The sequence below is a fragment of the Gobius niger genome, assembly GCF_951799975.1.
Source record: "Gobius niger genome assembly, chromosome: 18".
Taxonomy (NCBI): Eukaryota; Metazoa; Chordata; class Actinopteri; order Gobiiformes; family Gobiidae; genus Gobius; species Gobius niger.
The window spans coordinates 21,222,424-21,294,512 of record NC_136869.1 but is presented as its reverse complement, the minus strand read 5'-3'; the positions used below and the strand labels follow the sequence as shown (position 1 = coordinate 21,294,512).

Below are 72,089 nucleotides of genomic sequence, written 5' to 3'. Positions count from 1 at the left end.
AGCGTAAGCTACTGGCGGCTTACAGCTAACCAACCATATTCTGTTCATTGATTGACTGCGGAATTCTTCCGCAGTCAATTATTGGTTTTCATGTTCTTTATTATTATTCCTCTTCCATCTTTTTCCCGATTTTCTAGAGCTTTCAGCACCTTCATGCTTTGTGCAATTTGTGCAAGTTATGCATCAAAACGTTCCGCATGTTGAGGAGAAGGGTGCTATTACTTTTGGGACTTCTGCAACTTATGGTTTTTCCGCAATCGGCCGAAATGTCGGAGATTTTTCCCATTGACTTATAATGGGGCTGCCGCAAATCCATGCTTTTCTGCACTTTTTTTTGCATTTCCTGCAATTTCTGCACTTTGTGCATGTTCAGCTTCTGCAACTTGTGGGTTTTGAGAAAAAATTGGCCTTCTGCAGATTTCCAGTTTTTTTATACAAGAGTTTTGAATTTTTGCATTGGTGTGTATATGCGAATCCAGCCAATGGGGAGACTCCAGGACTTTCAGCCATTTGTGCAGCTTCTGCCAATCAAGCACTGAGGCCATTTCAACAGTTTGACCAGTTTATGGAATATAAAAAGTTTATTCAATATTAATAATTTATGCAAAGTAACCACTTTATGGGATTTAACCAGTTTATGCATTTTAAAGCGTTTATGCAACTGACGAGTTTATGCCATTTAGGATTTATGAATTTTAAAGCGTTTATGCAATTTACATAATTTATGCAAATTAACCCATTCATGCATTTTACCACTTTATGCAGTTTATACAGTTTATGCAACATGACATTTTATGCATTTTACCAGTTTATGCAAATTTGATTATGCAATTTGAAGAGCTTATGCAATTTCTGCATTCGCTTCCCGCATTTCCGCAGTCAATCGCAATGGCGCAGCCATTGCATTTCTAGTTGTAAATGATGTTGAACTAGCTGTTAATAACCCCTTATAGCTGGTGTAGTGCTCCGTGTCCTGACAGCATGTGGCCCTGCATGAGCACGCATGATGAAAACCTGCTCCCGAATGTCGCTAGATTATGTTCCTGTAAACACAAGTTACAAGCCTGCTGTGAACCTCCACTTCTCACTTCAGTGTAAAGTAACACAACCTCCGCGAGACATCCTAGCATCTCCGCTACCCTATCTGCTCACAGCCCCCGGGGGAGCCAGCAGGGGGCGCCGGGCCGATATGAAAATCCCAGCGTGAACACGGAGTTGGTCAAAGAGCGGATAAAGAGGAGCGGGCGAGAGGGCGCAGCGGGACGACGGGCCTCAGCCGCAGGAGGCGGCGGGGAGCAGAGGGGTAGACTAAACAGGCTGTAACTACTGTAGATGGGATTACAGCGCTCACACTGTCATGTACACAAACACGCTGCACGGAGGAATGTCAAATATAACAGTCACGACCCTTCACATCGGAACTGTCCAGCTGCATCAAATGATTTCACATGTTATTGTAAAATCGCTTTGTTCCCTCGTCAAAGACATACCTGAGGGAGTGGAAGATTTGAGTAATCCTCTTCACTTTCTTTGTTTCTTCTTCTTCTCCAGCTGAAACACTCCAATCGGGATTACCTGGATTTTATTGTGTCATAGAAAATACCCATTACATTTTAAAGCCAATAAATCATCACTGGATCCATTGTGGGCCCCTATTTGTGTGGACGCATTTTCCCTTTCGCATTTTTTGGGGGTGTCCAACCTTTCACATTCTTTTCTGCAATCCATCCATGTCAGAGCAGAAATACCCAAACTTCCCAATCCCCGCACACCTCCTCCAGCTCTTCTGCAGTGATCCTCACGGGACACCAGGCCAGCTCAGAGACATGGTCCCTCCAGCGTGTCCTGGGTCCTCCCGGGGGCCTCCTCCCAATAGGACATGTCTGGAACACCTCTTGAAGGAGGCGCCCATAAGGCATCCGGAACACATGGCCGAGCCACCTCAGCTGGCTCCTCTCGACGTGAAGGAGCCTTGTCTCACCTCCGAGCTCCATCCCCGGTAACTGAGCTCCTCACAAGATCTCAAAGGAAACTCATTTTAGCCGCCTGTATCCGTAATCTTGTCCTTTCAGTCATTGCCCTGATCTCATGACCATCGCTGGAGATAGAAACATAGATCGATCGGTAAATCGAGAGCCATTTTAGGCAATAAAAAAAAAAAATCCACTTTATTATAAGGATATTAGAAACTAATTTTGCAGCAAAAGTATTAGCATTATCTCTGCCTGTTAGATATTCTGACATATACATAATTAAAATGTATATAAATAATTGAGATGTTGTACATATTGTACTGCATTTTACTTGAGCAACCCCTTACACCTGACTGATTTATTTTGTTGTAACACAGAGTCCTTATAGTTGTACTATTCTCTTGTACATTTAAAATCTTCTTGAATTCGTGCTCATGATGTTCCGCCCATGGGCACACCCTGAACACAGACTCTCGGCCGACTATCCAAAATCAGTTAAAAGGGGAGGTATTATGCAAAATCGACTTTTTCAAGCTTTACATCATGTTATTATGTCAAGTGTTGCCTTGGCACATTCACATATTTTTGAGTCATCTGTAAAAACTCTGATGGCGGCCATTTTAGGGATAGGTTTGCCTGAGTCCTCCTAGGAACGCCCCCACCTCCTGGAGACGCCTCCGAGCTTTCGTCACCAGCCGAGTAACCAATCACTGCTCCTCAGCAGAACCCCCTCCCCACTGATGCCACAGACAGCGTGTGGAGGGGGCGTGTCTGAAAGAGTCAGAGGTTCTTAAAGAGACAGAGGCCTATTTCAAGACATTCACTGCAGCCATTTTGAGAGAGCAATTTTATACAAGGCAGTTATTCTAATTTACTGCATTTACAGACCAACAGAAGGTTTGGTCATCATTGTAGTGTGATATAGACTGGTGCTATGTGATTGACAAAAGCATAATACCCCCTCTTTAAAGGATCAGGGAACTATTTGGTAAGATCCTGCAATGGAGGGGGTAGACCTATCATTCACTGCATCTTTCTCTGAAATGTTTTGAAATGTCGTTCTGACCAAGGTTGTGCCTCAGTAGCTTTACCCCCATTGACATGGTGCGAGTGCCTCAATCCTCCTGCGACAGTTACAGTTAGATAAAACCACTAAGTGTGGCCTCGCTGAGTGTTGCTTGCATGACATCACACGCAGACGTGGGTTTGTACAGCAGACTGCAGTGATAATCAGAAGATATCACGACCGAAACCCGGAGACTTACCACAGACAAACATCTGGCACATCTCACAGACACACACAACACAGCAGGCCCAGGACAAAGCAGTGGAGACGCTTTCATTGGGGTGCGGCACTGAGTAATTCCTGGGTGGCACCAGAGTCAACAACCCATGTCTACTTTACAGCCTTAGCCTTGGTGTTTTCTAGAAGTGGATTTTCTTGGAGCGTTGTAGACGTGGAGACAGATGAGGAAGTGTTTGATGGTGTTCACCTCGCTCCACATGAACACCTACCCCGTCACATTTCTTTGAAGAGACAGGGAACCGTCCGCACGAACATTTGGGGATTTTACAACACCAGCTATTGGCCGATCTAGCGCCGATAAAAGCCGGTTATCTCCAGGACAGAAAGTGACAGAGACTTCCCGTTTTTTTTGCATTGGAAAGAGCAATGCCTGGGCTTTAAAACAATAACTCCCTAGGCCTCAGGGGAACAGAGAAACATTGTGAAAATTCGTTAGCTACAAATTTGTTAAATACAAGTTTAACTAAACCTTAGTTCATATGGACATGCTGCATGTGAAAATATCAAATCCCCTACAATGGGAATGGGCCTTAGAAAAATATCAGTCGATCTCTAACTGATTCTTCATGAGGATGGGTTTATAGGTGCGTTTCACTACTCGAGGGTCACTTTTCAGGGTCACTCATACACATCATGAGGAACATCATAGAAAATCATGAGACACTTCAGCTCCTCGTCTTCATCGGCTCAGTACAGACTAATCCACCTGTTTGGACTGATGTGAACTATAACTGCAGAAATAGAGATGTTCTATCATTAACTGCACCTAAAAATGTAAGTGTTTTACACGGTGTTAATGTTAAATACATTGACTTTATAACTACACTTTCACCGCTTTATTACAACATTTATATCTTGTACTAAATTTGTAAAACTTCAATAATGGGAATAACCAATAAACCATAAAGTGAACAGGAATATTCCATTAACCAGTACTAAGCATAATAGTACAGGTTAAGGCCATATTTACGTAACAAAAGTAATCAGTACTCGGAATTCCCAGTTGTCTGTACTAACATGTCGAGTAATCAGAACTTGTCATAAGCAATGAATACTGTGAAAGCCGTCTTAATCATATTAGCGTTACTAGTAATCATGGCTTAACATTGGGCGTAATAATTATGCATCGGGTTTACAACTTATCCCAAGTAAGTGCAATGAGTTGGAATTTACAGTGTGTGCGACGGAGTGTGGGCTGGTGTTTTCAGTGCGCAGAAGGGAGATGGACTAAATACGCTGGACTAAAACACCGCTCCAGGTCTGTTTTGGATGAGACTAAAACATAGCGCGGTTAAAAGCTCAAAAAATTTGATTTAGCATGACACGAGTCCTTGTTACTCAGCCCTTCCTGTGGCGTAGGAGATTCATGGGCCACTAGCTTTATAAGTCAAGTCATTGTGATGAGAATCTGTAAAGAGTGAAACAAACCCTGTGTCTAACATGCGTAAACACAACCTCCACTGAATCACCAACTCTTCAACTGTATCCATTGATCCTATGACGTCAAGCAATACCCTATTTTGACACATTCTTCTGGTTGGCCTCTTGGGTTTCCCCCGTCCACAGTGGCTCTTTCAGCGCAGGTGACGCTCTCTGATTACCAATCTGTGTGTTTACAGAAGTGCTGGAGAAGCCGCGGTGGACCTCATGTCCCCTAGCCCAGTCATCAGTTAACCTTTTGGACCTTCTCCGACTTCAGTTCCTCTGCGTCTTCTATTAAATCAGTGGGTTAAGGCGGCCCATGCCTCCGAAGAAACTTGCCACCGCCCGGGGTCCTGGGAGGGGGGAAGCGGGATCCGTGTTGGTGCGAACTCCTGGCCGCGCTCTTCGTGTAAGTCAATTCAGACGGTTGTAATGGAGCTTCCTTTTATTTGATACTCTGTCAATCTAATTTGGAGCTAAATGATTGTGTTGTAACTGACTCCTGTTATGTGGAAAAACAGGCAGCGCTGTGAACAGGGCCTGAAGGGAGGCAGAGGAGGGCAGCTGGCCCCTCGGCGGGGGGGGGGGCCCTTTCATCCGGACTCGTGTTACTGGGGCAATAAGCAGAGCGGGGCGGGCGGGTGAGGATTCATCAATGTGCCGGCTGACAGTACTGACACGCATCGGTGTGAAATGAGTACTCTGTGTAGCACTGTGTCCACATGTTTCAATCTGGTTTGAGTCTTTTGACAAAAACATTATTTAGGTTTTTGTCCAGATTTAGTCATAACAATCCTTTTTAGTTGACAGGAAATTCATGTCAATTTACACTGGACAGAAAAAATCTCTCAGGAACACTGGCGTTGCAAGTAGACAGTGTGCGAGAGATGTTTCCTGTGCCACGTTTGGCCTTTATGTTTCTTCTCTTACGCTCCAAACATGTGCAAAGTAAACTGTCTTCAATATAAATTTACACTAAATCTTCTTTAACCACTTAACTCCCGACTGAACCGAGCACATTTTCTCCTGTTTGGCTTTACCCCAGTTCAAAAGCTTCTGGAAAAAAAGCTGTGAAAATAGCAACAAAACTGAGACGAAAACAATGATGGAAGTGTGACAAAAAAGCGAGAAAACATTGACAAAAAAATTGATGAAAAAGTGGCAAAAATGTGACAAAAATGTCACAAGAAATTGACAAAAAATTGGCGAAAAAATAACAAAAATGTGACCAGAAAGTGACCAAAAAAATGACAAAAATGTGACAAAAATTCGACAAAAAATGACAAAAATGTGACCAAAAAAATGACAAAAATTTGATAAAAAAATTGACCAAAACAATTATAAAAAATGAGATAAAGATTTGACCAAAAAATGACAAAAATGTGATAAAAAATTGACAAAAAAATGACAAAAATGTGACAAAAAATTGACAAAAAAATGACAAAAATGTGACAAAAAAGTTACAAAAATTAGTTGAATACCCAACCAAAAAATGATGGAAAAAAAAATCTGATTCAAAAAATCTGGTTCAGGCGGGAGTTAAGGGGTTAAACAGGTACTAATGTTTTAGTCCTTTTTAGTCCATGTTTATTTCTTTTTTGTTTAATGACAGAACTATCCTATTCATATATGTATAGTCCTATTTGAGTACACCTACTTTTAATATAGATAGATCAAAATCCATCCATCCATCCATTTTCTTCCGCTTTATCCGGGGCCGGGTCGCGGGGGCAGCAGGCTCAGCAGAGATGCCCAGACTTCCCGGTCCACACACACCTCCTCCAGCTGTTCTGGGGGGACCCCGAGGCGACACCAGGCCAGCTCGGAGACATAGTCCCACCACCGTGTCCTGGGCCTTCCAAGAGGCCTTGTCCCACTAGGACACGCCTGGAACACCTCCCGCGGGAGGGGGATCAAAATGTCTATTAAAATGACAAGATATTTCAGTGGATAAAAACATTAATCTGTACTGTATGTGAAGCTTGAATCCATAAAATGCTGTCCCTTTAGCAATTCAGCAGCAAAACACTCAGCCTCCTCACCCACTCAGCCTCACCATGGCCTTGAATGGAACACACAAACATGGTGCCCTGAATGAAAGATGACTGAATGGATAATCACATAATCCTGCGTATTCTTCATCTGCCCACGTGAATAAACCTGGTTGTGGATGTGTGTGTGTGCGCCTCCCTCTTCCGCCCCCCGTGTGGCCACCCCCGTTGTGCCGTCATGGTGAGTGTCAGGAGGGCCCTGTCCGGACGTCATCCAGCGACCGCTACAAGGTGGTAGCGAATGGCCACCGCTATAGCTGCTATAATAAACTAATCACTCTGTGTCAACACGCACCGGGTTAGCTTTCCACATGCCGCCGACACTTTCACGGGCCCGGCTCCAGCGGGCTGAGAAATCAGCATTAGTGCCCTCCGTGATTGGCGTGTGCAGAAACAAATTGGTTATTTTGTCTAAATAATCCAGCCCCCGTGTTGTAATTGCGCTGGTTATTTTTCTTTGACAAACTCTGTCTTGATTCGGGCCTTGCACAGATTGTGTTGTAAACCGTACAGACCAGAGATGCCCCGTGTTTTCTACAGGAGCCGAGCTAAAGTTCATTCTATAAGGGCATCTCGGAAAGCCTGATACTTTTATGTTAGCTGCTAGTCATGTTTCTCACAGGTGTGTGCTCTGTGTAACAGGCCCATCCACGGCTCATTGTCTGAGAAACCTGTGAAGCAGTCGCATAAGGGCACGAGCAAGAAAGTCAGACAGCAGACACGAAGAGCAGCCTGTAAGCACTCTTTACGCTCTAATATGACTGGACTGACAAATGTGGATGTGCTACAGATGGAAATATCGAGTTTGATTGTCAATATAATCTAAATAAGTGGTAAAGTGAGCACACTATTCGATTTAAAGCTAATTTGTGACTTTAAGATCACTCTCTGTTTAATGACTCACAGGTTCATGAGTTGAAATGAATAAAATACTCATTATATTAATGATGTTAGAAGATTTACGATTTCGAAATGCCAAGTGCACAATTATCACTGCAAATGACAAAGTGTTCAATATCAAAACAAAGCATGCTTAAGTGTATACTGAACAGATTATTTTAAATGACTAATTTATCAATTGAGGCCAAAAGCTACTGATTTAAAGGGACTGTACCTAATTTTGAACCTTTCAAAATATGATGAAATTGGTTTTCTTTTCATTCATTTCATTTATTCATTTATTTGAATGGGACAGTGGATATTAATGAACAAACACCTAGTGCTGTAAATATGCCGGATTTAGCTCAGGGCTAATTTCCATCCGCAGTCCCATGAGGTCAAAACAAGACAACATACAAAATATAAAACACATGAGCCACAACACACAGCAGTACATTACAGACAAAACAGGCAAGGACAACAACTACACAATACATAAAGTGCATGTCTTTTTTTTACCGTCACAGCCGTCCTTCGGAGTCAATATGTGACGAAAAAGGCAAACCCCCTTTTGACAATATTGACTATTTGGGTCGACCACATACAACATCAACAGATTATGACACATCAGGCAGATTTTTTCACAAATGACTACTTTTACAACATACTTTTATGGGGCAAAAATAATTTTACCCTACAAAAAATATCAGGTATAGCCAGGGGCGGACTGGGACTGAAAAAACAGCCCTGGACTCTGGCCAGCCTGGCCCAAATAAGCGTAAATGCGACACTTCCACAAAGATATATGTTCACCTCTTACCACCCGCCTTAACCGAGAGCATTTTCTCCAGTTCGGCTTTACCCAAATCAAAAGGCTTCTTGACTGGAGAGCAACACTGTAACGCCTCATTTGAAAGCGAAAATCTAGAAAAGTGATGGTAACTTTTTGTCACGTTGTCGCTGCATTTTTGTCATGTTTTTGTTGCTTTTTGCTGCTTTTTCATTACTTTTTTGTGGCCTTTTGGCGTGTTTTCGTCACTTTTTTGTCACCCTTTTTGTCACTTTTTTGTTGCTTTTCCAGCACATTTTTGTTTTTAGATGCTTTTCCTGAGAGGCCAGACCGGTGGCCCTAGAGCCAGTGGCCCTTCTGTGCTCTTCCAGAATGGACATATGGCCAGTCCGCCCCTGGGTATAGCTCCTTTAAAGCAGTACTAAGTAACTCGTGCCCCTAGAGGCCATTGGCGCCACTGCAGGTGTCATAGCGTGTTGCCTTTTTTTACTCATTAATTGTCCGTGAGATTAAATACTACGCTGACAGAAAAGACAAAGAGAGAGCGGGATATTGTTCATCCAATTACACAATGGAGATCATTTCTTTCACTCAAACCTGGCTGTAAACACTGCTAAAGTGGTGCTAGCCCGCTGTTAGCTTTGCCCGTTAGCCTGTTAGCTTCTTCTTTGTGATTCTAGAAACAACCCAGTCAAAACAAAACTTTTATTTGGTACGATACTACGCCACATTTAGAGGTACCCGGATGACGTCAGCGACAGACTCTCGGTCAAAGTCCGCGCTGTTGCGAAGCTTCAGGTTTCCACCACCACAGTTTATTACTCCAACCACAGGGAGCTCGGTCTGAACGCAGGACGATTGAATTTGCGTGGCCGTACCTTGTAGCTGCGCGTCTCCCCCTGGTCCGCACAAACCTGGGTCAGGCAAACAATAGCGCTCCTCTCAGACATGGCTTTCATTTGAGCTCCCTCTTTGTTTTGAGTTCTCCTCTGCACTTTGTCGCAGGGCTTTGCAATTCGATTAGGCGGAATAACAAAGGCGTGACAAGTGTGGAGGGGAGGCGTGCACCCAGAGGCTCTGACTCTAAGTTCAGGTGCGCCGTCTAATGGACTCAAGACCAAAGGCTGACCTTCAGATAACATCGCTGAGTTCAAACTGAAATAAACTCAAGTGTGTTGTCCCTGTACAAGCTGCTGAAAGGGCGTAATGTGAGGACTCTTCAGACTCTTCAGGTACAGTTCATGTGCAAAGGCAGTTTATCTTGGGTTCTACATTCGTGATGTACACATGCATGAAGGCTACACAGCGATGTGCCACAAGGAACTGTAACCTAGTCTAACACGGTGAGTTACATTAGGGAAGTTTACAGTTAAAATACACGGTTGGCATATTCAGACGTGCAATGTGCTCATGCCTTCAGAGATAACAGATTTCAGCAGTCAAACCTGGACAAAGATACGTGATGAACCTGAACTAATCCACGTACACACTGTGCAGCTAGACATGTAAATGCATTTTCAATGTATGTGTATATATATACTTGTGTATAGATTGTGCATGTTTAAAGAGGGGGTATTATGCTTTTGTCAGTCACACAGCACCAGTCTATATCACACTACAACGATGATGAAACCTTCTGTTGGTCTGTAAATGCAGTAAATTAGAATAACTGCCTTGTGGCCACACCGCCTTTGCTCTGCCCAATCCCGTCAGACCTTGGAAGCTAAGCAGGGAAGGGCCTGGTCGGTACTTGGATGGGAGACCGTTTGGTAACACCAGGAAGCCTAGCGAATGTAGTGAGTGAGTGGTAGGTGGTGGTCGGAGGGGCCGATGGCGCAGACTGGTTGCCTCGCTTCTGTCAGTCTACCCCAGGGCAGCTGTGGCTACAATAGTAGCTTACCACCACCAAGTATGGCATGAATGAATAAAGCGATTAAAGCGTCTTTGAGTGTCCAGAAAAGCGCTATATAAAACCGATGCATCATTATTATTATTATTGTATAAAATGTCTCTCTCAAAATGGCTGTAGCGAATGTCTTGAAATAGGCCTCTGTCTCTTTAAGAACCTCTGACTCTTTCCGACACGCCCCCTCCACACGCTGTCTGTGGCATCAGTGGGGAGGGGGTTCTGCTGAGGAGCAGTGGTTGGTTACTCGGCTGGTGACGAAAGCTCGGAGGCGTCTCCAGGAGGTGGGGGCGTTCCTAGGAGGACTCAGGCAAACCTATCCCTAAAATGGCCGCCATCAGAGTTTTTACAGATGACTCAAAAATACGTGAATGTGCCAAGGCAACACTTCAGGCATGTTTTTAATGAGGGAATGACATAATAACATGATGGAAAGCTTGAAAAAGTCGATTTTGCATAATACCCCCCCTTTAAAGGAGTAATGTGCAGGCTGTACAAAATGGTAGCTAGTCAGAGGGCCTAGGAATTGAGATTTTTCTTTCTCGAAAACTGTGGGTTCTACTCACACCTTGGCACGTCTCAAAACTCTTATACTTTAAAGCTACTGTCATTCCATCTCCACTCATGTAAGGTAGATTTGAACTCAGAACATTTAAATTACAGACAAGACAAGCCTTGGAACCGAGTGCTTTACCAACTGAGCTGCTGTGTGTTTAACCTGCTGCACTCTATCTAATTCATCTGCACAGACTTACGAAAGTGTTTAACATCAATTACAATAATGACACATAATGTGTGTCATGATGTGCTTTGTTGGTCCCGTGGTTAAGGTGAAGGGCTGTAAGGGATTTCTCTGATGCTATGGGGCTCTCAAAGCCAAGGTGAGTGATTGTCCTCTGGGATGCAGATTTTTTGTGATCTTACTTTAATAATAATGAATAAAACAAAACTGTACTTTCATTTTGTCTTCCACAAAGGGGTGCTGGGAGGCCCTTGGGTGCTGCATGTGTCCTGGTCTGATGCTACAGGTACAGGGGGAAGTGAGGGCATTTGACACTGTGTGGTCCTGGTGCAGATCAGACAGTGACTGGGGTTTGAACCCAGTATCTTTCATTTCCTGACCGAGCCCTCTACACCCTGAGCTAAACAGCCTTCATACTGCACTCATCACTCTAACTATGAGCACCTTTAAGTGTAACACAAAGTAACCCTATGGTGACAGAGGAGCGAGCTGAGGTCTGCTCCAGTGGGGAAGTTGCAGCACATTCAAAGTCACTCTCAGACCTGGACAATGGTGGGTTCAAATCCTGACCCTGGTCATTAGCTCAGTCTCTCTCTTCCATATAGGTCACAACATCTTAACTAAAGATTTGAGACAATGCTTTAAACCTTACTGTCTCTCTCTCTGCATCTTAACAGGGTCATATAGGTCACAACATCTTAACTAAAGATTTGAGACAATGCTTTAAACCTCACTGTCTCTCTCTCTGCATCTTAACAGGGTCATATAGGTCACAACATCTCTACTAAAGATTTGAGACAATGCTTTAAACCTCAGTGTCTCTCTCTGAGAGTTGAACTCAGAAACTTCAAACCACAAACACAGCTGCACCAACTGAGCTACTGTGTTCTGTGACTGGAAGACTTTATGTGTAATTAATCTGCACAAAATGAACTTTTACTTTAATAAAGTTAACCAACATACTTTGGGAAGGTTTGTGTGTTCTTCTGTGGGAGAGTGGTTAAGCTGCAGAGCAATGAAATGTGTCTTTCTTTCCTGAAACCAGTGCGATCTTGCCCGGGATACAGCATCTCTACAAAATATGGCAGATTATACTCTAAAGCAGTTACCTGCTTACATTCTGTGTTCAGGTGTGGTGCAGCGTTTAAGCTCCTGCCCTAAGACTGTGGGTTTGAGTTTGTCCAGTGGGCAGCTGTGTTTTTATCATACTATCATACTAATACAGTTGGATTATTCCGGTCTCTGCTCTCCAGCTCTAACATGTAATTGTGCATTTTCACGGCTTTGCTCAAACAAACAGTGCACTCCGCTTTAAAAACAAGAGAGATTCCTTTATTTCAATACATCGGGCGGTTTTGTAGTGAATATACATTCAGCTTTACAGTTCATACAGGACGCCTCCCACCGCGATCCAAAAATACACAAATGTACAAGCTTTACAAGTGTCCACCAGTCTCCCGGCGCTTCCAAAAGGTAAAAAGCAGACTTCATCCAGCTTCGCCATGGTATACAAATATACTCCTAACAATATTGGTTAAATATAAGTTAAAATATTTGAAGTAAACAGCTTGAGAAGGTCATTCAAAAGACAAAACACTAAATGGCACAAAGACACTCCCATGCAAAAAAAAAATACAAATAAGAGCAATTCCTTTTCGTCACAAAGTTTCCAGATAAATCCTTGTTTTTTTTCCCTAATCCACAGGAAACGCCCAGGTGACTCATCGGCCTGAACCCAAACACTTTCCTATGAACTTTACATGCTGTTGTGATACTGAGGAGAACACAGGAAGAGCTGTCAAAGCAGATCCACAGAAAATAAAGGCAGACGATTTCAAGTTTGGTCATTTTGAAGAAGAGCTGTAAGTGGTACAAACTAGTGGAAAAGGTTGGTGTACTGTACTATCCAGGCTACTTTTAGACACATTTATAATCTCATTTCAATCAGATATGCAAACGAACGTGACTGGGTCCACTAGGGATGGGTACGGTGAGGGTTTACTCGGTGAAAGCTAAAGCTAAAGTGTTATTGCTCTACATTTGAATACGATCGATCAGTTATTTCAAGACGACACTTGGTTTTCGATACAGATACCTGAACGATACCCATACTAAAATATTTGTCATAAAGATATAATCAAACAGAGCAATAACGTGTGGACGAGCTGCTGATTTACAACATCGGCTTCATCTCCAATGTCAAAAAATGTGTGAAAGATGGGGAATAATTGGTGGAAAAATATCTGTAATAAAAAAAGGCCTTTCTGCTCATTTTTTGGAGGGAAACAAATTGGGGAAAAAGAGAAAATAAGATTCATTTGGGCGGAAACAACCTTGTCGCTTCCTTTAATGCTGTCCCTGGACCAACAGCATCAATCCTTTTTTCCGGTACCGGCTTTCGATACCTTTTCTGTACCAGACTGGTATTGTTCAATGGTACCCAGCCCTAGACACGAGCACCGAGCTGGGGGTCCCAAGATGAAGAAAGAAATCCACATCATTAAACCAGATTTCGAATGTTTGCTTGATTTGATCTACATTATTATTAAGAGGTTTTTACATTGGGGGCCCTGGATTGTTCACATGCTCATTATGGGGGTCCTGAGAAGTCTGGAAGCCACTGTGTGTGGGCATGTCACTAACTAAGTGGTGTCTGAGAGCCACTGCCTGTTTCTCTACACTGTGTGGGGACGCACCGCTGACCCATATTAGCTGATGTCATGACCGGATCCACCACAAACATGTGGCCGTGTGAGCTGCTCTGCAGAGAAACACGACTCATCTTGAAACATTTGGATCTTTTAGGGGATATTGTGACTGAAGAGTGTGGCTCAGTGCTGAGGAGTCTGTCGTTACAACACAAGGTTTGTAGAGCCGCCACAGAGGCTTTGGAAATGGTCTACACTGTAGGTCATTTATCAAGGCAGGTGCACAATAGCGAGTGTAATCTGGAAAACAGCACATAGTTCCAGTTAATTTACCATTTTAGATCATGTGCATCACAGGTTAAGGCCCAAAAGTAAATGAGAGAATGTGAGTCAAAATGGGTATATGACAGCTGCTTGTCCACTTTTGCACGTGTTACTCGTCCTGTGAACAATCGCTTGGTTATTGACCCCAAAGTGTCTTGAGTGCTTCATAGAAAAATACAGACTACAGCCGTCTCTGCCTCTGCACAGAGCTGTAGCCTCACGCTGCGCTCTCAGGACTGATGATGAACTGATCACATGGAGCAAAGCCTTAATGACCTGCTCGTGACCCCTCAGCACTGAGGCGGGGGCTCGTTGGTGTTTCAGTACCCATCCCTAGTCTCCACCTGGAGGTAAACTGCTACTGCATAAACACAACAGAAAAAAGTCACTCAAATGAAGACAGAAGGCGAGCGAGTGTGCAAAGTGCAGCGGCCTGTGTCCTGTTCCCACAGGGGGGTGTAGTGTTGTTCACAGTCTGATATGTGGCGGTGGGATGGACGGGTTTACAGCAGGGAGCAGTAGCCCCCACAGCTGCCCCCCCCAGCGTCCTCGTCGCTCAGCTGCACGCTGCGCCCGTGGGTGTCGCTCTGCCACAGCCCCGGGGTCTGGATGATCTTCTCCACCAGCTCCTCGAACGCACACATCACGCCGTCCTTGGTCTTAGCGCTCGCCTCTGCAGGACAAGGGGAGAAGTCAAACATCAGCACCAGGGCGACGTGTTGAGGCCCATCCGATTGAAGTTTTTTTCTTAGGGACTTTTTTTATTGATTGAGCTTTGAACCAAAAAACAAGGCGGAATTTGATTTTGTACAGATTCTTACCACAAGCTTATTCAAAAACTAAACAAGAACCCGAATTCCCTTTGATCAAATGTCAAATAACTAACAGATTTGGGCAGTTACAAAAGTATATTACCTTCAGTAAATAAGGAATATAACATTACTTACATAAAAACAAGAATATATAACTCATTACAATTCAAGTTACAAGTGCATTTAAATGGTTTGTATTGATGTACGAATGAAAAAACTCCCCCCAAATAAAATACAGCACCAAATCAAGTTGGAAGTTGGTGTGTAAGAACTGCAGTTGCGTCAAAACAAAACACAAGAGAACGAGGAAAATGAAGATAAAAGGAAATCTCTGACTGCACTTTCTTCTCGGGGCATTATGACTATTTTCAGTTTATATTTTGCAAAAGTAACTCAGAAGTAACTCAAAGTAGCGTAACTCAGTTACATTTTTGAAATAGTAATATGTAATACAAACATATTACATTTTAAAGCTGTAACTACTCATACAGAATATATTAATATAAGATAAGATAAGACAGCCTTTATTGATCTCACAATGGAGAAATGTATTTGTTCCAATTTTAAAGTAACTTGCCTAACACTGATATCTATTACAAAATAGAATTATACATTTAAACCTGTCTTGAAAACCTGTGGCGAAAATTTGGACAGGTCAATTTTACACTTAATTATGTCTTATTCTTATATGAAAACATTGAATAAAAAAAAAAAAGTTTCAATATTCTTTATCCATATTTATATTAGTAATCTACAGCTAAAGTTTCAAATTGATTTCCCTAAATATAATTTTCCCCCCACTGGTCACCTGCAGCGCCTCGCCTTAATAACCTCAGACCAAGTTGACGAGTTTCATCCCGGCCTGGTACGTCCGATACGTTTTGTTTGGCTCATTTTATTTGGCATTCAACAATCCCACTATCATCTCTCTGCAGTGCCGTGTCTTTGGCCTGGTGTCGCTGCTGAATCCTGACTCACCTATAAAAAGCATGGAATGTTTTCTTGCAAACTTGAGTCCCTCGGCCCTGTCCAGCTCGTGGTTTTCCTGCAACAATAGAAAGAAAGAAAGAAAGAAAGAAAGAGGTGAATGTCATTTGAAGGCTCTGCCGCCGAAGGGGAGGAAAAGCCATCATCGCACAGACGAAGAACAGGACGCTATAAATCCGTAATGTAGAACTTAGTGGGCATTTTCTCCCCTCAGACCGGCCTGGGTCCGCTGCCAGAGCCGAGAGTGGGTCTGCCGCAGCCGTGCGACCCGCTCATCCATCACGGGCCTGCGAGTTAACGTCTTTCAAAGGCACGTGTTGTTTTAGGCTGCGCTAAATAAAAGAAGGATTTAGAAATGACATGTGGGGATATTTGGGGAACGTATAATCATGTAGTTCATGTCAGCTACCAGAGAGATGGCACGCTCGCACAATTTTCTTCCTCAATTTAAGAGTTTTATCGAAAATACAGCCTGACAGAGATGGACGTTTGGAGGTCGACGCCTTGATTGAAAGTATGAGGTTTAGAAATGCCAATAATCCATATCAGCAGATTATTCATGGGCAAAGGCTCAGACATTAATTGAAATGCTCATGATGGATATAGACCAGGGCCTTACTTTACATTTACATAATGTTTGAAGGATTCTGCACAAAGTGATTCCAGTTAAAAGAAAAGCCTGTTTCTGACTGCAGTGAATATACAAAATAAACAAATACTTCAAAATGCGAGCACAGAGGTTGAGGTTTGGACTTTCTGGAGCTACGCGGGACGGGATCAGCTCTGAGATCTTAGCTAAACTGTAAAGTCACCTGACTTGCACACAGGGGGGCCCTCACTGAATAAAAAAGGCTCAGACATCAACCGAGCAAGGTCTGACTCAGTCGCTGGGGAAAATAATGTCGAAACAATTACTTTCTCAATGTTCCAACATCCATAAACGGCAACTGCTCACAACCTGAGACTGACGAGGTACAACACAAATGCTACGACACGATGGTCCCGAACTGAAGGACAGCACAGAGGCTCATCATGGCTGCACAGGAGCAGGTCTTGAGCACCAGAGCAATAGAGGCCCAGATCTACCACACCAGACAAGACAATGAGACAAGTACATAACTGCAGGGTGTGAGATGCAGGGGAGGCTGACATGGAGCGCCATAACAAAGTGTCCACCAGCATTACAAGTATGGGCTGGAAACCTCAAGGTCAGGAAACATATTGTTCTTAAACAATTACATTTTACAAGTTTGTTTAGTTTTTTTTTTTTAACCGAACCAACCGACCCAGAATGTAATTGTAGTGTACCGTTACACCTCTCTAAAATGTGGATATTTTTAAAAGCAAATTGGACAGTGGACCGTAAGCTTATGAGCAATAACGCTAAGAAAACCTGCACATGACTCGGCTTACTTCTTTTCAATTCTTCTGGAATGAAAAAAAAAATCAAGCTATATCACGATTTCCAAAGAACTTCACATGTAATGCCTGAAGGCCTTCATTTCAGCACAATTCAACTGATCTAAATGTCTATGGTTTTCCCCGCTCCTCTCACCTTGTCGATCTTGTTTCCCACCAGCATCTTGACCAGGTCGTTCCTGGTGCAGTACGTCTCCAGTTCGCTCAGCCAGTTCTCCAGCTTGGTGAACGTTTCCCTCCGCGTCACGTCGTACACTGGCAAACACACGACGGATCACAGTCAACATTTGAACACTCTAGTCTCGTCTGATGTTTTCATTTGCTTTTTGCTGGATTTGACGAACGTATTCATCGACACATCCAATCAGAGTTCATTCCGACCGGGGACTTTTATGATTTAGACTTTATTTCAAATGTCTCTCAGCTTTTGTTGTCTTTGGGGATTAATTGACTCATACGTTAAAAGTCAAAATCAAGGAAATTTGCTTCTATTTTGTAAAGTTAACAAAGAAACAAAGCTTGAATGTGATTAGAAGCTGAGTGTGTGTGTGCTCCATGAAAAGCCATCAGCTCCTTTACGACGTGCGGCGGGCCCCGCTCTGACACAGCGGGCCCTGGCAGTCAGGGGCACTCACCCAGAATGACTCCTTGGGCCCCACGGTAGTAACTGGGCGTGAGGGTTCGGAAGCGCTCCTGGCCGGCCGTGTCCTGGAGAACAGGGGGGAAACGTTAGGTCGTAGGAAGTCAGCGGTTACATCATGAAGAGCAATCTTTTTTTTTCTTCCTGCGGGCTTATTCTACACTCCCAGATACAGATTCACGTTAGATTTATTCATATTTTAGCTTTTCATTCAATGTCTACTTCCTGTCTATCTCTTCTTCTTTGTTTCTTCAGTTGTCTTGTCCATCTAATTCATCTATCAAACGATCCGGTTTAATGCAAAACAATCCATTACAGTTTTGTGAAATAAGGACGTTTTGATCTCCCTGAAAAACCTAATCTCCAAAAAACAAAGACTTCCTGACAAAACTGCAGCCTCTCGAGACGTTCATACAAATGCACTTCTTGCCCTATCAGTGGGTGTTTCTCTGTTGCCTGTTGGATTCTTCCCCCCTAGTCCACTTGGTTGCCTTCCATCCTTGGAAGTCAACTCTGAAGCAGGAGCGAGTGTCCTGCCCAGCGTGTCATGTGATTGAACAGATGATAAAATCAATCTATAGAACTTTACAAAAGCCACTCGTTTCATGAGTAAAAAGAGGCAGGAAGCGGTTTGTAAAATTGAGCATCTCACACTTTTTGCTCGAGGTCCATATGAAATCACACAACACAAATAAAAATTATAAACTGTATGCATTATACCCGATTTTGTGTTTCTCTAGTAATATTTGTGGGAAAAACTCAGTGCAGCGAATTATAAAGCATTTATCTCAATTTCATGAACTCTCAGGTTAGTTTTCTAGCATTTCTGTGGAAGTGACCCTGAAAAGTGGACCCCGCATGTAGTGAAATGTGCCTATAAACACATCCTTGTGAAGAATTGGGATGATACAAATATGTCACGGCCCTTTAAGCTACTGAGTGACCTGGCAAAATGAGGAGTGCCCATACTCTCACCTCATACTTGCTGTTTTAGTAGACTTCTTTAAATGGGCAGCAGTATACATTAACGTGAACAACATTTTCCACACATTTTTCTTATCCAAACCAAAAGAAGAAGAAAAAAAAAAGTTTCATCCCATCATTTCCCTGGTGAATGTTTCTTCCAGCTCTGGACCTCATCAACTATTCTCATGTGCTTCCTTTAAAAAGATCACAAACTCTGAGTGGTTCAATGATGGGACATGGGCGCCATCTTGTGGACACGTCGCCAAACAACTACAACTCCTCTGTGCAAAAAAAAAGTTTAAAAAAAAATCTAAAACAGCATTAAAATGTGCTTTGGACAAAATGTGCTCACCCAAATGGCCAGCTTCGCCTTGTTCCCATCCACCGAGATGGTCTTGACTTTAAAGTCCACACCTAGACAAGAAGAAGAAACAGAAGAAGCAGAAGAAGTCAGTGAATCCCCTCCTCCTCCTCTGTCGCAGTGATCTCATCCTGCTGCTGCCGCCAAACCCCACAATTATCCACCATCAATTGTCCAAACAGCCCTTACCACAGGACATCTTTCAGCTTCCGCTCACTACGGGCCACCGGTTGGAAATGACAGTGACTACACGAGCGGGACTGGGACACAGATTGAGGAAAATGCTAATGCTCCACCTGTAAAATGGATCAGAGGAGCCTGAAGGCCGGAGAGAAACATGCAGGAGGACGTTGCCAGACCGCTCGACATGACGCACTAAGCTTTAAGGAAACGAGCGCGTCTGATGTGGTTGTTATTACAAAGTGGTCAAAACGGAGGAAAGGGGAAGGAGACAAAGAGGACAAGATTGTGGAAAAGCTGAAGAAATGTGCGCAGAGGAGCACAGACGGGTCAGAGAGGTGATCCATCTGACTGAGAGTTACACGTTTATGGTAAAACAAACACACTGGAGCTTAAAAGTACAGACATTCCTTATGCATTTTTGTTTCAAGTTAACGGAAAGTAGAAAGTATTAAGATAAGAACACTACAATGTCCCGGGCTTCACTTTACTCTGTACTTGTAATGTTTACGTTACAGTAGCACGCTATGGTAGGGCCCAACCAACATGGATCTTTGGGGTCAGATACTGATACCGAAGAGGGCTGGCCGATAGCCGATATATAGGCCGATGTTTTAAGTCATTTAATTTGATGCATTTTTGTTACGTTTTTATCTCTCAAATAGCCTATAGTTAAACATTTATTATTATAGTAAAGGTTTCAATCATAGAAATATACAGAAATATATCTAATGAGGTTGACCGATGTGGGTTTTTCTAAGGCCAATGCAGATTATTGGGGATTTTTGATTGGCCGATGCTGCTGATATTTTTGTTTTCTCCGCCCCTTGAGGCTCACGTTAAAGCTCTGATCGGCTCTTAGAAAAAACGGGAAGTCTATCACTTTCGGTTCGGGAGATAATTGGCCTTTTTTCGGCTGGGTACCATTAAACGATACCAGTTTGGTATTGGAAAAAAAAGTTTAGGTTCTACCGGTATCGGAAAAATTACAGTGTCTAAAGCAGGAACCGAAAAAAACACTTCTATCTTTAGATCCAAGTTTTGATTAGGGCTGAAACGACTAATCGATTAATCGATTATTGAAATAGTCGACAACTATTTTAGTAATCGATTAATCGTTTTCTGGTTCACACAGACTAAAATGGAGCAAAAATGACATAAAAAATGTAGTATTTTTGATGAAAACCTACTTTGATTTTATATTTAGGGTCTGTAGTGTTTTGTACATTGTAAATTTCATGAATAGAGCCTTCAAAAAAACATTTCCCCTTAGTTTACTCCATCAACACATCCTCAAACAGCGCCACTTAAGCTATATGTGATAAAAAAAAAATGAAAAAATACAATTTTCCAACACCATTCACAGCCAAGCAATTAATCGATTAATCATAAAAATAATCGATAGATTAATCGATTACAAAGTGATCGTTAGTTGCAGCCCTAGTTTTGATGCTGTTGGTCCAGGGACCGCATTAAGGGAAGTGAAGTGACAACTTTTTCTCATGTTCTTAGTTTTTTCCCCTAATTTTTGCTCATTAACTATTACGAATATTTTCCTTATTTCCCCCCAATTTATTCCCAATTCTTTTTTGCACAATTTTTCCTTATTTTCGACACAGTTCTCGACACTGGAGATGATTGGAGACAAATATTTTAGTATAGGCATCGGAAAAAGTACCGTTAAAGCATTGGTATCGCAAAAAAGGTAACGGTACCCAACCCGATAGCCAATATTGTAAATTACTCGTATATTGGAGCGATATATTGGCCAGGCGGCAGATCAGTCGGGCCCTCATCTATGGCATAATAATGTTGAGTGAAAGCAGCTAAAACAAAGACAGTCCAGGTGAACACTGTGGACAAATATTGACTTTTGATAGAGTTTATGACATAATTCAGATAAAAACTAGAAGACAAAATCAGCAAGAAGACTGTGACACTAAGCTAATATTATGCTAAATACTATGGATGCTCTAAAAAACACTTAAAACAGCTTTAGGCAGTCTGTTCACATAACCCTGGTCGCACTCAACTATTTTCTCTCTTACATATTTATTTTGTAAAAGTTCATGGAAAGAACTTTTTTTTTGTTATGCCTTAAAAAGAACATTTAGTCCTACTTTCAAGTCCTTGTTAGCATTTGGAAAACAAAGGGAAAATCAACACTAAACATAGTAAGCTAAACTGTTTGTGTCAAAGCTCTGCGAGCACTAATACTACCCAAACTGCCCGTACTTGTTTTCCTCAGGCATGCGTTTGTAGTTACCTTTGCCGACTCCTGAGACCTGTAGCTGAGGAGGTTTGTGTCTTTCCCTCTTGCACTTGTTTATCACTGGGGTTTGTCTCAGGCTCTAACCAGCACCACATGCTCCTTATCTGAACCACCTGCTGGAAATCAACCCACCTATAGTCGCCGTCTGCTCCGGGTCAAACGTGTCGTCTGTGAATCTCAACAGGAGGCTGCAGACAAACACACGGGGGGAAAAAAAAAGAATGGAAAGAATTAGACAAACTTCTGATCGGGCAGAGCCATCAACAGCAACTGGATCTAAATCGTGATCTTAAGGTGTGATTTTATGCACATATTTCATTTCGACCAGATGATAAAACAAAAATACAAAACTTAAATGCAGTCCAAAGTTATTGCTAGAGGAGGGCAAAATATTGGAAAGAGTGGGGCTGCTCGATTAAAGAAAAAATAATAATGGCGATTATTTCAGTAACAATTTAAATCACAATTATTCAAACAATTATTTGTAAGAATTAAAAATAATCTTCATGTTACTTTAATTTTCGAAAAACTGTGCAAAAATATTTTCTTTGGACAATTAAAAAAGTCCAAATTATATTAAACATGCTCTTGTTTCTAAACTGATCCTCTCTTGAGAGATCCCCGTCTCACCGGCCCCCTGCTGGCCAGGCCTCACACCTGCCCAAGCAAAACAAGCGCACGGCCTGATGACGTTTGTTTATGTTGGACCAAAGCATTTTCCAGAGGATATAGAAGCTTCGAAACCTCTGCTCTCCTTTCAGCAAAAGACGAGCACATATCAGTGGCGTTATCTCAAGAGCTACGTATAAAGATTGCTTGCATTTTTCACGACATGTACAACAGTTCCATCACGCTGCGATCGTAGTTCAGCGGACCAGACGTGCTCCGACAAGCAGACCAAGCAGGGGGATGGACAAGCGGGAGGGCATGCTTAACCATCGTTTTTTCTATTATGCCTTTTTTTTTTATTGTGTAGTGTAATAATGGAAATCGTAATTGAATTTCGATTAATTGTACTGCCCTAGGAAAGAGTATCGTTCAGGTGTCAGCATCGAAAGTACTGGTATCTAGGGCTGCAACTAACGATTATTTTGTAATCGATTAATCTATTGATTATTTTTACGATTAATCGCTTGGCTGTGAATGGTGCAGGAACATTTTAGTTTTTCTATTTTTTTTAGTCACATATAGCTTAAGTGGCGCTGCTTGAAGATGTGTTGATGGAATAAACTAAAGGGAAATGTTTGTTGGAGGCTCTATTCATGAAATGTACAATGAACTAAATGTACACAGACCCTAACTATATAAACAAAGTAGGATTTCATCAAAAATACTACATTTTAATGTCATTTTTACTCCATTTTAGTCTGTGTGAAACAGAAAACGATTAACTGATTGCTAAAATAGTTGTCGACTATTTCAATAATCGATTAGTCATAGATTAATCGATTAGTCGTTTCAGCCCTACTGGTATGGACAAAAATGTTACAGTACCCAGCCCTAATAAGACCCCATGGACACCCTGGAGCTGTTAAAGCCCCAGATGATTACTGACTGAGACTGACCAAAGATGTGAGTTAAATAGATGAATTGTACGGCCTACCAGCCCCAGTTATGATACATCATGACTTACACTTACAGCATCAACTGATCTAACTATAGAACCTCTGATGAAGCCCCATCTCTGTTCCTGTGCTGACCCTCTTCCCATAATTCACAGCCGCATGACGTGGCTGACTGAGGTGAGGACAGGCCGTGCTGTGATGATGCTAACACTGTGCGCGCGTGACCCGGTCATATCGCGCTCGTCTGTGGATTGTTTGGGTGCCTGGAGCAGATGACGTGTGCGGGTCCAAGTCCACAGGAAGACATTAGGTCATTAGTATCAGCGCTGCTTCAATGGGTTTAGCGTAGCTGCGGTATGCGTCGAGTTTATTCAAAATGAGTCACACAAAGTTAACATCCAAGAAGAGACAAATGTGATGTTCTTTTTCTGATGTCGAAGCTGCTTTAAGTGAAGATCGGCCAATGTGATTACTAATTTAATATGATGTGATTGTAGATCTCCTGAATAGCCTACAGTGACATTATAGAACAGACTTCAAACATAAAAGTAAAACTCGTCATTTTTGTAAAATAATTGGCTAATTTATTTTAACCTCTTAACTCCCACCTGAACCGAGAGGATCTTTCTCCTCACGTCATCAGATTTTTTTTCCATCATTATTTTGTTGGGTATTCAACTCATTTTTGTAACTTTCTTGTCTTTTTTTTGTGTCATTTTTTGCCACATTTGTCATTTTGTCGTCATTTTTTTTATCACATTTGTCATTTTTTGTCAAATTTGGGGATTTTTTTGGTCAAATTTTTATCACATTTTTGTAATTTTTTTGTCACATTCTGTCACATTTTAGTCACTTTTTAGTCGTTTTTTGGTCAATTTTTTATCACATTTTAGTCATTTTTTGTTAATTTTTTGTAATTTTTTTTGTCGAATTTTTATTACATTTTTGTCATTTTTTTGTCACATTTTGTGGCATTTTGGTAATTTTTTCATCAATTTTTTGTCAATTTCTTGTGACATTTTTGTGACATTTTTGCCACTTTTTCATAACTTTTTCGTCACTTTTTTGTCAATGTTTTCTCACTTTTTTGTCACAACTCCATCATTGTTTTCGTCTCAGTTTTTCCAGAAGCTTTTGGACTGGGGTAAAGCCAAACTGGAGAAAATGTGCTCGGTTCAGGTGGGAGTTAATTTTTTAAATGTCCGATTGTAAAGCCACTTCTTTAGCTTCAAACCAAGTTGCTTTCAGGCTTTTTGGGCTCATTGTCACTTTGGTTCACACCGGCAGAAGCAAGTCAAATTGAATGCTTTCTAATGCCATTTTTAATTGCCAATTGCTACATTTTAAATCGCTGAAATTATTAAAGTTCACAATTTTCAAAGAAAGCGAGATTTAATGCCAGTGACCTGAACAGTGGTTGTTTGCATCATTCGCTGAACAAAATTCATGAATGATCCTCTAGAGTTGAGGATTCTGATTCTTTAAACAACTGTCCTTTAAGAAACAAAGACTACGCGTCCCCTAAATCTCACGAGGACAGTGCGCTGCGATAATAAATCTGCAATAATCCAAGGAGTTTGCCGCTGATAATCTGTTGACATGAGCGCATCGCTTTTGGACGGCTGATTATTTATTCCCTCCACTTGTTTACGGCATTCCGATCGTTCCTGACGCTCTGATGTGATGGTTGATGTCTAATAAGTCTTCCATTCTGTCTGGACAACATATAAGACCAAGCCAAATCATAGTGGAGAGTAAATAAAGCGGAGTGGAGTCGGCCCACGCCAGCGCTCATGATTGCAGATAAGCAGATGGTGATGATGCCTTCGAAAAACGTGTATTTTTCAACACAGACCGCCCCTCCTCCTATTGGATGATTACAGCAACATTATGAGGCCAAAGAATGAGGTCGGCTGACTGCATGAATCATGACCACACATGGATTGGCACCCGTCGAGTCCAGATCTTAGCCACAATAAGAGTCTCTGGGATGTGCTCATTGATGATGCTCCACCATCATCCACACAAGAATTTCGGTAAATATGACGGACGGAAAAATAACTGTGTGACATTGCAGAAGCTCATCCTCAACAATACCACAGCAAACGGGTGGCGGTGTTTTTACTTCATGATATCCTTGAGAGCAGTGTTTCCATTTTTCACACAAAGTAGGTACCACCACCGAGAATTTTCTTGATGTCCAAGTACCCACAGGCCAAGATCAAGATAAGACACAGTCAACGGAGTCTAATAAGGCCCTAAAACAGCCCTAAACAGAACTGAATTATTGTCCAAACGAACAAACAAACACCAAACTATCTAAGTGAAATGATCTCTTATTAAAATGAACAAATAAAAACTGCAGATGAGCCCGAGTACCCCCTGAAGAAGCCCAAAAATATTATGTTCTATTTATTTCTATTGCAACAGAGATAACTCCATGGGAGGGAACAGTTTTTAAAAGAAAATGTCAAAATGTTGTACTTGATCATTAATTGGCAGGGATTGGATTCACAAACCTGACATGTTGTTGTTATTATGGCTGAAAGTCTGATCCATTGGCAAAAATCACGCACTTTTTGGATGAAAGAGGAGACGTAGAAATTTGAACTGTCTACGATGCCACTGGACGGTCCCAGGCTATTTTGGTGTTTGATATGGACAAAGTCTAACTGGTTAAGGTTTGGGCCAGGAGTTGGAAAAAGCTTAAGTTTGGAAACAGGAAAACAATTAAGAAAAAATGTCTCTGCATTATCATAAGGAGACAAATAAGGAGGCAAAAGAGCTAAAAGAGTTTGTAGCCATTGGACGGTTCTATTGACACTACCAACTTTGAAACCTTTTTTTTTTTTTAGACAAATGGATTATCCTAGAAGTTTAAGTTTAATGGTTTTGTATAGCCCAATATCACAACAGAAGTCGCCTCACAGGGCTGCACCAAACATTAAGGCAATAAAACAGAGCAATAAATATGACAATTTATAGTTCAGGTGAATCCAGGCAAATACAATGTTCAAATAGAAATAACAATAAAGATATTAGCCGAAAATCAAGACAAGAAAAAACTGCTACCATAGTTACCACCATGGAATTTTCTGCTGAATGTTGTGACGTCACGCGAACGTAGTTTTAAGTAAGTAATCGCTTTATTTGTCATTGTACGACCAAATAGTGTTCAGGTGTTAGTCCTGAGCGCGGCACCACTGTGGGACAACCTGACCACAATCTTTTTGGAGGCAGTGGTAGAACCAGGAGGACACCTGGCTGGCTGCCTTCAGTGCTCCTCTGAAATGGTGCACCACCTCCTGGGTTTGCCCCCGTTTCAGAGCATGGTGTCCTGCACTGGTCAGCTCCTCTATCTCCTCCTTCCCTCCTGCGCAGCTCCCTCCGCTCCACAACAGTCTGTCACCATCTTCTCCTTTGTTTCCTGTAGTGCCTCTTGCGACGCCTCCACTGTTCCGCAGGTGTGGGGGCTCTTCCAGTGTTTCAGAAGAAGACATTTGTAGGTGTCAAATGTCTTTAGCTCCTAAGCTAGCTCTTTGTTTACCTTAAGAAAGCTGCTTACTTCAGGAGCATTATGAACTCTCTACTGCAAAAATAATCCACCGAACCCCACAAAAACACAGCGAAGACGTACAAAAACCATCACAACAAAACAATGTGGAATCAGAAACCACAAAAGCAGTTCACAGATAAAGGCAAAAAACGAAATAGCTTAATAATAAGCATATAGCTGGTAACAAGTCGCCAGCAGCAGCAGCAGCAGAAGCCGCCAGTGTTCATGGTCATCGCTCATAAACAAGACTAAAATTGCTTTCTCGTGATTGCAACATCCCATCATCGCAGAACAACAGTGTCAGTGCAAGTCATGGTTTATGGGGATCACATAAACCACAAGAGCGCGTTTATACAAGGAGACAGGCTAAATAAATATCCAAAAACCGCAGATCCTTTGTCATTATTTTGGTAAACATATGTCAGAGTTATGGGGTTGATACAGATCGGGCTAGCGAGCTAACACTAGCCCGGAGCCACGACACCACTTTCTTGGAGACATTCATGTTTTTTACCTGCTCTTTCCAACGCCGCTTTCCCCAATTATTAGTATCTTCAGAGTCGTCAGCACGTCGTCCTCCATGTCTGCGTCACAGGTGCGGGTGTTACGGGGGGGATGTGCGGGAGGGACAGGCTTTTTGTGGAGAAAGACGCTGGTGTTTACAGCGGAGCAGAGATAGGGCACTGACTGAGGAGGGCCGACAACTTCCTGTGCACGCGGTGGCACTTCCGGTACAGCCACGTTTGTTCTGATTACATAACAAACAACATATGTGGAAAATGTCATGCACATTTAGTCTTAAAAGGCATGCGGGTAATATTATGGAAACTGTTCATATATCAAGGTACCAAGCACATGTTCGGTTTATCAAAGGCAAATGGACCTTTTTTTGTAATTTCAGAAAAAAGTAAACAAAAGCTCTTTTTGGATCTATTAGGTCAGGGGTGTCAATGTCGTTTCGGTCGAGGGCCAAAATTCAGCCCCCACGGCAGGTCACGGGCTCCATATATTGTATAGGATTGTGGCCTTGTAAATAACAACATCTTACACTTATTGCGCTTTATCAGCCTGTGTCACATGTTTCTCAAAGTGCTGCTTAAAGTCATTATTCATACACTTCACAGTCAATGGCAGTAAGTTACTATTGTAGCCACACCCGCCTTGGGGCAGATTGACCTTTTACCACGTGGCTATAATATGCTGTTTATATCCTGATCTCTTATTATGTCAGTGCCCTCTGCTGGACACATGTGGAATTCTTTCCTTTTTTAAAATTTAAGATGCCCTCTAGTGGCTGGAATGAGCAGCTGGTTATTTCGTTAAAAATCCATCATTTTTGACATGCTCAGGAATTCATGCTCCTCAAAGGGCCACATTATATCATGCAGCCCGCGGGCCTTGACCTTGACACATGTGAATTAGGTGTATAGGCCAAATGAGCATGCGCGGTAATCCATCCATCCATTTTCTTCCACTTTTCCATTTCTGGGTCGTGGGGGCAGCTGTTGGAGCTTCCCAAATCACATTGCACCAGCCCCTTATGGCTCCTCCTGCAGGTGGTGGGTCCACGAAAGGATGGCTTCATGGCTCTAACCGGGCCTGTTGGTCTCTCATAAGGGGCTTCTGAACCGCTCTTTGTCTGATGTGTAATGTGCAAAGTTCACAGCTACCCACGCTGTCAACAAAGTCCATTAAAACCAGACTATCATAGTAGAACAATGGGCTATTTAGTGACTATTACGTCGCTTAAAGTGCTTTTACGGCGATATGCCAAGTTCACATTCATTCTCCATTGCAGTGCGACTAATCATGGAAGAGTTTTGCTCTATTCACGAGTGCAATAAAGGAACCTCACAGTGTTGTATATGGAGTCACCATAGCACTCATCACATTTCCCACTGAAAGAAAAGATCCAGAACGTCATGATGAATGGATTAAATTAGTAGGTTTCACATATAGCTAACTAGTAATGCTCTTTGTAACCGATAGGTCTATTTACTTAATACAAGAACTGTTTTTTATTTATTTAGGCTATTGGTTTAGCGAGGGCCACGAGTTCTTTTTCTCTTCCCAGTAACACTGTGTCCCCGTTTCTTACAGAATTCTTTTAAAACATCGATTTTTAACGCTCAATATATTCAAGTCACACTCGGTCATGTTAACAGTTTGGGATATGATCTGGGTAGGCCTGACCTTTAACCTGGACCAGCATGCTCTGCGCTCGGTGAGATGCCGAATCCGCTTATTGTCACAAAATGATTTGTTTACTATTGCACCGTCATAAATTATTTTAGAAATAGTTGAAAATATGTTTTTTCCTTATTACAGTAAGAAAATAGCTTTCTTATTACAAAAGAAAGCAATTAGAGTGATCAGCCATGCAGAACACCTTGCTCCAACAAATCCTCTTTTTATTGGATTAAATATCTTATTGCATGATCTTGTTGATGTTTACACAGCAGTTGTGATGTACAAAGCACAAAACCTCAGGTTTCCTCACTGTTTACAGGAGATGTTTCTAAGAAAAGAATCTAGATACAAGCTCAGAGGAATATAAGGTATGATACAAAAACCCATGGCGAGGACTAATACAAAGAGGTGTATGTCAGTCAAAGGAGTTGATCTATCTACGAACGGTTTACCTAATCAACTTAAGGGCTCCAAAAATCGACAAGTTAAATATTATGGAAAAGCATAGAACACTTGAATGAAGATCATTAGATCATTATAAACTGCCTGACAAAAAAAAGGCACCATAAAAAAGGTATCTCGCTCTACTATTTGGTTGTAGGTGTAGCACCTTTAGCACATTTGCTGTGGCAATGAGCTTCTGCAATGTCCAAAGCTCAAGTGTTACATTCATTTTTCACCAAGATCTTGTATTGATGATGGGAGAGTGTGACCACTGTGCAAAGCCTTCTCCAGCACATCCCAAATATTCTTAATAGGATTAAGATCTGGACTCTGGGGTGGCCCAATCCATGTGTGAAAATGATGTCTTATGCTCCCTGAACCACTCTTTCACAATGCAAGGCCCCATGAATGTCATCTTGGATATTCTTCTTGTCTCATAAAACCTGCCATCTGCAACTTCCTCTTTAACCTGGTTGCCATAGAAAAAGACAAGGACAGTGTACATTTTATCATTTATTTAATAAATAACCATTGACAGCATCGGGAGAGAGCGTGGCGCTGAAATTAAAGGCACTTTGAAAACAACACAGTGGAGTCAAACAGAGGCATTTTGGTGGAGCGTATTTCCGAGGTGTTGCTACGTTAATCCAAAGCCCTGACACAGTTCACACGCAAACTCTCACGGACAGACACGTTTTTTTGGTGCGGCAAGAGGAACACAGGGAACAGACCTGAGAAAGAAGCATAGACTTTGCACATACAATAAACACTGTACAGTTACGAGCACTGGTCTACATCTCCACTGATTGTTCGGCATCATCGCAATGTCCACCATTACCAAGACTCGACATAAACAGCTTTGCTCACCGGTAAGCCCTGTTCTAAAGTTCTAGTCAATTTCAGCTGTAATTTAAAACCGACTATGACGAAAAATTGTCTTGTGTCTATCCAGTCTAACAGAAATAAACTTTACACATTTTGTCCACAAGTGGTATACAGTCCCTTTGAGTAGGTCAAGGCGACAAACTGAAATGGAGGATCCTTCGACAAGGCCATGGGCTTTTGACACAATTATGCTTTTTTCAGGTGGATAGACATTTGTTTGTGTCTGCTTCAATATGTCCCTTTCAGACTTATTCATTCATTTATTCTTCAGTGATGCATTTAAAGTTTGTAAGATCGCGAAATGAGGAGCAAGAGAGACGGACTTCCAAAGTAAACAATCAAGCTCCCGCCCACCTCCCCTCCTGATTGGTCCTAAAAGCCAGTCCTCGTTTCGCAAAATGAGAAGAGGGGAGAACAAGATTTCGAAAGCTCCCTCCTGATTGGACCTGATTAGTTACTGAGATCAGCAAAAGGAGGGACTTCAGAAAAATATGACTTTAATATTACTTATGTTACGTGAAAATGCAGGCCCAGGCGCTCGATTATACGCGGTCTATTACATTTGTAAAACATTTAAACTTACAGACGTTCACTTTAAGTTTGGTGTTTCCTGGTGCAGACATGGCTTACACCCAGTTCTTGCTTAATTTTGCCCAATATAGGTATTTTCTTTGACCGTTTTCAGACCCGATTCAGCACTCGTTTGGTCAGAACCTTGGCCGAGCGGCAGGCGGATGGTCAGTGATTTGAAGAGTCAGAGAACCACCGGTCTATTTGAGCCGATCAGCATTTTTGTGAAGCCCTACGGTGACGACTGCAGGCACACTTCCTGGTTTCAGCTGGTTTTGTTTACATCTGCTCAGACGGAGACAACGGCGGCAATGAGGAGCGACTAATAGTAAATGTATTCGCGTTTTCGCCCAGTTCTTCACTTCTGCCGCGCTTGCTTCCACATTTACACACTCAGGAGCTCAGTGCACGGAGACAAGACAAAAACGACAAAAGACAAATTGTGAAGGACACACACACACACACACACAAAAAAACAAAAACAAAAATCATAAAACATGTCCACGTTATATATATTTTCATACATCCAAAAGTGTGCACATTGTGAAATAATGATACGTTAATGTGACCTTACCCGCCCACGCCAGGCAGGAAAAAAAGCACCTTCATCTTATTTTTTCTTCATCTTCCTCTTAAAAAGTATATACACAAGATTAAAAAAAAACTGTACGTGGCCAATATGACACGTTAGCGTAAAATTCAGATGTGTTAGTACGAGTAGACGCGGTGGGGGGTGGTGCTACATGAAAAAAAGCGATGTAAAAAAAAAAAAAAGTGTTGTTTGGGAGTTGAAAGAGCACAGTCCAGAAGGCAACTCCACTATTTTCCTTCGTATTTGGGGTTGACCACGGTTGTCACGGCACTTTTGTAGATGGGATTTTCACCCTGGAGAAGAAACAAGTAAAGAAATGTGTATTTAGTATTAAAAATAAAAAATAAAGGCTAATATCACGCACACCTTGGCATTCGATGTGACCACACACGGTACAAAAACATGCCTGTTCAGTAATCTTCTAATGTGCAATATTTGACAACTGTCTTGAATATTGCGATGATGGGAACAACTTCAACACGGAGCTATTTGTCTTTTCATCGAGTTGTGTCAAAACAAGAGTCGACAAAATACTATATCAAGGCTTAAAATGGGACAAACAGAGGAAAATCATGACTAAAACCGAACTTTTGTGCTTTCAAGTGACCATGACCTGAGTGGTTTTGAATTACATTGTGGCTTCTTCTTCTTCTTCTTCTTCTTCTTCTTCTAATAAAAACAATGAGGAAGAGATGGTGGTCTTAGAGTTTGTGTACAAAGACTACAGAATACTTGTCTCTGATTGGCTAATGAGGCGGATCACTGTGAGCTAATATACATGAGACACTAGATGGCGCTGTCATAAAGGCATGTGCAAACTTTTTTTGATTTACAACAGTTATATGAATCCTTAACTCACTCATTTCTTAATTTGCTCGAGTATAGTCATCATTTTACCCACATTTGATGGGAATATTGCAAAAGGAGCTCAAAATAAGCTGAAAATGTCTCCATTGTGTCTAATGCCTCATTGATGTTAGCAAACCTATGTTATGTGACGAGTGTCAAGATCTATTTCTTCATCTTTCTCACCTTAGATAGTAGGGCTGGACTGGGCAATATATTATACACAACTAAGCTTTGACACAAGTAAAAAGACATCAATGAAAAAACAAATAGCAGTCAAATTATTTCATAAAACAACATTGTGGCAATTTTTAAGACAGTTATCACGTAATCTCTTCTCTTATTGATACAGTTTTACTCTTATACAGTATTCTCAATTTTTCCCTTTTGAGGAATAATCCTTCCCACACTTCACAGCAAACATATGGTTACAGACAAGACTCACACTGACCGCTTTGGTATCGAAGCAAAACTCATGGGAAACGGTGAGAAAAAGAACACAAAAGTGCAAGAGTCATGCAGGAAACGGCAGAGGAGATACAAACTTAAAGAGCGGCAGCTTTGCGGCCGTAGCTGGGGTTCTGGAACTGATTGATGGGACTCTTGTAAATGGGGTTGTCTTGCTGAAGGATAGAGAGGGAGATTCAAAGGAAAAAAATCAACAGGAAAAAGCAAAAAGGATGGAAGAAAGCTGAGGAAAGCAGGGGGAACAACGAAGGAACGAGCGCAGAACAGAAACAGGAGATTTCAGGTTTTGCTGAATGTTCAAAGCTTCGGTTGCTGTGAAGAAAGTGCGTTATGCTACGTCGACACAAGAGGGAGACAAACCACTGCTACAAAAATCAACCCAGCTTCAAGTTTGAGGAGGTTAACAAATCCCAGTCACTGTTCTTCCACCCTCTAAACCCTCCTATTTGCACTTTGATTTTCTATCACACACAACATCCAACCACCACAATATTTGTTGTTCAGGCGGAAAACTGAGACATTAAGTCATCAATACGCGGCTGCATGGCTTCTTACAGGAGAGGTGGGCAAGTCTTTTTTCGTGGCGGCAAGATTCATTTCAAATTTTGCCTCCCAGTCGTGGCACAAAATAAACACTAAATCCCAGTTGGACGTCCTAAATGATCTAACAGGAGGTCTGAGAGGCATTTTAAAAGGTATTCTCTCACTGATGTGTGCAATATCTTAGGGGCCAGAGGTTCAATGCTGGAGTGACACTTTTTTTTGAGTTTCCTTACAATCTAGAACTTTACTAATGCTATTGATCTGAAAAGTGGACTTGTCACGCTCCGGGCAGGGGGCTAAGGTCTCTTACAAGTTGCCTTTACACTGCTTCAGGTCTAGTTTGAAGCCCTCTGTGGTTATCAGCTCCAAATTCCAAACATTAAAGCTGCTTCTTACCCTAGAAAAAGACACATCTTCCTGACTGGCTTATATTTCTAGGTGAACACTTTCTCTACCGTTCCAGTTTAATCTCTTTTGTTGACCATGTACCTGTTTGTTTTTTTTAGCTGCACCACACGCAGCGTCTCCCCTCGCCGTGTCTGCTAAAAAAAAATCATGTCTTTTCACTGACCGTGTCCCACTTGGCGTTCATCTTCTCCTTCTCGAACTTGGCGAACTCCCTGCGGTCGTGGATGATCATGAGCAGCTTCCAGATGAGGAGGAGGGCCAGGCCGATGAGGACGATGCCCGCCACCACGCCGGCCACGATGGGGATGATGTCAGGGCCCGCCGGGCAGTCTGCAGCACAGAACGAGGCATCACAACATCACTCATATTCTCTCCTCTTCGCCACGCCATTATTATTCACATGCAAAAGTCAAAATCTCACATCAGAAACACAGAAATCAGAGTTAGCAAACGGCTTCCCGGACCTGTTTGAGCTGAGCTTTACAAATGAAAGGTGAAGCCAGGCACTACATTTAAGTATGGTGATTTATGACATTTATATCACTTCTGTCTTTTCTCCATCATCATCATATTAAAAGATGATGTTTTGTGGCCATTGGATGTGCATCTGACCCCACAAAAAGCAGAAACTAAACTGAATATGATTTAGCTCAGAGGCTAGTTTTAGACGCCAATTCTGATCTAAATTGACTCTCCAAAGGTCTGTACATTCATTAATGATTTCTAACTAGGCTTGGGTTGACAACAGCTGAAAACATCTGGATTGTTCATAATAATGCAATGTTGGAGGCTAAATGCTAACGGCTATAGGAAAAATACATTGAGCAGGCTAAGGGATGGATTGAAAGACGCTTCTCCTTTGTATTTCTAAGGTCCACAGTGATTTGGATCTTCAAAAGTCCAAGTGATTAATATGAAAACCTCTTCTACGATGGGAAATGTTGACATACACAATGATAACACAAAACAACTAAAAACGTAGCGGCTCTCAGCTGGTGTAGCTTTACCACCTGATTTCTTCTGAACAATGAGGTGACTGAGCGCCCACTGGCAAAAATATTCACTCGGACAATTTCTCAAAGTGTATTTTGGTTTTCTTTTGCACTCCCTGCAGAGCCACATGTCAGGAATAGGAAAATTGGTTGACACAAAGCGCTGGGGGAAACACGAGTTTGGAGGTCTTAAAATAACAGCCATAGCACCCCGCCCCGCTGCATGTGTGTGTGTGTGTGTGTGTGTGTGTGTGTGTGTGTGTGTGTGTGTGTGTGTGTGTGTGTGTGTGTGTACATATGGCACTGTGCAGCCCCACCCCAGTCATTATGGACCCACTCCACACCCTTCCACTTTCACAACTGCTTTTCCCACTCCAAACACGGGTGAGCACACTCCAACTCTGTGCTTGATTTGAGTTCAACAGGGTTCGTGCCGGTGCCGACTCAAATTCAATGCCTTGTTATTCCATCTTCGTGCCCAGACACAATGTTTTTATATGTCACAAGTCATGTGAAAGGCGGCTCGCGTACGTACCCAGCGTTTCCACCACGTGCACCTCCTTCTCCGTGTTGTTGTTGACGGCGTAGGTGTAGTAGAACCAGCAGTCGTTGGCGTCCCGCTCCTTGCAGTGCATGACGGGGTAGGTGGCGTCGTTGGGCTGCGGCAGTTTGTCCCGGGCCTTCACTTTGATGAGGTTAAAGTAACTGCAGTCCCGCTCACATGTGTCCTTCTTCTCACCGGTGCCGAACGTACGGCACTGCACACACTCCCTGGAAGATAGAGAAACACATTTTATTATTATTATTTTTTTCCTTGTATGGTGTTTTTGTAGATACTGTATTTGAATGAAGTGGCTCACTCAGTGGCTCAATGCATTTAAATAAGGTTTGGACAAGCTAAAATTAAATAATAATCAAAACAGGACTTAAAAAATATTGCGATTATTATATTATTGAAATACTTCACTGAACTATTTAAAAGCAGTACATTCTATTAATGAGTCATTTGTTTTTTCTTCATATTGAATCAAAACAAGACTTGGCAGCACCATCTAAACTATATTTTTTTTTTTACATAAGCCGCACTTGTCTCTAAGCCGCAGGTCTCCACCTTGAACATGGCTTTAGCGCACACTGGAAATACTGGACTTTTCTCTCCGTGTGCGGTCAAATATTCCAAGAGAACGGTGGCCTACAGGTAGTATATTTACTTTTATAAAAGTGTGTTGTGTTGTGTTCAGTCAAACTGAAGCTCTGCCTGCAGAGCGACTTCTCCCGGGAGGGTGGCAGAGTTTAGAGCCAACCTCCTCGGCTTGTCTGTATAGACCAGAGTTTCCCGGTGTTCGAAGCCGCTCTGAGTGCGGCAGAGCTGGGTCCATGGTGAACCGTTCGAGGCTAACTTTGATGATTTTAGCGCTTCGCTTTGTCCCGCCGTTTTTCACTGTAACATTTGATGAGAAAAATGTGCTATGTCAAACATATTGAATGTTTTCTTTGATGGCTTTATCTTTCCCTGTTGCTTTTGTTAAACTAAGATAATATGTTCTGTGCATGTACCTCATTTATTAGCGCACTAGATGCTATTTTCAAGCACCGAAAAAAGAGGTACATGAGCAATCAAAAAGTTCAAGTTTTAAATCTTAACAAAACCCCATAATCACTTTCATTGGAAACTAAATAATAATAATAAGAGGGAATAGCAGTAAAAATGAAAGTAAAGCAGTAACTAATAAAATACAATGAATATACTTCAAATTAAACATAAAAGGTTACTCTGTTACTACTGCCTTTTTGCTGCAGTTGATTAAAGTCAGTTGGTTTCCTGTTATCCAATTGCTGCCATTACTGTGATTGTTCATTATCGTGGTCACTGCTGTATTACATATGGGATTTGACCTTCACCCTGCCCTTCTATCACACTACACTATAGTATACTAGTTGTACTCCGCACACCTATCATGGCCCAGATCTCTGTCATAACTGAGAGTGAGCTGGATGCTACTGACTTGTGCTCGGTGCAGACCCCGGGGCAGGTGGGGCAGGTCTCACAGGTGGGCCCCTGGAACTTGGGGTCCGTACATTTACACGCCCCGCACTCGCAGATGCCTCTGCCGTTGCAGATCTGCTTGTTACTGGCCATGCACGTGCTGTTGTCCAGAGAGCAGTCGCACGCACTCCCCATCCACGGGTAGTCGCAGATACACAACCTGCACTCACAGCGGCCGTGCCCTGGAGAGGAACAAGAGAACAGGGTCACGCTCCTGTGTATCAAGTATTTTAGAATCTCAAGTGTTCATAAACTTCTCGCACCAAGTACCACCTCATAAAATATCCAAAAAGTGCTACCTGGCGTAGTTCAAGACCAAAGAGGGTTTCAAATGGAGCTAAAATTGACTAAACTGGGTGTGAACCTTGTGCCAAAGCAGAAAATGAACGTAAAAGCATGACCAAAGTCCAATATAAAAGTGTAAAACTGCAGCTGATCCCTGAGCCTTGAGGACAGAGCCGTACCTCCGCAGAGCTTGTTGTTGGAGCGGTCGCAGTTGAAGTTGTCGCACTGACAGAACTGCCCGCTGTAGCGCTCCTCGGGGTTCTCCCTCGTCTTGCACTCGCACGTGCCGCACACGCAGTCGCCGTTGTTGGAGCAGATGTCGGTGCCGTTGTCCTTGCGGCAGGTGCGGTCCATGTCCTCCGTGGCCACGTCGTTGCTGCTGCACTCGCACCGGCGACCCACGCGGCCCTCGTTACACCTGGGGAAGGCACGCCCATCAGTCATGTCGCACCACACAAGCTGCAAAGCCTTTTACAGGGTTGAATAAATATGTTCATTTAGCTTAAGAAGACATTGTGGGTAACGTCGGTCCATTTTAAAGAAAGTACATTTTTCCATCAACTTATGAAGACATGCATATCCACTATATTTTGTAATGTTTTCTATTTTCTATGCTTAATTTTATCGATTAATATATTTTTTGGTGATGCCACTTCCGTCTCAATACCATGTTATTACTGTGCTGTAAAGTTAAGTTAAGTAAAGTTCATTCGTTATGAACTCTCCTTGAGCGGACGTACTTGCAGGCGCCGCATTCGAAGGTGCCGTTCCCGAAGTGGCAGTGCTTGCTGTTGGGGATGCCCGCCTTGTGACAGTCGCACTCGCAGACGAACTTCAGAACGATCTCCACGTCCTCCGAGAAGCCCAGAGGCTTGATCTTAATGGTCTCCGATTTGCCATTTTTCGGACAGCCCTTGGACGTGATGCTGATGTTGAAAGCCACCTAATGGAAAGAGGAAAAAATAGTGTTCTCTTTCCTTGTTTGATACTCAGTCCCTCCAGGGTTTTGTGATCCCAACTTTTAACGCAAAATCAAGCAAACTCCGCCTCCCTCTCACTCGTCTCGGTCTGACTTTACAGCGAGTGCCGCAGTGTGCTCCTTAGATTACTTCTTTTTCCCGTGTGATTTGTGAAAAACCGAAAACCGAAGCCCAAATATTGAAATAAAACCGAGCGTCATCTGTTCTTCTCCCTCTAAGCGTTCAGTTCTGTGTCTCTTTGATTAAAAGTGCTGTAAAATGCAGAGATTGCAACTTGGAACTTTTGGAAAAATGGCCTGTGAAACTAGGCATTTTAGCAACAATCACAAAAATTGCCAGCGAAATCCTGAAGGGGCTAATACAGTATATAACATAAATGCACTGTTCTGCCGTTTTTGTTTTTTCTCTTATCAACCTGAGCGATGCTTCCAAACACAGTCTCTTTCAGGCCTCACCTCGTCCCCGATGGAGATGTTGGAGCACTTGCGTCCCTTCTCGCCCTCGTTGACCACTCCGTTCTTGCAGCGGGCCGTGTAGGCGATGCTCACTCCCTCGGGAAGCTTGCTGTTCTCCAAAATAACCTCGGAGGAGAGCGACTGCCAGGAAGATAACAGCACTGATGTTATTATTCCGCCGCGGTGGAATGTCGTCTGCTCGTTTTGTTTAGACAGCTCACTGTGCACTTCAAGTCGAGGATTAGGAGCGGATTTTTCAAACGGTTTAATGTGCTTCGTGTGAATCAAATCAAATGCACGGGGTCTTGTATTAGCAATGGCACAATGGAGTGGAAATAAGGGGAAAAGGAGTGTTAAAAGGGTTGGCCTGGAAATGTTAAACTGAAAACTAGCATGATCAGTTTTCCATTTTTTCCAAAAGACTTAACGGGAATAAAAAGGGAATAAACACAAGTTAAGGTTGCGTTATAACAGACACATATAAACTACATCATACTGACTTTAGAGTTTACACTTAAATGTCTATCGCTGGAGAGATGAAAAGTCTCAAAGAAATCATTACTGTGTCTGACCATCAAGTTATGAAGAGGACTTGGCTTTAGGTTTAAGGCCAAAACAAAGCTTTTGAAAATGAAGACTCATTCCATGTTTGTACCCATCTATTTTCACCAAGTGTGTGCAGCATTACAATATGATATAGCTTTAAGAGTCTGTGTCATGTGTCAGGCTGTAGAGATGGTTCAGATGCAGCTCTGTGTCGGACAGAGTTTAGGAAAATGCAGTGTATGGTTCAAAAACATAATGAATGGGTAACTAAACTGAACTTATTTAAAAAACGTGGAAAATATAGTGTTTATTTAAAGGGGATAGATGCAGGTTGGCCATTTTATACTCACTACTGCCACCTCAGGTCGCACGTGTAACTGCACCTTCTATATTAAGCCCGTGCATGGCGGCACTACGGACCCGAACAACTTTTTGAGTGACAGTGCAGGATTTTAGAGGCAGTTGTGGTGAACAGGTCTGGACTCATTCTACACATTAGGACATGGCTGGAACATGTAGGGGGAGGAAAATACTTAGTTTTAACATTTTTACACTCTGTATAGTCCCTAATTTTGGGACATTTCCAGGCTTTAAGTTTCCATCGAGGGTTTCTGGAAAATATCAGGGGATGTATCAGGAATTGACTGCCAATTTGCGACCCTACCTATACGTGATGTTATTCTAGAATTGGAGAGTCTGTGTTCACATGAAGGACTCACGTTGTAGGCGTCGATGATGAGGTTGATGACGTTGCTGGAGTTGGCAGACAGAGTGCCCACCGCTGACTTGGGAATTAAATTTTTCAGCTCCTGGAAGAGAAAATCATATTACTTTTTGATCTCATAACTCAATGGAAAACAATAGTGGAAAGTAGAAAAGAAAGAAAAGGCCGCAATGCAGAACATTTCTTTAACAATCCATACTATAAGTAAATAAAATCAGTTGGAAAGCCCTTTTTTTTTATCACTAATAACTCATTTTAAGGATGCGACACGTTTCCATATGACACGTTTACTTTCTTTAGTCGCTTTTCCTTCCCATTCTGTATAAGTACAGTTCCTTAAATTAAGAAATGTAATACTTCACTGCTGAGAAACAATACGTTCAGCCTTGTGTATGACCTTCCACGCCTCGCGCAGCTGAACTCGACCCTAAAATTGTAGCGCCGGTGTTATTGTATGGGCTTCTGTGCGGAGCCATAATAAAAAGCATGTTTATCAAACTCAGCTGTGGAAGAGTGACCCGGGAGAGGCTGCTCTTGCCGAGTTTAGAGCCCGCTACTGGTAAATGGAAGCAGATGTGAGGAGCGCGGCGAGCCCAGGTGGAGAGATTTACAATGGAGTCCGAGGCCAGAGGTATTTCTTTTAGTTTTACCGTCAGCAACGTGATGACTTGCCTTGTAGACGGGCTGGAACTCCTCCGTGACGGCGAAGATGGTCTGGATGTTGTTGTCGCTGAGTTTTTGGACCAAGTGAGCGATGGAGGGGTAGTCCTGGAAAGAAACCATTCACACTGTTAAACTACATAAACTGTAGGAGACAACTGTGTCTAAACATTGTGGTCTGTGTGAAATCAAAGCGAGTTATTTCATTCAATAGTGACCAGGTACGAAAGATAAATGAATAAATAATGAACCCTGTTACTACCCGCCTTAACCGAGTGTTTTTTCTCCAGTTCGGCAGCATTACTCAAATCTAAAAGCTTCTTGATTGGAGTTTACAGCGGATAGGACAGTGTAACGCCTCATTTGAAAGCTAAGACCTACAAAACTGATGCCACTTTTTTGTTGCACTTTCATCTTTTGTTTTTTTTTGCCACTTTTTTGTTGAGTTTTTGTCACTTTTTTTGTTGTGCTTTCATCGCTTTTTTGTCAATTTTTTGCCACACTATTTGTCACATTTTTGTAGATTTTTTGCTGGTCTTTTGTGGCTGTTTTTTGTTACCTTTTGCTACACTTTCATCGCTTTTTGTCACTTTTTAGCTGTGCTTTTGTCCCATTTTTGTTGATTTTTTGTTGCTCTTTTGTCATGTTTTATGGCTGTCTTTTGTCACTTTTTTTCCTTTTTTTTGTTGCACTTTCATCCTAGTTTTCTTCTCGTTTTTGTCGCTATTTTGACAGGGTTTTTTCCAAACAAACCTTTAAAATATTCTATTTTTTCTATCTATCTATCTATCTATCTATCTATCTATCTATCTATCTATCTATCTATCTATCTATCTATCTATCTATCTATCTATCTATCTATCTATCTATCTATCTATCTATCTATCTATCTATCTATCTATCTATCTATCTATCTATCTATCCATCTATCCATCCATCCATCCATCCATCCATCCAGCCCAGGGGCCCGAACTTCACACTTCAACTCACGTAGTAGTGACTCATGGTGTAGATGTTGTTCTCCAGGTGACATTTGCCGTCGTTGGGGAGCACGATGCCGCCCAGTTTCCCGTCTCCGGCGAAGTGGAAGCCGGCGTCGGTGGAGAAGACCAGGAGGCGGGTCACGTCTTTCCGCCAGCCAATCAGGTCCTGCACACAAAAGTCATAATACATTCATATTCATAATAACCAAAAGTATACAGTATGTAGAAGAAATGGCTTTGGTTCTACTGTTGAAAACATTTTCTCTGAATATGTGAAACTTGCTTAGAGACACAGAAGTTCAGCAACTGAGGAAAAGAGTGATATAAAACAGATTGTAGTTTCAACGACAAATCTGACTTAAATCTTTTTTTTTTCACGGAAGCATTACAACATCCAGAGAATCTCATAAAACTGCTTTTCGCATCATGTCACCGCTACATTTTAATACCCCTTCTCCACTAATCAGCCTGTAAACTCACTCGTAAAAAAGTTCATATAAACGGTTGCTCCGGGTCATAAAAGCGGAGGAATTTCATCTAGCGCTCACCCCGCACACGGCCACTTGCATGATGGCGTCGAAGCCCCCCTCCGGAGAGTCCAGGTTTCCGGAGATGTGCTGCTGCCCGACCAACGTGTTGAACTTCTGCCCGTCGCTGGTTAGCTTCAGCACGTTCTTGTAGCTGAAGGGGCTGGTGCAGTTCTGGTCGCCCGTGCATGGATTCAGCAGTTTAGCCGGGGTGGTGCTGATGTAAGGCATGACGGTTTTCTCCACAAAGGAACCAAAGCCTGGGGGGAAACAAGTCGGAAAGCTGAATTTCTGCGTTGAAAATGGACATCCAGAATGTCTCTATAGGGTTGTTGCGGGTCAGTGTAAGGTCGGTCAACTTGGGTGGCTGAGAAATTTGACACCGGAAATTGTTGAGTTGAAATGTGAACCATTTTTCTTCTAACTAGAGCTTAAAATAGCCGTTTAGCAATAGATGTACATTATGAACATTTAAAGACACACTGCGCAACATGCTCCTAATGACCAGCTCAACACAGAAAATGCTTTTATTGGCAATCAAAGAATGGATATATTATTTGTCCGCCTTTAGTCAAACATCTCCATGGAGACAGAAGTTACGGTCAGGTCTGAGGAGAGGAGAGCCGCTCACACCAAACACACATGTAGCATAAGGACCTACCTTATAATATCACATATTGTGTTTCCTAGCAGCATTTCCAAGTCATTATTCAACAAAACTTTGCTTTTTGTCTCATTCTACTTTCCAAACATTGCTGCATCTTTAGTTGTCATTACCTATGTCCTCCACCAATATAAAAATTTGCAACAACCAAAGCAATTGACATTTTTTTTCTCCAACTAATCAACACTGTAACCTTTGTGTGAGTACATAGTAATTATCGAGGAAGTGGAACAGTTGAGCAAAGTGAGCCCTCACCTATCTGGAAGTCAGAGGTGATCTTTGACATCTCCAGCATCAGATGGGTCCCCAGGTTCTTCACGTTCTCCAGATCGTCCTTCATGGAGTAGGACAGGTCCATGAGGTAGTACAGGTCGATGGGGTAATCCTCGGCACGTTTGAACTTCAGCGTGAATGACTGTGGTTCACCTAAACAATGACACTTGGTTTAAACGTGTTCTTTTACCCGCTAAAGGTAACCAGTTTGATATTGACAGCTTTAAAATCAGTACAATAATAAATAAACAACAGATGGTGAAAGCAAAGGACATGTACTTATATGCAAAAAAAGGAGCGGTCCAAGTATAGATCCTTGAAGGACTCCTGTTATCAGAAGATCAGCTAAAATATAATGTTTCCAAAGTGTATATAAAATTCAATCTTGGAAACATATTTCGGAGAATACCTATTAACCCTCGAAAGTTGAACGACAACTTTGGAGGGTTAAAAGTTGTTGTTTTTTAACCCTTTTTTTTTGTTTTGTTTTTTAACCCTTTTCAAAGAACCCGTCTCTTACCAGAGCGTAGGGTGAGGCTGATTTTCTGAGGCTGGATTTGAGTGATGTCTTCGTGCTTGAGATTCTTCTTGTGTGGGCCCTTGGCTCGGTTGGTCACGTCCTTGTTCTTGAGCACAGTCTGGTCTCCTCGAGGGTTCTCGATCATGTCCTCTGTACATCCTTTGTTTTTCAGAGATTGGATTTCATCACAGCGCGTAGACACAGTTTCACCCTCTTTCAGGAACTTCTACACACACAATGGAGATCATCGAGAAACAACTGTGAAACGGATGTACTGTATAGATATTGTTTAGAAGGATATTTTGGAAAACTTCAAGAACAGAAGAAAGTTAAAAAAGGTAGTCTTTCACTGTTATGTAACTTAAATGATCTGCGTTCCACTTGACTAATCAAGACTTACGCTACCGCTCAAACGTTTGGGGTCACCCAGGCCAGCTCTGTAGCTTCTATAATCAGCAGTTTTTCAGCAGTGCTAGCATAATTGCACGAAGGTTTTCTAATCATCAATAACCCTCTAACAGGATTCGCTAACACAATGTACCATTGCAACACTGGAGAGATGGTTGCTGAAATGCGTTTTAATTTAGTTTTTAAAGGGGGGGTATTATGCAAAATCGACTTTTTCAAGCTTTACATCATGTTATTATGTCATTCCCTCAAGTGTTGCCTTGGCACATTCACGCATTTTTGAGTAATCTGTAAAAACTCTGATGGCGGCCATTTTAGGGATAGGTTTGCCTGAGTCCTCCTAGGAACGCCCCCACCTCCTGGAGACGCCTCCGAGCTTTCACCACCAGCCGAGTAACCAACCACTGCTCCTCAGCAGAACCCCCTCCCCACTGATGCCACAGACAGCGTGTGGAGGGGGCGTGTCGGAAAGGGTCAGAGGTTCTTAAAGAGACAGAGGCCTATTTCAAGACATTCACTACAGCCATTTTGAGAGAGCAATTTTATACAAGGCAGTTATTCTAATTTACTGCATTTACAGACCAACAGAAGGTTTCGTCATCATTGTAGTGTGATATAGACTGGTGCTATGGGATGGAAAAAAGCATAATACCCCCTCTTTAAGTATTTCCGAAAAAGATACTTATTCTTATTTTAAGTCTATCATTTTCATTTATTTAAGTTTTGAATGTTAAAAGAATATTTAGTTGGTTAGTGTTATCATTTTAAACTTTCACCTACAAAGTCTCTGGGGAAAAAATAATGGAAAGCTTTCAGCTGAAAACAAGAGCACGTTTTAACACTGTGAACCTTTGGGATGATGGGACGATGATTAACTGTAATTTCCTCTCATTGGTTGTAACAGAACAAAGGATTACATGTAGTTCATTCTACACCCTTATCTTTGCATTTGGAAGCGATCTGAAGCACAGATCAGCAGACGATAGGTCCAATTTGCTCAAACTCGAAACAGTTTAGAAAGTAGTGCGTTGTCAGGTTACATAATTGGACGTTTCCATCGTGCAGTTTGTTATACAAGTCTCATGAACATACTGGGTCTTTACACCATCCGCACTTGGCCCCGGCCTGGATGCACTCCCCGCAGTACTTGGCATTGGCGCTGATGCACTCGTTCCCCTCTGGAAAAAACAAAGCGAGTGGAAGAGAGAGCGCAGTGAGAGTGCTGCAGTGGTGTCCCAGGCAGAGTAGGGCAGCCTTAAGCCCTCCATGTTTATACATCACTGTGTGTCTGGAACGCAGCGGCAGGATGGTAACTAGAGACATGGGCGGAATGTTCTGGCTTTTCCATTAGTTAATTCAAAGGTGGAGCTAAAGCTACGTTCTCTGCCTGGTAACATCATGAAGTACAAAGACTTTTTTTCCCCCCTCAAGTATGAAATGAGTCAAGGGAGCAGCGTGAAGGATGACCGAATAGCCATATAAAGATGCCTCTCTGACTGATGGAATGTATGTCAATGTCCCGGCTGTTTACTGGTGCTAATATGAAGAGACAACATTCTGAAGAAAGTTACACTGCAGATTAAAGAATTGTAAAGATCTTAATTTAGACTCCGTGCACTGATTATTTTGACGATAACACGCCCACAGCTCCTTATATCTTTGGGCTTCATGGAGGATGCTGTCAGCTTACCTTTTTGAGCGCTACTATAACAGAAGACTCCTAATAATGTGGATATCAACAGCAGCTTCAGGTCCATCTGCAAAACACACAAAGATTGCTTCATTAGGTTGAGATACAGACCTACAGATTAAGTATAGACTTGAAACTTTCCCAGGAGATTACTCACATGCAACGAGAAACATGGTTTGCTATTGTGAGCCAATGTTTTCATATAGAAAACAGATCACAGAACAGGACAGGGGTTAATTTTGTAACTTGAATTTTGTACTTTCTTCTAGCCTCTCGAGTGCACTGCTATTTATCTCTGCAATACTATTTCAAATTGCATGAAAATAATCATTTCAACGGTTGCAAATCGCAAAACCAGGACTAATGTTAAGTCCTCTGTACATAACAAATACCTCTCTGTCTCTGCTGAGTCTGATTATGGCAAAAACAGGCTAACCCTGTAATATAGACATACACAGCCAATCGAAAATGCATGTGACTCCTGTTTCAGTTGAGATGGTTTCAGTCTTTGTTCAAATGTCAAAGCTCCTCCTGGACATGCGCACTCGGAGCTAAAAAAGTCTCGATTTTCATTTAGCTTCATTTCCAGTAATGTCTTGCTTAAATCGAATTACGAAGCAAAAAGCCAGCATTAATGAATTGCCTGGATTTGTGACCTTGTTAATTTCCTGCTCGCCTAACCCAGAGCCACCTCTCACAAATGACAAATCGGATCAGATAATGGCTCTCTTATTACAGACCATACATTCTCCTGATGCTTCTGCTGTGCAATTCTTATACGGTTAGCGGCTAACAGGCTAACAGCTAACTCAATTCAGGCCACTTTCACATACACTGCATTGCCCTCTGTGCCATTTCCTATAACCCTCCTTTTACTGTAAATAGCCACAACAGACACGGCCCCCTTTGCTCCCATATTGATCTCTGGTCGGGCTAGCTAGCTCGTGTAGCATCTGGTCCTGCTCCAAACGCTCGGCTCATGACTTAATGATGATGTGGCCCACGAAAACCTCTCGTGCTCAAGCAGCATATTAACTATAGCCCACAGATATGCTAATAGCTATGGGCGTTGTAATTACACACAGGGAGGCTTAGTTTACTTTAGCATGCTAGTAGAGGGCTAATAAAAGCATAGAAAAGAAGTAGAAACTAAACAGACAAAAGACAATTTGATTTTTTTTGTAAAAACATGATTCTTTTTTTTAAGAAGGATAGACTAAAACATTGGAACAATAAACGTTAGCATTTTCTGTTAGCCTAAAAGCGCAACAACCCATATTAATGAGCCAAAGTTAAGATACTCATGAAGAAAAAAGGTATTAGTATTAGAGCAGTGGTTCTCAACCTGGGGTTCGGGACCCCCAAGGGGGTCGTGAGACAAATTTGGGGGGTCGCCAGACCATGTAGATAAAATATACATACTTTTTTTAGCGTATATTATAATATTTTATTGTGGCATGTGTGTGCTATTTTACCAGAGTGCCATTATATGTTCATAATTTGATTAATTTTATTTTAGCCATTTGTTTTTTCTTTGTTTTTTAAGAATTATGTAGGATAATGTTCCGATTTCTCACAGAGTGTGACCCGGGCAGGGGGTCACGAACCCCTTTAATTGTTATAATAGGGGTTGCGGCTCCAAAAGGTTGAGAACCACTGTATTAGAGAAGAATGAAACATACCACCATTTACCAACAGTTTTTTTAAGCAATATTAACTAACATTCAATATAATGTATTTTTGTGACCATTTTTGTTAGGTGCCTGGACATTTTTCGACTGTAAAAATTTGCCTTGGCTGAAAAAGGTTGGGACGGAGCTTCAACAGGTCATGGGGCTGTGGGAACACAGCGTGTGTAGCACTGAAAGCTCCAACATATTGTTTACAAACTAGTGAATGGTCTTGTGTGTGAGTAAAAATAGCTAGGTTGCAAAGGAAATGGCTAAAACCCAATGCCACAAGTTCAGTGGTAGGCGATGTCAAGCTCGGGCCAAAATCTGGAACCTCTGGCTCTGAAGACGCCTTTGACTGATCTTATTACACAGATCAGAGATAAAATACTCATTAAAGTACTGAAAATACCATAAATGTGTTGAAATTTCCCCACCAAAAGTCCCTGGCATATAGGATGGACAGCATGAGGCTTTACTTTGGGCCCTGGACTTAAGACGATGAAGAAAAACAGCCCACCACAAAGTAAACATACCTAACATGCCTGTAATTTTTTATTTTATTCTTTAGATATAAATGACTATATTATAACATTATTTCCAACCTAATCTCGTACTGTTACAATGAAAAAAGGCTTGAAACTATTTAAAAAATAGAAACGAGAGCCCTATCTTACTGTCCAGACGATACAAGCAAACGGTCCAAGGCTGTCCATTAGAGATAGGGGCTTACTCTCAATAACAACCTACAGACTACAAATATTATTTACAATGTCGACCAGGGATTTTCAGACACTCAAACGCTAATGCTACTACGCTCCTCCTTTAGTGCACACATTCTTTAAGGATTTTCAGCACACGTCTGCACATTTAATGGCTGACAGCTGGCAAAGCTTCTGCAAAGAGGCACAAATCAATGAACGCTTTTGTAATACAGTAGACCGGCCCGGCTTGGGCAGATGGACAATGGTGAATTTAATCAGCATGTGGAGCTTGTAATGTCCTATTGGGCTACGATTCATATAGTTACACCACATCAGACACAGCTCAGCAGCTATTTGGGGCGCTATATGATTGAAGACTGCAGGCTATTTCCTTATAAGCAATAATCAAAGAAGGGAGGAATGAATGAGGTTTTGAATGTAATGGTGTTTTACGGACACAGTGAATAAATACTGGGACAAAAATCTACTAACTCACCTTATTTGTATTAACAGAAGCCTATATTTCAAGACTAGTTTAATCAGAAGACCAAATGTCAGCGTGTTTTAGCAAAGCACATAAACTAGCAAAAGGAGCCTATAAAGTTTGTGATGAATTGGATATGGCCACAAATTTGCCATTTTGTTGGAAAAAGGAAAAAACTTACAGAAATACACTACACAATACAAGTGTAAGCCAATATTAGAAAGCAACTCTAGCAAAGAAAACGCTGAAGTGAACAAAACGTAGGTCCTAACTTTGGAAAATTCCAGTTTAGTGTGGGTTGCTGCTGCCAAATATAACACACTACAGCATCTGAATACTTTAATATGAATGCTAAATTGAGTATTTCACATTTCAATATTCCAGTTGCTTAAGCATTACACAAGCTGAGAATTTGAATAGGTGATGACAACACCATCCTGAGTTCTGTGGGTGACACTGACGACCATTAGTTAGCTTAATTTGTTGTCCCACTCTTGCATTAGTGTGAATTCTCCTGGTAATAAGCTTCAATTCATTTAGATCAGGGGTACCCAAAGTGCAGCCCGGGGGACAAATACAGCCCTCAAACCAGTTTTTGGTGGCCCTCAGGCTTCTTGTTGAATTGCCTACATCTCCAGAGATAGTACTTTTTACTGCAAGTTTCATAATTCCACACAATTAAAACTTCAAAAACTAACACTTGATTATGAGACAGGGCTGGCATTAAGGTTCCAAGCCTAGAGAACGATGTGGGGCACAGTTTAAACCTCTCCTAAATGCACCCGGGGGAATGTTTCACTGCACTGACCACCGAGCTTTGACCCTCCACAACGTATCGACACTTGGTATTGTGACAAAGGTCAAGGTGTATTGCGATATATTGAAAAACGATATATTGCCCCAAACAAGCGCCTACATCCTTGGTAAAAACATGACATTTATATATGGAGCATGCAGCCTAACTCAAATCCCGAGCTCAACAGTAGCTCAGAGAAAGGAAGAGCATGAGGTTTGAATTAGCCCAATGCAGATAAGGCAGGAGCTCTTTTTTAGTCCACGCTGAGTATCCCACCGAGAGTGCATTCCCTTCCACTGCAGCGCTAAAGGAAGCCCTGATGGTGCGCTGCAGCGATGAGTGACGCATTCCTCGTTTACTGCAGTAGTTAAAGTGCATTTGTGTGTGTGTGCGTGCACGTGAGAGTGTGCGTGGCTGTCCGTTTATTTTGACACACGCTGGTAGACGGTCTGTCTGCGGCCCCCAGATTAGATCAGCTGGGCTGGATCTTCACTGCTATAGAAACGCTGCAGTGGTGCTTTCTACGGTATTGTGAACGAGCGACCGCGTTTTACGGGGACATATCGGACATACCAACTTTCTTTTAAAGCTTTTCACTTCATTTCACTACACTGTTCGCTCATCAATGCCTGTAGTAGCAATAGCTTTCATGCAAGTTTGGGTAATCTGGTTCGCTTTGGTTGTTTCCTCTTCAGCAGCAGAAATCGCTCCTTTGCGAGATTGCTTTGGCAGTTTGCAAAGTAACCAACTGCATGCCGGACACCATTACCGGGGCCATTGTCTGTAGCTTTGCAGTCAAACTGTATAATGGTAGACCCACTCGATCAACTGCACCACTGTCGCCCTTACAAGTCACAGTTACTGGATTTCTAACTCAAAACAAAATGGGGTCAAGTTATGAACGCTTACATAGAGTAGCATCTGTTACTGTATGTCAGTAAAAAATATATTTTTCTGTACTCAACAGTCCATTTTCCAACCTGTTCAGTATATCGTAGCATGAATTTGAAGCTACAGCACTGCACCACTGCTCCCTGACAGGTCGCCAACAGCAGTGAAGGATGGGTCAAATGGAGAACCAAGCTACTACATAGAGAAACACAGTAAAAACAGCACCTTTATCTTATACAATATTAGGCCCAAAACTATTTTGCACATAATTATAATAGTAAGCATTTCTACAGAATATATCTTATTATTTCTGTGAGATCAGATTACAAAGAGCATTGTTCCAGGGCAGGTTAAAATCTATAATATAAATGATTATAGTGAATAGGACTACGTTAGGTAGAGCGGTGACATCATGACTGAACAAGAGCATAAAAGGTGACAAGGTTGACAATTTCATACAGAATAATAATCTTAACAGCTTCAGCAGATGTAGAGGCTGTCTGGAAATTGTATTCCTTTTACATAAGAACGACAGCCACCAACCATTCAGATCATAATCAACAATTTTTACTTCCAAAATGATTTGCAAACATAAAATATCCTCTTCCCATGCATGTGATTCAAGTGTTAAGCCTGGTGTAGCTGTTCATATTACTTCAGTTTTCTCAAAAAACATTGCAAATCTAAAGATACTGAGTAAGAGAAAAAAAAAAAAGCTAGAAATTGTTGCCTATCTCCACGTGAAGCTAAGCAGCAGCACACAGGAATGTTCAGTACAAAAAAATGCAGCAAAATATCAGACGTTAACAAAGCCAGAAGATTTTGAAGCACGCACTGTTTCAAGAATTAAACACACGCACTTCTCACAGCTTTAAAACAAAACGTTCAGTCTTTGTTTGGTGCTGTTGGGGTTTTTGGAGTATTTTTGAAGTATTTTTTTGGAGTATTACTTGAGCACAATGCGCTGCAGTGTTGCCGGGCCTTTCAAACAGATCAATGATAAATCTCGTCAGGGCCTCTCGAAGCACAAGCAGACATGGCTTTATATGGCAGCTATTCACGTCTGGGTGCATCCGCTATGGTAACAGCCCATACTATCGGGTTTTATTAGAGAAAACGAGGCCTCTGGGGTGGGCATGTGCAGGGACTGGAGGTGTGGACAGAATTCAGGGATGGAACAGTTGAACGCTTCGTAAAGCTTTTGTCATTTTGGAAGATAATGCTAGAATGGGGGATTTGAACTCTCATCTACTGCAATCTGCAACAGGTCTACATGAGTACAGCAAAAATGAGATATGTTCATGTGATCATGTATTCCTCACTCCTCCCCATTGTCATTGTTAACAAAATGGAGAATGAATCCATCATGGCAGCCCAGTCTCCTGCTGTCAATAAACTTTAAAAATCTACAGAACAAAAAACAGGGTGGTTAAAAGTATGAAACCCCCCTTAGTGGAGTCACAGGTGGAAACACTATCTTTTGAACACATAATATTCTTTGGAACCAGGTTTTTAAGTTGTTCTTGGCCGGCGTAAAGTCCCCATAGGATTCCATGTTATAGCGTTACTTCTGGAGTCACCCCTCGCCATTAGGGGGCAGTATCGCAGCAATGTCAGCACCTTGCATTGGGGACTGAAGAGAAATGCTTTCCTAAGGTGGGTGAGAGTAGCCAAAATATTTACTCAAGTAAGGGTGACATGACTTTGAAATAATTGTATTCAAATAGAAGTAAAAAGTAGTGACCCAAACAATTACTCAAGTAAAATTAAAACTGTTGTTAAAGGGGCATTATGCAACTTTTTATGCAAGAAAAAAAAAGTTGATATTTGTGTGTATTTGACCTTGTAGTGACCCAGCGGCTGCATGAGTGGTCAGCATGGCGCCTTGACTTACGATCACAGCGGTCTCTACAACGCTCCAGGGTCAATTGTTTTGTAGGTTTTCGGGTGAGGGGATCCGTCAGCAGAGAAAACCTCCCAAACAATGGATCCTGGAGCGTCCTAGAGACCGCTGTGATGGAAAGTAAATGTGCTATGTTGACCACTCATGCAGCCTCTGGGTCACTACAAGATCAAATACGCACAAATATTATTATTTTTTGCACATAAAAAGTTGCATAACGCACCTTTAAGTAATGTGAGAACTGAGTAACTGTTTGAGCGAAAAAGACTGATCTTGATCTTGAAAATTCCAAGAAAATGTCAGAAAAACACAGAAACAAAAATCATTCTAAAGGACAAGGCTCACGAGATGAACTACAGCCATTTCATAGATCAAAATGAAGCCTTTGCTGCTTAATATTTACTCACAGTGGTAAAAATATAACAATTACTTTTACTCAAGTTTGGGCACAGATACTTCATTATACTTTTCCTCAAGTAGAGGTAAAATGTACCGTATGACACAAAAATATCTACTACAGACAGACAGTTAAGATAGGTTTATAGATTTATCTAGTAAAATGTTACACCAGATCCTGTAAGAATATATGATACCATCTGCTATCATATTAACACATCATTGTTGCGCACATAGCAATAGCAATCGTTCAGACAATCTTAAAAAGTGTTATGTCTGGCAAGCCAAGTACCTCTGCCACTTAGCTATGTCCGGGTTTTTGAACTAACGGCACAATCATCAAACATCATCATGCTATATTTGCAACCACAGCGCTAACATCAGGTGGCCACTTCCAGGTTAATCTCCCCGTCAGTGTTCCTGTCAGCAGTGACTCACAGCCGCAGTTCTCCCCCCGATGCATCACAGGCTAAAAGTGTCCAGCTCCAAACAGCATTCCACAGCCTCGGACCCCGGCCACAGTTCACCGATGACCTGCTAACACCGGCCATGACTTCACACAGAGCCGTCAGACTGGGTTTACTGTGCGCTGCCTCCTGACTGGTTGCTTCTTCTTCAGAGTCATAGGAATCTGACAAAATGTACTGTTACCTTGGAATTCTGCATTGTTATGTGTATGTAAATGAAACTCGGCTAGGCTTTATATTTCCATGCAGTTTCAGGGCAAAAAAACCACACAGACTTGCAAGTATGCACAATCTCTGTCATTGCAAATTGAGTCGATCACCTAAGCATGCTAGCTTGTTGTGTTAGCCATATTATGTTTTCATTGCTTTACTTAAAGCAGTACTAAGTAACGTGTTTACCTTAATAAATCCTTTTCGTAGTCCCTGTGGGGGTAATACAAGTGTTTATGGGATGAGTGGAGGGTCTTTCTTCTCCCCTGGTGTCTCTGACCAGAAAACCATGTTTGCAACTTGACTGCCACCGGTCCGGAGCCACCAATACACACTAATGAAATCACGAAGAAGAAGCTAACATGCTAACGGGCAAAGCTAACTGCGGGCTAACGTCACTTTAAACAGTATTTACAGCAAAGTTTGAGTGAAAAAAAATATTTCCATTGTATAATTGGATGTACAATAACTCTCTCTCCCTTCGCCTTTCCTGTCTACTCTCCAAGACAATTAATAAGTTAAAAAATCGTAACTTGCTACTACACCTGCAGTTGCGCTTATGGCCTCTAGGGGGAAGAGTTACTTAGTACTGCTTTAATTCTACTTGAATGTTCCTCTTTCTTGAGGGAATATTTTGTCTTCTCTGACCAACCTCAATTAGATCTATGTCCATGTCTGTGTTGCAGATTGAATTTTGCCACAAATTGGTAACTGACTCAAATTGGGTTATGACACTCCCCCACGGCCTCAGCTCCTGTTAGAAATCACACTGTGGTTAGACAAACAAGCTAACAATGGGATCATGTTGCTATTTCCATCAGGGCAGAGGGGTAAAATAAATGACGCTTATGTGATAATCATTCAACATAAAATAACTGAGATTCAAAGTGAAACAATCCTTATAGTATGTCGCAGCATGAATAGCCAACTAAAACAGCCATCTTTACGTCCCAATGTTTCTTCCTGGGAACCAGAGCCTGCTTTCACGGCCTTTTCCCCGAGCCCACAGTGGCATGAATCATGTTTCGGACTTGCACGCTGTAAAAACTTCACAAAGCAGCGGCCATAAAGCTGCCCACTGTGTTCTATAGGCCGTCAGCTCAGAGCGCCATCCCGCCATGCAGTGAGGAGGGGGGACGGAAAAACAGGAAAGGGTGGCGCTCAAATGGACTTTTGGGGTTTTTTTCAACGTTTTTTACGTCCATCCACTCAAAATAAGTCCCAAAAATCTGACTGGGAGTTGAGTTTCACAGCCAACATTCCAGCAGGCCTTCAATCACGGGCAGCAGTAGCCATCTTTATGGAAAAGAGCCAATATGGAACCGCTATTGTATGTAGAAGTTTGAGTGTGTCTTATTTCACTGTCAAATTCAATCAACAAAATGACTGAAGTGACTTAATTTATTTGACTGTTTTGAAACTTTCTCAAACATCTTACTATATCATCCGTCGAATCTTGCAGTCAACATTCCAACATGCCTTCAATCGTGGGCTGTTATCTCTGGCACATCGCTGGTATTCCCGCTCCAGTCTGTATCGTTCCGTCATTTCCTTCCACCGTCCCCACTCCTCTGTCGGCTGTTCCGCCCACACACTTCACTCCCTCCACTCCCGCTGCACACTTCAGAACCCGCTCAAACGGTCGAGCTGCCCAAAAGAGTCTGAGAACAGTGCCAAGCATATGAGCGTTCGGTAATTCCTCACCTTTTTAGGGTATAAAGGGAAATGTATTGATAGGCTCTTTCTCAAAGCAATAAACCGGCTTTTACTTTCTGTGTAAAAATCAGTCAAAAACAACTCGATTAACTTGATCTATAGCTGAAAAATTGGCCTCAGAATGAACTTTCCACGACGTGTAGCAGTGAGGGGTGATACTGTGCGTAACCGTGCACAGCTGGTAAAAATTCTCTCACAGTCACAATAATCCTATTCAGTCAAAAGCAGTTTAATTATGTTGCTATCAGTCAAATACATGGGTTTACCTGATCTAATGCTGCGTTCATGGTCCTCTGGAAAATGCACATGAACGCTCGCTCAACTGGGGAAAACAACTGGGGAACAAACGAGCTTCAATTCAGTGCGTGTCTGCGGAAATCACCTGCTCTTTTATTCGTCTAATGTGAACCTTTTACTTAAAGGCACACTGCGTAACATTTTGGACTATACTGTTGCCTCAGCACAAAACATGACCAGGTCAACACAGAACATGCTATTTTTTTTATTGGGTAAAATTCTACGCGGCGTAGCTTTAAACATTGCAACTTTCTATGTGAGCTGTTGTTGTCCTCGGAGCAACATAATTGCGAGAGAAATGCCCGACATTAAAGGGGCTAGATGCAAGTCAGCCATTTTATACTCACTACTGCCACCTCAGGTCATACGTGCTGCAGCTTCTATATTAAGCCCCTGCATGACGGCACTTCGGACCCGAATGAACACCTTTTTGAGAGACAGTGCAGGATTTTAGAGGAACAGGGCTCATTCTACACCTTAGGACATTGTTGGAACATGTAGGGGGATTTATGCTAACAACGCCCTATCTTAGCTAAGTTAAATCCTAATCATTGATCAGTGGAGCGGGATTTTTCACTCATTTTAGAATTTTCTGGTGGACTATAGGCAATTTTAGCACACACAAATAAAGTTGCATAAAAATCAGCTCCTTGGGAATGTTTCATCTTATTCTTAGAAAATGAAGCACATTAACAAATAGAAAAACTAGCAGTTAGCATGTAGCAGTTAGCATTATGGCTAGCCGCTGACTTTGTGTTTTGGATTTTAACACTTGAGGTTGTTTCTCCAGCCTTCACCAGTGAGTGTGCACCGTTTCGCACAAACACACTACAACTACGACTTATGAGCCTTGACAGCGGTTTACCGTGGGTCCTGAAAATATTCTGATGAACCTACCATGAGCTTTTAAAACAGCAGTAATGGTAAAACAAATCAATCTTGACATGTCTATTCTCGATTACATGAATTCTTCCCGCTGATGAAAAAGTTATCATCATTATGTACATTATGACAATACTGAAATACAAACGTTCTTTGCAACACAATCTGCGTAATGAATAATACCAGGGTATGTTTATTTTAAGCATAGTACCAATGCTATGAGGTGTACGCTGAGGTTTTTCCATTGAAACGCATCCAGAGTCTGAAGAGCGTCACCATAGTTTCCACTTTGCTAAAGCATTCCAGCCTCGTTTTGGACCAGTCGCTTTGAAAGACAAGGAAAGCACACAAGTCTAACAGGTCTGTCCCATCCCAACATTTGAGCCGCGTCTTGACGGGAATACGTAAAACAATAAGTCAGCCAAAAAATAAGAGCACTGGCCTTTCTAAGATGTTTTTTTTTTAGTTTCTTAAGTTAATTTTAGCACCTTCTTGTCTCGATTTTCAAAAATAGCCTGGAGCAATCTCTCAAGTCATTAATCTATCATCTCAATACAGCAGGAGCAAATCCGTAAGCCTCCTCAGCCTCTCCATCTCTTACCAAGAGTACTGGATATACAGTATATTGGTTGTTGTGGTGAATAGGCTTGGGCTCATTCTACACATTAGGACATGGCTGGAACATGTAGGGGAAGTAAAATACTAAATTTCAACATTTCAAAACCCTGTATAGTCCCTTTAAAATTAAAATACAACATACAACACAACTAATTGTACGACGGGTAATGTATATACATTTTAAAGGAAAGTCAATAAGATAAAAGGTATGTTTCAGAGTACAGTATTTGAACACATTGTCTTTAATAAATAGGAATTTTAGCTGATCATTTCTGAAAGGATTGGGACCTTAGTATAAACAATAGTATGCAAATTGGGGACCACTTATCCGTAACATTATTATAATATTTATTTTTACTTTTTTTCATTAAATTGACTTAAAGAAATAATAAATCAGGGCCAAAACAGGGCAAACATTGAAAAAAAAAAAATGAATAAAACACAACTTTTGCACATTTTAAAGTTTTTAAGTTGTTGTTTTGGGTTGACTTAAATAAAATGTGTCGCTTATTATTGCGATAATGATGAATTGGACGATATACAGGTGCTCGTCATATGATTAGAATATCATGAAAAAGTGCATTCACTTTTGTTGCTCAACTTAAACTGTGAAACTAACATATGATAGACACATGTAAAGTGAGATATGTACAGCCTTTATTTGTTATTACTTTGATTATTATGGCTCAGCTTGTAAAAAAAAAACAACAATCAAAAATCTCAGAAAATGGACTGCAGCCATGATCATCAAAATTATAACAAATAAAGGCTTGACATGTGTCACTTTGCATGTAATGAGTCTATATCATATATTAGCTCCACATTTTAATTTGAATTACAGAAATAAACTCACTTTTTCATGATATTGTAATTCTATGTTGAGCACCTGTATAATGCAGCCATATGTTAGGAAGTGCTCCTGTTCTGTGACCTCCATGTCTCATGTGTTCTGATCCTGTGAAAATGAAAGTAAAGTGAAAGTCCAGGTGCTACATTCGACACGCCTTCCTTACATGAGCTTTTTTTTTTTTTGAAAGCTAGGCATCTGATTTGTCCTGAAGTTCCTGTGAGTTATATGCGCGTTTCGAGTCTGCTTTCTTCGTAGAATCCTCTTTTACTTTGAGGACAGTTAAACACACTCAGACGTTTACGCATCTGCTCTTCTTCCCTCATAGCTACAATGCTATTTATTGTTCATAATGTACGGTTTGCCACTTAACAGCTCCTCCAGACGAATTTGTTTGGGCTAACTTTCCGTTTCCAAGTGGCGGAGTGGCATTTCTTCACATTTCTTAAACAGCCTGCCAACCCGTAACGCAAGCCCTCCATTATGCAACCGTTTAATAGAATAATTGGGCGGGTAGCTACAATGTAAATACCGGCTAAGCTAAGTTAAGTAGCTTATTGTGGGTTCTCCAGTGCTTTCTCCTTCAGAAACTGGCTGCATGTGCTGGCCTTATGCCCTGTACGCACTCCCCTGCCCCCCACGCACAAGCTACACATACACCATGCAAGTAAGGGCCTGTAGGGTCTGCAGGGTTGATACGATTTTACCCACTGTATTAGACAGACTTCTGGACTTTTGCAGATGCCCTTGTTTCAGCAGAACGATCCGGAGCGGACAATCGGGGCTAAGCGGAGGCCGTGGAGCCGAGCCAGGAGCATGTCACTGTTCATGAGTGTATGTTGAAAATAGCAGTGCGCCGTCTAAAAGTGTTTTCAGAGCAGTCTCGCCACCTGGCCTGTGCGATCACCTCCGACAGACCAAACATGAGCTGGAGGTGCCGCTCAGCGCTGTGTTAGAGGTCAGTTTACATTGTTTCACACCATCGTAAAAGGCTCGGCAAGCTCAACTAATGGTCCAATGGTGGCGTATGTTCACGTTTTGTTATGTAAATGAATGTATGTGTGGATTTGTGGATTATCTGGACTTCTAACATTGAATTATAAGTTTGATCGTCTTTTTTTTACTAATAAATGCGCGGTTTACTCATTTCTTTTTTGTGTCTCCTTTGCGGATGCTTGCGTGTTGTTGTGAGGGGATGTTTTTGCTGTTGAGTTAGCTGCAGTTTTTCAGTTTGGCCGCAGCATCTGTTTACTTGCTAGTCCAGGAAAGACCAACATGGGGAAAATAATCGTGATTTTTTTTCCCCCCAAATCGCTCAGCCCTATATGTGTGTGGAAAATACACTTGAGCTTCTCCAGTTCGATGCAGTTGAAATTACTTATGATAATGTAAAAGATGGCATTTTTAGCTAATGGCATGCTAACAAATGGATGGGTCATGAAACAGCGGGATTTAAAGGAGCTGTACCTGATTGTACAAAGAAACAGGGTCACTCAAATTTCAAATTGCTATTTTCTGGTCCAAACTCATCTCAAACTTTCCTAATGCATTTAAAAACATCAAAATTCGTCACAGGGAGTTTATACCATGTTTCAGAACTTTCAGGGAAGAAAACCGTCATTTCACTGTAAAATATGCCTACTAGCCTGACATTTGTGACTGTTTAAAAGGCTTTAAAACCAGTGTTTTTTGGATAAATGTCTGCTTTTGCCATATACTCAACGACAAGACAAATTTTATTCCAATACAGAAAATTTAAAAAATCAAGTATAGCTCCTTTAAGCGGAATTTTACTCTGGGTATTTTTTTTTTTTTACGAAGCGATTTAGCATCTTTAGTGCTTCTGGTGTGTTGGCGTAAAATGTGCATTGTGAACTGGACATTCTGGGTGCACTAACACCTCTTGATTCAAACCCTGGCTTATTTGCCCAAACAGTACGGTTTGATTGATATGATTTGCAGACAGACGCAATGTCAGTAGATGATAGAAATATGGTCCCACGAAAATGCATCACAGTTTCTGCGTTTCTAGCGTCTACAAACCAAAACAACAAGTTAGAATATTTAGCTCTGACTAAATGGACCAAAACCAGCATAAAATGTCATAATGTTGACCTTTATTCAGCAGTAAGAAGCTAACCCAACCTTTCAGCGCCTGTTTATTGACGTCTGGGCCGCGCTATACAGTATAACCACGGCGTTTAGAGCATTCTGCCTGGCTCATGTTCGTCCAGCTTCCTGTTCCCAAAGTGAAACAACACAGCTCCTGCCTCTTCACCCACTCCCAAGTCCAGAGTAATGTCAGGTATATTTGCACAAGGTAAAAATCCTGCTTTATGAGTAAGCCGGGTGTCTTGTTCTGTCCTTTCACTGACTAATCTCTACCACAGCGTCCCTACTGGCGAGGTGGGAGAATAAGTTATTAAAACTTTAGCTCGATTTGGGAAAAGAAACAAAAAATACATTTTTTTTTTTGCTGTCAAGTCCACCTGAGATCACAAAACGCAATAGTACTTGTTTATTACAATCTGATATACAACACAATGATGAGACAGAACATCAGCTCCAAAGCCTAAGATGGAGGACCAAAACTTAAAACCAAGTCAAAAAATAGAACGACTTCTAGACTAGACATGTCAGAGCAAATCAGGTCATGGACTCAAGAGTTAAAGTTGTCTGGTTTGCAGCGGTTAATAAATGACTTTGAGTGTTAAAGTCAAGTTCAATACACAAAACAGAGGTACTTTTCAAACCTTAAATAAGCTGCTAGCTCTACTTCGTCTTGCTTTTGTTCTACAAGCCTCTCTTTGGAATGAGGATGGAATGAAGCATCAGAGCATGAACATGGGCTCGTAGCGGGGCAGCTTGGTCCTGCTCGCTGTGCCACTGCAAACCCATTGTTGAGCCTTTTGGAGCTGAGTGCGGCGACACTGTATAGGCCTGCCCAATCCCTCTTCATCAGCACTTCCTCTGGACAAACGCAGGAAGTGGGACTCAGCACACAGGAAGTCTGCATCACTGCGTCGGGAAAGCAGACATGGGCCGTGGATGGGACTAACAAGACGGGGCGAATGATGGGCTAGGGAGAGGATTACACTCTTCTATGGTGTTAAAAGAAAAACTACTACTTTAAAGGTGGGATAATCAAATGATTTCCTTGTAGTACAGTAAACTTCATGTGGCTTTCTAGATCTATTGTAAAAGCAGCCTTGCAAATGCAGTGTTGTGGGTTAAAAACATTTTCCACCAGACCAGGAAGTCAGAGAGTACTAATTTAGCACAATTTAGCTAAGACGTGCTTATAATGAACTCAGGTAAACAATCAGGATGTGTTGAGGGTCTGTGTGAGCTATAGCTGAGAGATTTTACTCAACTACCCACGACTTTGACGGTTAAATTCAGGTAGGGCAGCTTTACTCGGCTTCTTAACAAATGAAAAGTCAACGTACGAGGTCCACTGGCCATGTGTCAGCGTAAAACCATGGGAGTTTAGCAGCTGTAAGGTGTTAAACATGGCCCTGTGCCCGCTGTGAATGCTACACTCGGGGTGGGCAGTGGTTAAAACTCAGACACCCAATCTTGGTGATTCTGAGCTCGAGGTACAGCCGGTCTACATACTTCCTTTAAGATTCATTCAACCAAGCTTGCAGAAAGGTCTATAACACTCTGTCACTATGTCAACCCAATTTTCAGAACAAAAGTCCCAGTGTTGGCAGCGTTAGAGGGCCGATGACACCTAACAGCCCTGGGACCAAAGGGTGCAGAGACTCCAGGGTGCAGGCGCATTACCCCAGGCAGAGAACAGGCCGGCTTTGTCCTCCCTGTGAAGTAATGCACAGAGGGGAAATACCATAGCACCCCATTAAAAAAGGGGAAACCCAATAAATGCCCTTTCTATGTTATATCAACAAGATGTTCGTAAAGCCACACTGCGGAACAGTTCAGGTTGTATGTTGCTATGTCATGTGGTTTATCATCATGAGGTCTATCAACAAAACAACACATACTTTAAGGAGCTATTTTGTTCTGCGTTCGACACCCAAGTGTAACTTCTAATGTCAGTCCAGGGTAGGCGACTAGGACCTCCAAAAAGCTCCGAATTCTACGCGCATTCTTGTAACAGCTGGCGAGTAAAGTTCTGCGCTGGTGCCAAAGAAGCGTCTTCCTGTGAGAGCACACCGCAGCAGAAAGCGAGCTCTGGAGGGACTGCGAATGGTGGCGGTTTCCTCTTGCGGTTTACCGAGAAAAGTGTCAAAATGTCAGAGAGGTGATGAGGCTTTTGCAAACTTGTTTATCACCATTAAAATGCGAGCAGGTCAAACAATGGAAAATTACTCTTAAAAAAAAATTGAGTGAAATATAGTTACAAAATCGTGCAGACTTAATATACAAAATTCTGTGATTTTAACTGAAGTAATGCAGATAATAGTGAACTTCTACTAGTGGTTCACTTAAAGGCCCTGTACCTGATTTTTCTTAATATCTACAATCAAATGACGGTGTGAGTGAAGTTCAAACTGTTAGTTGTCGTCCAAACTCATTCCCAACTTTCCAAACGCAGTTGTAACATCACAGTTCTCCACAATTTTAAGTTTATAAGCCCGTTCCACAACTTTCTGGGACCAAAGTAGCACTTCACAGCCATGGTATTGCCAACAATAACCAGCCTGTCATCTCACAATGGATTGAAATGCTTTATAATTACACGCACAGTGTTTTTTCTTTTCACAAATATCTGCTTTTACAACATACTGAACAAAGGGACACAAACATATTTTACTCTTCCTGGAGAAAAAAAAAAGTATGGTTGCCGACTGTGCTGTAATAGTGGAAGATTATAACAGCAGAGTCAGCACAAAAGTTCATTTACAACTGTCAGCCGCGTCCAGCAACTCCTCCTTTCTTTTCAAGACACAACTAAATGGAGTAAACGTTTTCAAAACAGTAGCCAAGACATGTAGGATTTATCACCAACACAAACATGCTTAGTCTGGCCTTGGGAAGCAGCGGTCAGACACTACCACGCCAGATTCTGTTTGTACAAGCATCAGAAGAAAAAGAAGAAAGACAAAACGATTTCAACTTGATGTGGAGAGTAATGGCAAAAATAGCTTTAGAGGTCGAGTCAAAATAGAGAACGGAGCCGCCCCGCAATCTCAACGTAAAAAATAGAATATGTGGCTGCTGTATCGTGCTAAAAATGGGAAGCTGAGTTTTCAAACTGGAAGATGTTTCGTCATTTCCATTTGTGATGCTATTTGTTGATAATGTTTCAGAGGGTTTAGGCCTTGGGATGGTAAATAGTAGGCCTCAGGTTCCTTGTCCTGGGTTAAAGAAGACCTCATTATGACTGTATATCCATAGAAATCATTGAGGTATTCCATTAGACTGAGATGTGCCCATTTATTGCAAGACTGCTTGAAACAAAAATGCATCGCAACTTAAAAATCTGCAAGTTAATTTATAGCCATAATTTAGTTCAATTTTAGTCTGATTTAGTAAGTCTATAAGGGCTCAACAAATCACTTACAATCGTTGTTTAAATTTTCAGGTGTATATTCAAGCCCGTATTCAAATAACCTAGTTTTGTGCAGTTTGGCCATTACTGTTCCGAAAGTGTATGGCAAAAATATCTATAAAACGTCTACAGTTAGTTTCTAACATGGTTTTAAATGACTTGGTAAAGGGATTGTATGAACGCACGATCCCAGTTTTCATTTATAGATTGTTTTTTTTCTTTTAAAGACATAATAAATGTTTTCTATGGGCCTACTCCTATTCAAAATCGCCTTAATCTTAATTCGGCTGTCTAAACTACAGGAACCATAAGCTTTCCCATTCACCGCCTGTAACACATTTGAGATAAGTGTCCTCCGGGGACCATCTTAACCATGTTCTAGCAAACAGCCTTTTATTTGCCCAACTAAGCCTCAAATCTCCCCATCAGGAGCACAAAGCTCCCTGTCACCGCGGGTCGTATCCAGGCATCCATCACCCAGCTCCCCCCACGCAGATCCATAAACCTCCATCTTCCCAACTTCACACGTCCCACCCCAGGACTGATGCCACACGGGCGCAGAGATGGCTGGGTGTGGCGGCGGGGCTAAGTGGGCCTCATAAATCTGATGCTATATAGCTTCCGCCCCAACAGCTGTTCCCCAGAGAATACGGGTGGACATGTGCTCGGCTGGCGGCTGCTGCTGTTGTGGAGCTCCCCCTCCAACAACACCACGCCCACCCCCCGTCCTACTATGACCCACCCCACCCCACCCTCCTCTCCATATCCTGCTTCCATTAGCGTGATTACACTCCAGCTCCGATCTGTAAAGGGCCAAGAGCAGACAGGACGTACCGGTCAATGAAGAGGCTGAGTCCTTTGCGGGACATTGAGACATGGCGAGCATCGCAAATAGAGCGAACGCTGGGCTTCCGGCTTCGAAGCAAAAGAAAAAATAACAGCAAAGACCACAATTCCCGGAGTGAAGCAATGCAGCAATACTAAAAAATACATAAAAAATACGAAAAAGCTGCCAACCCTGTAGATTAGGCCAGGGATTCCCAGTGTTTTTTTTCTCTCTCGTGTATCAGCTATTCTCTGAGGGTTTGGCAGATTATTTAGAAAGTGATTGCAACACCTTCTTACACTCACACTTTCTACAGCACAATATCATTTCACCAGCTTTCCTTTAAAAATAATAAAACATGCTTCAGTTTCACCTTCTATGTGGATATGGTACGGATACGGTTACCTGTACATACAAAGTACTATATATATTAATGATCTAGAACCATTATTTGTGCCGTAACCCAGTAACTAACCAAGTAGCTGTTTTACTGTACAGCTCATAAGAATTACCTGCCATTGCATATAAACTGGACATTGCCATAGAAGTCTGCTGTTCTGTGGCTAATCTACACTACAGCCTAATTCCTGACTTCCGGCGGCCTCTTTTTCAAGACTTGGATGTGGAATTCCCAGAGGGGTTTGATCTCCGTTCCAGAGCACGTTTTTCCCCTCGGCTTTGGTTCAAGCGACGTGACCCCTGGACGACTTGTGTGCATCATATGGACGACACGTGCTGCATTTGCTTTGAACACACAGCGGAAAAGAAAGAATAACATAAAAAAAAGAACTAAAGAGTGAACAAACAGTTTGAGCCGTTGGAAAGCTGGACAGTTTTGATGGGAGAACGAACATCACTGAGGCAGCAAAATATCCTCTCCAAACGACACAATATCCGGTCTCCATCCGGTCTCGTGTTTAAAACTTGCCAACCTTGTTTTTTGATTCTTGTATAAGTTTGCGTGTCATTCTTCTATCAAATGTTAACCCTCCTCATCATGTTTAAAATTTGCAGGGAACCTTACCTTGATAAAAACTTTTTTTTTTTTCAGCAACTGTGCTACACTACTTGGCACTGTGCTCAGTGTTCTACCAAGGTTAAAAAAACTGGGACAGGCTTTTCTCTTTTTTTTGGGTTTGACAGAAAAAACACAAATAAAGTGAATGCCTTATTAGCTCGTCTTTAGCTATACTATTGTTTTGTTTGCTTTGTAGTTTGCTATTTATTTTTGGACATGAAATAACTTGGCATTTAAAACTGCTGACAATTTATAACATATTGCATAAGCCATTAGATGAAGGACACGAATATATATTGAGAAAGGCACCGGTTTGAGGTCCAGCTTACCATGAAAGCTATTGAGTGCTTCATTTTTTTCTGCTAGCTACACAATGTCTGCTTTTGTGGGTCACCAAGCCATGTTTATACACCGGCCCATCCTGTAAAGCTTGGGTTAGCGAATGACAGGATGTATGGATTCCATTAGGGCATTGTAGAAGAAAAAAAAAAGGTTTGGCTGCGGTTTATAAGAAATGTTATTACAGTGTTACTATAAAGCACTTCTATGTTCATGAGAGCAGCAGGTCTAACATAGAATCGCTTTAAGGAAATCAAAACATACTAATTTACTTCCCACAGCTTATTCTAATTTACTGTGTTGCTTTGAAACACATTACAAAAGTCATTTCCTTTTTCTGTTGTCATTTTGATCATCATAATCACTGTAATAAATTGATCCTGTACAGCACCTATTGGAAAACTGGTTGAAAGGCTGGTTTAATAATTGAATTCCCAAGAGAATAGTGCTAGAAATGACCTCAGAAACACGTGCCAGCATTTGATCAGTCTAAAAATACTGTCCACGAATTCCCCCCCTTTTAAATGAATTTGAAACGACCTTCCACTTATCCAAATCACTGTCAGGCTACAACACAAAGGCGACACAGGCAAACACAGACAGGCTACTTTTTCGCACATGTTGCGCCAATACACAGCCGGAAAACATCGGGGAAAGTCGTTAACAGCGCTGGAAGAGATGGATGTTTACCTTCGCGGTGCGGTGTTATGTCCCCGGACGCATAAAGAAGAAGGGATCCGTTTTTTTTTTCTTCTCTCCGCTCTGTGATGTGTAAAAAAAACAAAACGCTGCCCTGCTGGCACCGAGGGGGGCCACACTTTTTTCTCTCCACGACCAAACTCAGTCACGCCAGGCTTCTGTTTCTTTTCATTCCCGCGTCGTTAAGTTTCCTGATATTCCAAAAAAGAAAAAGTTCGATCGGTGGCGAAATGCGCGTAAAAAAAACAGCGCTCGGAGGAAACGGCGTCCCGGTGCGGGAGAGAGGCGGGGAGGGAGAGAGTGTGGCGCCTGCGTGGTCCTCCCGTCTCGGGCTAAATCAGGGGAGAGAGGAGACAGAGCAGAGAAACCGCTACAGCGGAGATGGATGGGACGTTGGCGTGCGTAAAGGCGCGTGGAGAGGAGACAGAGCGCTTCCGCCAATCGCCTTCAAAATAGAAGGGAAACAGCCTACGTCTCGCCAAACTCATAGATGTAGCTACGTAAGGAAATAAATATCGGCCAGACTTTGTTTCATGAAGAAAAGGAAAGTGGATGCGTAAGACAGGGGCGAACTAGTAAAAAAAAAAAAACAACTATTGGCACTGTTTCAAGGCTCAAAGCTCAAATTACTAGCCTACTTCGAATTGTCCTATATGTTTTTGCTTTTACCCATTTTTTTATTACTTTATTGTGTGGTTTTACATTTCAGATGTGCACATTTTTACATTTCTGTTATTACACACAATATTTAGTCTTTTTTTTTTTTTTTTCTCCCCTTGTGTAGCAAATAAAGTCAACAAACAAAAGAAACATAAACATATTTTAAATGGAGCATTTTGCTTCATTCATGCAGTTTTAAGTAATCTTGTTCATGTCGGTCATTTCTTCTTCAACTAAAGCGCAATAGACTTTTTTTTTTACTGGGTCATAGAGGGAACAACTCACTTTCGCACACTTCATCATAGTGCCAATAATTTGCTGTAATGAGGATAGCTAAAAGTGAAAGCTTGTTTTCACTGTGTTATTACGCGTCGTTCCCATTCCAGCCATTTAGACATTTTGACCAGCATCAATTACAATCCATTAATAAACAAATCAACATTTTAATTTCTCTGCAGCATTTTTTTAAAAATGAAATCATGCCATTCTACCACACATAGCATCAACAAACTTGTAGCAACAGTCGTCATATTGTCTCGTTAGTTTAGCCACTACAGACACGAAAAGGAAAATGTCCAAACTACAGAGACGACAGAGTGCTGTGTGCGTGTGTGTGTGTGTGTGTGTGTGTGTGTGTGCTGTGTGCGTGTGTGTGATCAAACGTTTGCAGAAAAGCAGTTGAAAAATGGCAAAAAATCCCATTTTCAAGCTCTACTCAAATATTTTTTTCTTCATGTTGCATCTTTAAGTTCTGCTTGGAACCTTGTTATGATCCAACAAAGCAAAAGGTGGATTTTTGCCATTTTTCCAACTTGTCTTTTGATCAGGACTGTATTTATTTATTTTGAAGGACCAACCGTCGTATTTCCTGAATGATGTTGATGCTATTTAGCCCATCAGTGAAACAAGACCCCTATCATCGGCCCCCAGAGGCCCCACCCCCAGGCATGCATTACTCCCCTTTTATTCATTCATATTTATAGAATATGATTGAAATGGAGACCGAACAGTAAGTCATACAAAAGCGGGAAGATGCGTTGCCAGAGAGAGTCTAGTCTTCAGTCACTTTCTAAAACTAGATATTAGTGAGTGCTTTTTTCAAATGACATTGACATGAAAAAAATCACTTTTTGACCATATTGATCTTTGAGTAAAAAACATCATGAATACTAGTTTTCAACTCCCTACACGAGTAGAAAAGAAAAACATTCACACATCATCTGTCCAAGTTCAAGCATCTGAAAAAAAGCCATGCTGGAAATGCTAGAGTCCTTAGTGTTGCCAGCAGAGGGCGTGAGGACACCTAATCCAACAGTTCAATTGAAAAATAGTGCTCAGTTTTTCCTTTTTCCTTAAAAACTATAAACAACCTAAACTTGTTCATTCACAAAAGCCACGAGGAGGAATTACAAAAAGTACTTTTGGTAAAGTTAAAATAAACATGGCATAGAGTTGTTTGTTTATGCATGAAGAGAGTGGAAAGTTATTTTTACACACACACACACACACACACACACATGCACACATGCACACACACACACACACACGCGCACACAGACACATGCACACACACACACACACACACACACAGGAAACATGTGACGTGTTTAAAACTGAGCTCACAGCTGCCTAAGTTTGGAGAGTGCGGTGCTACCCACACATGAAGGAAGTCCATGCCTGAGTAAGTAGATGAATATAATAATAATAATATATAATAATATAATAAGAGAGTGCTATTGGTCGACTAAACTGTCCCCATGAGAAATCCACACCAGGCTTTAGAAAAGTAGCAGCAGGTCAAAGTTAATGCTTTTCTAAAACCATCTAAATGGTCAAATATTATCTTTTTAATGCCACTAATCCCCCAAAAAATATATACTAGTGAATCTTTTGAGTACTCTTTGGATCTTCTCCCATGGCTGTCCTTAGCAGTGTGGCACATTGCTGATTTTGTCAATGAAGACTGTAACAAAATCATTGTTAAATAATGGTAGCATGGCAGTGACGAGCTAAAAATAGCTTTTTGGCGACTAAAACATTATGGGACATTTATGACGTTTTGTTGACAAGATGAAACTGGGAGAAAGGGGTTTGTCAGACTGTTCTCAAACTCAAATCTGAAAGGCTTTCTTTAACCTCTTAAGCTCTGCCTTTATCAAGAGCGTTGTCAGTTCAGTTTAACCCAAATCCATAAGGTCACAGTTTGGTGCAACGTCCTCATTTGAAAGCTAAGACCTACAAACCTCATCTAAACTGTTCTTATCCTTGCGTTGTGGTCACTTTTTGGACACATTTTTCCCATCACTCAGAATTTGGGGTTTCATCACATTTTTTGCCACATTTTCATCGTTTTTTGTCAATTTTGTGTTGCGTTTTTGTCCCTTTTTCATTGCCTTTTCATCACGTTTTTGTTGTTCTTTTGTTGCGTTTTCGTCACGCGTTTTTTTTATCACCTTTTCCTCGATTTTACGTCATGTTTTTGTCAGTCTGTCGGTGTGTGTTTGTTGCTATGTTGATGCTTTTTTTCAAGAAGCTTTTAGATTTGGGTAAAGCCAAACTGGAGAACATGTGCTCCGTTCAGGTGGGGGTTAAAGGAATAGGGCACCGTTCTTACATACTGAGATATGTTCTCACCTGAGCTTAGACGAGTTGATACGTACCTGTCTGGTCTTTGTGCGTGCCCTCAGTCACACAAAACGACCAAAGATGTTGTCAGCATTTGGCTTCTCCCAATGTATTCCTATAGCTCCAAACGGGGGTGAAGATAGAAGCGACCAAGCTCTTCCATGGGCACACCCAGACCAGACAGGTACGTATCAACTCATCTAAGCTCAGGTAAGAACACATCACAGTGTGTAAAAACAGTGGCCTGTTCCTTTAAGAGGTTCAAAGGGAATATGGGGAAATCTTCATATCCAAAAGCAAATCGGACACAAGTGTTTTTTTGGAATATATTTGGTCACACAATGTCATTAATCGCTAGTACATTTAGATTTAATGCCAGTATGAATCCAGTGTAATGTGTTACTTTTAGTCTTAATTCATTCGATAGCTTTAAAGCCCCTCGAAAACCCAATTCAATGACTGATCTTCTTTGGTTTTCTCATATTCTGTGCATGGGAATTTCAACTAAATACACCCAATTATGATTGATTACGGTAACATAAAGCTGTACTATGGAGTTGGTAAACCTTTAAAAGAGTTGCCAGTTTCATGTAGTCCTGGGAAAGTTGCTTCATGTAAAGTAGAGACTAAGTAGTACTATTCAAAGTGAAACTCTCTCTCTCTGGAAATCCCTGTGCAGTCGGTTCCCTCTGTTCGAGCGTGAATCTGTCCCAGTGTTCCCCGCTGCAGCCCCTCCCCCGGCTCCTCCCCCTTCCTCTGTGAAAAGTCCACACTTCACTTCAGGCTGAGTCGGCAGCTATCCCCGTGCGATGGTGGTATAGTGGTGAGCATAGCTGCCTTCCAAGCAGTTGACCCGGGTTCGATTCCCGGCCATCGCAAACTTCTTCTTTAATGAAACAGAGGGAAAGTTCATGTTATTGCACACAGAGGAAGTGCTTTTTCTCCTCCACGCCCCAAACTGTCGCGAACGTCACAAACTAACTTTACTTTGGGAGTAGTTGAAAAACAAGCTACTGACACACTTAACCCCTTACCCCCCGGCTTAACCAAGCACATTTTCTGCAGTTCAGCTTTACCCAAATGTAAAAGCTTCTGGAGCTCACAGCCTATAGGCCAGTGCAACGCCTCATTTGAAAGCCAAGAGCAAACTGACTGTAACTTTCTTGTCGTGTGATCGCATTTTTAACCTCTTAACTCTCACCTGAACATGTTTTCTCCAAATTCTCCAAATCTAAAAGCTTCTTCAAAACAGAAGCAAAAAATGAGAAGAAAATGAGGATGAAAACGCAACAAAAAAGCTTTAAATCACAACAAAAAAGACAGAAATCCAGCAAAAAACGACAAAAATCCAGCAAAAAAAAGACAAAAATCCAGCAAAAAAGGACAAAAATCCAGCAAAAAATGACAAAAATCAGGCAAAAAAATAGACAAAAATTCAGAAAAAAAGACAAAAATCCAGCAAAAAAGGACAAAAATCCAGCAAAAAAGGACAAAAATCAAGCAAAAAAATAGACAAAAATTCAGCAAAAAAGACAAAAATGCATCAATAAAGTAACAAAAGGGTCAGAAAAAGTGCAATAAAAAAGTGACAAAAACACATAAGGGAAATAAAAAGTAACGACAATGGCAAAGAGGAGAGAATGCATTTGGTTTTGGCGGGTGGTAAGAGGTTAAAGAGTTTTTGTTGCTTTTTCATCACTCTTTAGTCATGTTTTTGTTGCTTTTTTTGTTGTTGTGTCATTGTTGCTTTTCCAGCACATTTTTGTCGCTCTTTTGCCACATGTTTGTCACATTTTGGGAGTGTTTTTGTCTTTTTCGTTGCTTTTTTATCTAATTTTTGTCACTTTTTTTGCTTTTAGATTGGGGTAGAGCCAAACGGGAGAAAGTGCACTCGGTTAAGGCGGGGGTTAAGCGGTTGTTAAATCATTTTCATCAACTGACTCCTGTTTATTTCAGTGATCAAATTGTCTCAACTGTGCAGTTAGCCATGGGGCAGAGTCTGCACCAGAGACTGTTCTGAATATTGAAATAATCATGAAATCAGGCCAAATAAAAAAAGAGTGTTGTTGGCAAAGCTTTGATTTGAAACATATTAAATAATCATTCTGCTTCACTTTAATCATTATTTGGAGGGAAATAATAAATAAGTCAGATTCACTGGAGGAATATTACGTTTTATCAACACAATAATGTTTTTCACTGACTGATCATCAATCCTATTGCCTGTGGAGCTACATTTTATAGCAAATGCCATTTTTTCCCCAAATTCTAATCTCAGATAATTATGTAATGATTAGGGCTGCATCATATGTTTTGACCAAACACACTCCTGTATCTAAGCCACACATGACCTGAAAGACAAAGCACTTGTATTAACTGTATTTTGTAAGCCGGGGCTCTCAAATTTCAAATTTCACAAGATGAGGTACTTAAACAGTATGGAACAAAAGCGACAGAGAGCTACTCATGCATCAAAGAGGCCTGTAATGCAATTTCAACCAAAATAACCATTGTACTCCGCTTTATGAACCTCGTGTTTTTTGCAGGTTCTGTTCAAAATGTTCAGCACCAAAGAAAATGTCTCTACAATGTTCAAACCTTGGACGAGTGACAAAGAAAGGGCTGTTGGGCCACACAGCAGCTCCAATACAACACTGCCAGAACTGCAAAAAGCATGGTTTAATTGCAGAATCCTATGTGTATGCCAGCACCGGAGCGGACCTCATTCAACTGCCCGTCTACTTAGCCAAACAAGGGGAAACTGACTCAACTCAAGCTTGATTGAACTTATGACAACATTGTGAAACTGTTCTCTGCAAAGATGACTGAGAGAGAAGAGGCGTCCATTACCAGAGGCATGGAGCACAGAAGGGGATTGAAGCAGTGAAACATGGCGTTATCATGGAGGTGTTACTAGTAAAAGTGCGCCCTCTGCTGGAGCGATACTCAAATCTCACCAACAGGTACCTGAAGAAGTCTGTGACATATCTGAATCTAACAATGAAACGCAGGACCTTTGAGACG

General features: G+C 41.7%; 2 protein-coding genes across 3 annotated transcripts; both read right to left on the bottom strand.

Moving 5' to 3' along the window:
• Positions 1 to 14,323: 14,323 nt before the first annotated feature.
• On the bottom strand, positions 14,324 to 27,493 carry LOC306977737 (ras-related protein Rab-18). The gene is made up of 7 exons (XM_079576171.1): positions 27,314 to 27,493; positions 21,811 to 21,866; positions 19,218 to 19,279; positions 17,895 to 17,967; positions 17,396 to 17,514; positions 15,832 to 15,898; positions 14,324 to 14,714 (listed from the first exon to the last, which is right to left on the bottom strand). Exons 1-7 carry the CDS (start codon positions 27,379 to 27,381, stop codon positions 14,545 to 14,547), a joined length of 615 nt encoding a protein of 204 aa, XP_079432297.1. The 5' UTR covers positions 27,382 to 27,493; the 3' UTR covers positions 14,324 to 14,544.
• Positions 27,494 to 31,255: 3,762 nt separating this feature from the next.
• LOC306977551 (integrin beta-1-like) lies at positions 31,256 to 66,160 on the bottom strand. 2 transcript variants are annotated; one of them, XM_079575928.1, is made up of 16 exons: positions 65,772 to 66,160; positions 45,500 to 45,566; positions 44,902 to 44,987; positions 43,402 to 43,627; positions 42,864 to 43,034; positions 41,966 to 42,204; positions 41,425 to 41,583; positions 40,447 to 40,542; positions 39,770 to 39,859; positions 38,505 to 38,645; positions 37,810 to 38,012; positions 37,249 to 37,487; positions 36,744 to 36,966; positions 35,273 to 35,508; positions 33,909 to 34,075; positions 31,256 to 31,773 (listed from the first exon to the last, which is right to left on the bottom strand). In XM_079575928.1, the coding sequence occupies exons 2-16, from the start codon at positions 45,564 to 45,566 to the stop codon at positions 31,708 to 31,710; spliced, it is 2,409 nt and encodes an 802-aa protein (XP_079432054.1). In that variant the 5' UTR covers positions 65,772 to 66,160; the 3' UTR covers positions 31,256 to 31,707. The 2 variants fall into 2 exon arrangements, with proteins under 2 accessions (XP_079432054.1, XP_079432053.1); XM_079575927.1 differs by lacking the exon at positions 31,256 to 31,773 and adding an exon at positions 32,810 to 32,949.
• Positions 66,161 to 72,089: the final 5,929 nt, after the last annotated feature.

Coding starts and splice junctions, on each gene's coding strand:
- LOC306977737 (XM_079576171.1), bottom strand. CDS start 27,381: ATGGAGGACGACGTGCTGACGACTCTGAAGATACTAATAATTGGGGAA. Junction 19,280..21,810: donor GGAGCAGACGGCGACTATAG/GTGGGTTGATTT, acceptor CTTCTTGTCTAG/GTGTGGACTTTAAAGTCAAG. Junction 17,515..17,894: donor GGCCCAAGGAGTCATTCTGG/GTGAGTGCCCCT, acceptor TGTGTTTGCCAG/TGTACGACGTGACGCGGAGG.
- LOC306977551 (XM_079575927.1), bottom strand. CDS start 45,566: ATGGACCTGAAGCTGCTGTTGATATCCACATTATTAGGAGTCTTCTGT. Junction 43,628..44,901: donor GCGGATGGTGTAAAGACCCA/GTATGTTCATGA, acceptor TTGTGTGTGTAG/AAGTTCCTGAAAGAGGGTGA. Junction 34,076..35,272: donor GCACGTGGTGGAAACGCTGG/GTACGTACGCGA, acceptor TCTGTGCTGCAG/ACTGCCCGGCGGGCCCTGAC.